Consider the following 72,089-nt stretch of genomic DNA (forward strand, 5'->3'; position numbering starts at 1 on the left):
GCCACCTACAGCTGCTTGCTTGGGACTGTGTCTAGTCAGGTTTTGAATATCTCTGAAGATGAGACTTCACAACCTCTCTGGTCAACCTGTGCGAATTTTTGGTCACAGTAGAAAACTGTTTTATGTTCAGGTGGAATTCAGGGATTTAATTTTTTTCCTATTGCGTCTTGTCCTGTCACTGGCCACCACTGAGAGGAGCCTGGCTTTCTTTGCTTCCTCTTTTCAGGCATTTGTTCACATTGGTGAGATCTCCTTGACTCTTCCCCAAGCTGAATAGTCCCAGCTCTCTCTGCCTCTCCTCAGACAAAAGATGCTTCAGTCCCTTAATTATCGCTATGGCACTTCACCACCAGTTCCACAAATCCAATTCTCTCTGTTTTTCACTCTATGCCTTACACAAACCTCATAAAAATTTTAAGGCATTAAGTAAAGCAGAAATCAGATTCAAACCCAGATGAAGAAGACAAACTAAACCAAATCAACCCAAAACAAAACAAAAAATCCCCAAACATAATTATATTTTCCCTGCACTTGCACTTCCCACGTGGGGATGTGGCTATTCCACACTCTCTGTTTTCTCTTGCAACATACAGGAGTGTTTGAAAGTCTGTGACCTGCTTTCTCTTGTAATGTCATCATGGCATTAATAAAAGGTTGTACTAAAATTACAAAAGGAAAAAGCCAACCTCATGGAAACCTGGGTCTGGTTCTGGGGGAGGAGGATGTCCACAGCTGCTAGGCTGGTACAAGTGTGTCAGTTTGCATGGCACAACTCTTATCCTGGAAAGCTTGTCCTCCTTCTACTTTTGTGCACCATTTTTCCAGTTTTCTCTCTCCCATGATCTTTTTTAACCTTCATTCTCACTCCTTTTTTCAATTTTTTTAAAAAAGTTCTTTTTCCCCTCTGTTCTCTTAACTCAGGACATTCCTGAGTGTCTTGGCAATGCCAGCACAGGCTCCCATACAGCTCTATGAGTTACACCACCTGGGAGCTGGGCTGGAAGACTGGCATTGAATCTCTCAGCTGATATGCCCATGCTAATGCCAGGCAATAAATTGAACCACAATATGAAAAATAACTTTTTTTTTTTTTTTACAAGAATAATCCTTCATAAAAATAAATTTTAAAAAAACTCTATATAGGAAATATTTGCTTGCAGTGAAAATATTTGCACTTCAGTAAAGAAGTGAAGTCATCCATTTGGTTTGGAGCTAAAGTTTTTCTGTTTACTGAAAGCTGAATCCTGGCTTTAGCCAGGCAATTTTGAACAAGAAAACCTCCTGCACAGGAAAATATAAAAAACTTGCCATGTCATCTCTCAGGTCAACTCCTTCACAAGTGAAATTTGTTCCAAAATCCTGGCCACTATTGGGCTCTGTTGGACTCTCCTGCAGGACATCTGCCACCTTGACTCTCCAATGTAGGACCAGAGAACAAAACCTAGAGAAGCAACAGTGCAGCAAGCAACAAAGTGGTTTCCCTGAGGGATTTTCTGTTTGGGAGTGTTGTTCTCCCTCCAGTGAACTTAAACCTACTGGCAATAAATGTGCTTCCCTCTGATGTCTTTCCCTCAGAAGCATCCTTGACCCCTTCTGTCAGAGGTTGCTGTTGGGAACCATCTCACCAGCACCTTCATGGCTTCAGACTTTCCACTTCCCACTGTGCATCTTCCTTCTTTGTAAAGTGGTGCTTTCAATTAACCTCATCAGTAGAGGCACTTTTGGGGGAAATTTAACTTATTTAATTATCAGATATGGTCACATCTGACACTTTTATGCTAGAAAATATATAGAAGCCAAATAATTATTTATTTATGAGAATTTCCAAAGCATGTAAAATCCCATAGCACAAGTCATTAGAGAAGTACCTGATGGTGCTGTAAAAGAAGAGTTTCTTTTGGCAGGATTTATAAAATAGAGATTGCATTGTAAAGACTCCTAAAAGTTATAGAAAAATAAAATATCTCAGAATACTGAAAGAATAAAAAATGCCACAGATGTCAAAATATCCATTGAAATTTTCACTTTAGATCAGGAAACTTTTGATGATTTTTCCAATTAAAACAACTGAAAAACTTCATTTTAGAAACTTAGGAAATTTATTTTAGAAACCTAAGAAAAAAGTAGAATACTGGTTATATCTAGCTTCAGATAACTTGCTTGTTTGGAGTTTCACTCTTTAGCCTATTTTCAGGGTCTACTTCTTACTTAATGTGTAGCACAATATGTAAACACACGCACAACACTTTAAATTACAGAAATGTTTTAACAGATACCTCCTTTAAGAGTTTCTTGAACAAAATAGAAATATTTCATCTCTTAATATTTGTAGATTTAGTAGAGCTTTCAGAGAATCCTTATATGCAATGTTACAGTTACAGACCTCAGCACTGACTTTGCAAAATCCCATACATCCAATTCATATTGTAAATGTGACAAAAGTTTAATTCATCTAATACACTTGCAGGAGTGAAGCAAAACTAATCAGTAAGTTCTGAGTGATCTCCATATGAAAATAGCTACTTTTAATTTTTAAGCTATGGTTTGCAGAGAACAACAAATGGACACCTTTTTTGGTTTGTTTTTTACAATTTAATATCAGTACTGGACTTACCAATTTTTAAGTTTCCAGGAGAAAAATCACTCTTATGTGGAAAAGCAGAAAAAGATTTCAAAAATCCAATTAAAAAGACCTTTCAAACTTAATAAAATCTTCAAAGCTACTATTTGCTACAAAGAATAAAAACAAAAAAAAATCCTTTGCCATAATTTTTCTGATAATTTGTGTTACTTAGATCATCAGAAAGAGGCTAACTCTATAGCTCACTGTGTGGGCTGGAAAAATCACATAGCAGCCTTGATTTTAATAACTTTTTTCCCATCTCTAAAAATTGTCAGTACTTGTACCAATTTGTGAAGAAGCTTTTATCAGTTCCAAATACACACAGGTTGTGAAAAGTTTCTTCACATTTCCAGGTTTAGGTTAGAGTATCTGAAACCAAATTTTTACGCATGAGAATTCTTTTTCTGGAAAAAAGCCATTTTTGTACCAGATTTCGCTTTGTTTAGCTCAGCACCTCCATAAAAACCACATTTGTTGCCTTGATCTTCAGACAACATGATTCAAAGCTCTCAGGCAAGCCCTTCAAAGTATTCTAGGTCTGAAATATTTGCCCAAACCTCTGAACATATACAAGTTTATTTTTATTAATCTGTCACATTGGAAAAGTAAACATTTTATTTACCACAACATCACAACATTTTATTTATTTGCTATTTATATAGCAAGGAACAGGAGGTAATTTATCAATCTCTCTTATCTCGGTTCTGATAATGAGGTTACGGTATAAGCCTAAGCCTGCCAGCCAAAACTTTATACTGCAGGTCTAAGAAATTCTCTGGTTTACTCTTCAGCAGTGTAGAAAAAAATAAGTTGCTCCTGTCTTCCTATTTTCAGAGAAACCTCACATATTACCCCGCCCTAAAAAACATTCTATCTTATTTATTCATTTTCAGCATCGCTGGGTTGCCAACAGAAAGTGAAGTCCATAACTGCAAGTACCAATGGAAAACAGTTAGGAACTGAAAATTGAAATCTAACACTGTTATGTTCTTACTGCTAAAAGCTTCCCAAAGTAAAATGGCACAGAAAAAGCTTCTTGATTCTGGCTTTTTCACTTGCCCTTAGCTTTACCCATGAGCAGCATCACACCCTGAAGTCCATCTGTATGGCCCAGGCGCAGCCCCGAGGCTGGGTGTCTGCCTCTGTGCCCATCACACGGTGCTGATGGAGGCACCAGGCTCTCCTTGCCTGCCACCCCTGCTGCTGACAGGGCTAGGCATGGGCTCTGCAAGTGCCCGTGGGCAGCAGCTCAGCTTTGCTAGCTAGTTTTCTGGCACCAAAGCTAGGGCAGATGACTCATATAAGGCTACTATCAAAATGAGGAGACTGTGGTGTTTTAGCAATTTGCAGGATCAGAGTCTTGGTCACTGATTTGTTTCGAGTTCCCAGAAATCCATGTCGTGTAAGAACTGAATCATTGGCAGATATTAAAATGAGGGCACAATGACAACACTGAGCAGCTCCCTGTTTTGGAGGCTACAAGCTCACATGCCAAGTTAAACCAGATATCTCATGTGCAAGTAACTGTCCTGCACTTTCTGAGCCACACGTGGTCCCCATCAAGCCAAGATGTTTTCCTAAACTGAATTGAACCTCTATTACATAGAGGAGAAATGAACAGAGTGTTGATGTTCATGTTAATGACTCCAAACCAATCATATTTTTTTGCCAAATGCTGTCCTTGACAAACAAGCACACTCTCTTTTTGAGCTGTCAAAGTAAAAATAAGCTCCAGAGCTGATAATCCCCAAATCTGGTAATATCTACCTTAAATCTCAGTTACACCATTTATTTATTTGGTGACAACATAAGAAAAAGAGAGACTCTGGAATTTCTTCCCCTATTCAACACTGTCAGGACTCACATTATAAAGGATAACTACTGAAGGAGAAAAGCTGGTCAAACCAGACACTTTACAGATGTTTTTGGTAAGAATTAAGACATGGTCTGGGTATTTTTAGACCAACAATAAATATAAGGTCACTGCAAAGACAAGCAGCATCTAAACTTTATTTTGGAACCTCTGCTTCTGAAACAAGTGTTAATACAGTAGATTTTCATGAAAAAGCCTTTTATCAGAACAGTCCAATTCATCACTTCCATTATCTGTGTTGAAATCTTTCTTTTTAATTTTTTTTTGTAATATAATTAACCCTATAAATACACAAACGACAAGTCTGATCTTACACACTTTGAAGTCCAAAGGAGCTTACTTTCTACCTTCTCTGCAGCAGGACCAGATACAGGATTAACTGATCCTTTGGGGACCTCTTATATCACAAGGTCTAATGAGAAAGTCAATCATCATGATTGCACAGCTTTTAGACTTTACCACAGATACATGATTGCCCCATTCTTTTCACTTCTTAAGGAACATCATCACTATTCTTTAAATGTGCAGTCGGAGTCAGAAATATTTATTTTGGAAAAAAATGTAGAATAAAGAGAACTTTAAATTGGTGCAATTTTGTAGTTTTTGGATAGCAACATCACTTTGCATTCAGTCATTTGAAACTAGGGCTACAATTTCCAGGAAAAAGCCTTACTGGTTCTTGAAGAAATAACCAGACAACAGTTTCAAGTAAGCTAGGTAAAGACATATTAACGAGTCTATTTTTTCAAATATTAATGAGTCAATTTTTTTCAAAATATTTTTATCCATGCTGCCAATAGCAGAAGAGAACATAATTTTAGTTTAGAAGATAGCCTTTTTTTTTTTTAATTGAACTTGGATACGAAAAATGGCGAGATCTTGGAAATATTAAATGCTGTGCTTTAATCCTTCATACTGAAAAAATTCTGGCATCCTTCATGTCGCATTATGACACGCAATAACTCATGCACTCACACTAAGATCAAAAGAGCAAAAGGAAGTAACTTTTATTTCTGACCTCACAATATATAGAATTCCAAAAGTGACAGTGGATTGGAGGATGAAATTGCCACCTCTCCAACCACACTGATCAAACTAACAGTCTATTAATTCTCTCCTCCCACAGAGAAGAATGCAAAACAATCATTATTTACATGAACAGTGTGTGAGAACTCCAGTAGAAATATGTAAACATCAGAAGGCATAGAAAACCTTTAAAGAAACTTTAAAACTTTTAAAAGAACAGGGCAACACCTTCATACTGGAGAAATATTTACATTTGGGTCCCATGAGCTAGTTTGCTGAGGATAAATGGTTCTTCTCAATATAATTTTTACTTTAATTTCTCCTTAGGGAAAGAAAGATGTAAGAATCTTTTCTTTTCAAACCATTCATCACTGAATTCCAAATTAAACTATAGAAATTGACATATGTGTATTTGGCCAGGGATTTGTAATATAAAGGTTAACAGAGAGAGTGATTTCCGAGACTTGAGAAGAAATCTTTTCACTTGCATTGCTGTTTAGCACTTTTGTTAGTGGTGAAGTTCATACAGTTAATCTGATAATGTCTGCAGCTTTGTGTTAACCATGAAAAAGGTGTCACAAATGGATACATGCTATGAATCATATGTAGCCCCAGAAGTGCCACCAGCCTTAGCATAGTCTGTATTTAGTTACCTCACCCAAATTTGACTTTCTAACAAACATTCTTGGATGGCATAGAATCCTGCTCTGGATCCCCTGAGAGGTTTCATTACTTTCCATCTTAAATATGTTATTTTATGTAACTTTTTTTTTTTTTTTTTTGGGGTAGTGGCCTGCCAATAATGCCCAGGTGCCCAGAACTGCACTGTAGTTTTTCCTTCTTTCTGTGGTCATCACCTTGACTGAAACGTTTGTCAGGTATTTACTGCTGCTCACTGCAGTCCATACCTCCTTCAGAGCAGCTAATTGTGTAACTAACTGTGCTTTAAAGCACAAGCTGACATAATCACATGCCACTGATTTATGAACAGGATAGCTTCAACATTTTGCATTGCCTAGAATATACTTCCAGCAGCAAATTGCAAATATCAACCCTGTATTATTCTAGGTCACTCAGGGAGTATATATTCATACATTGAATATGTAAATCTCTTAAATGAGTAACACTCCAGGCATTGTATTTAAGACATGTTTCTTAAACTGTCACCAATACTTACTCAGCAGGATGTGGAAACTTCTGTTCATGCTTTGGGTTCTTCTCTTTTCACAATATGACATTTCAGAGGCAGTTTTATAAATGTTTTACAATTATCTGTGTAGGAAAAAAAAGTGCCTGTTCTGGTCACCTAATGTAAGAGAAGGGGAGGAAGAGTCAATGAAATGCAAATTTGACACTAGAGTTGTCTGTGAATTTTTGCCCAGGATGAGGTCTTGTAGCCCCTATAGTGGAGGTGTCCTCAATGTGGAGCAGGTGCTTTCCCTAAGGTTGCTAGTCGAGGATCTCTGGGAATTGCAAAGAGGCCATGACTTGGAGGCAGAAAATGGAAAGGAAAATAGGGCAACGGGAATTAGAATTGCATGAATAATGGAGTTTCTCTTTGGTGACCCAACCAGAAAATTAAACCAAAATAATTAATTTTGTGTAGGCCCAATGCACTTGTCCTACTCAAAATGAAACAGCTCATTTTGCTTTCAAACTTCTTTTCAAACTTTGAAAGAAATGCACATAAAACCAAAACACTAACTATTTAGAAAATGTCACGACAAAATATTTCAGCAAGATTTTCCTTTTCTGAGCTGGAACTATTAACTGAATTAAAACCCAGTTTGCCTGACTGAAACTACTTTTTTGTTTTCTTTTGGTCAGTAATTGTTTGTCCGAGATATTTCCTCCTGTTTAAGGGAAACCTACTCTGACTTCTACTTCCTTTGTTTGTTCAAAACTGACCATCACAACCATCCTTCACACATCCTCAATTCACACATACCCTGCAAGAAAACCTGAGAAGGAAATTCTACAGTTTGCTGTGTGACATTGCCAGGGCTCCAGCTCATGAGGTTTCTGTGGTTGAGTCTTCCAACTGGTGGTTTTTAGGGTTGGAGAAGTTAATAATAAGTCAACTTCGTTTTTATGGTTTTGTGGACAAACAGATTTTAATCTGGGTTTAGCCCCAGTGTGGAAAACTTGAGAGACTGATTTGACATTTCTGGGTAGAGCAACTCAGTAAGGACAGTGTACAAGAGACCTAAAGGAAGTAGAAGAGGGAAATAAGTTATTTATTCATTTGTGAAGCGATTTTATCAACAAGGAATAGCGTGTATGTGGCTCATGGTCTGGTCTTTATCATTAAGGAACAAAACAGGTACTTTAAGGGTAAAGTCATGTTATCCTGCCCAAAGCCACAATCTTTATAAATTTCTAATGCAGACTGAAGAAATGACACCTGTATAATTCCTCTTATCCTTGACTGACTATAAAGGGAGACAAACGTAGTTCAAGGAAAGACTGTGTATGTCAAAGGTCAGTGAAGTGAACTATTTATTTGGTGTTTAAACTCCCTTTCTTTGCTGTCAGTTCTCACAAGTTTGAGTGATAAGAGAAAAGTTGCTAGCCAATAGCTCGTGACAACATCATTCCTTATCCCAGAAGAATGGAAACATATATCCAACTGAGTGTACAATAAAGGTTAAATCCCTGCAACTGTCATGCGATGCCAGATCCTGGCTGCCTGTCATTAATGGGTCACTTCTGCCTTGACTGTGAACAGGCATGTAAATCATGTCTTGTGATATGCAAATGAAAGTGTGGGGAAAAGTAAACCATGTTGAATACATCTATTTTGACAGGTAACAGGCATCCATCACCCAAATGGATCATATGCCAGTTTAATATGTGATTTCCCACAATAAAGTGTTGCAATTTCAGGTCGCATAAACTGTGTTCAAAATAGGTATGGATAGATACTTTTAAATCCATCTTTAATTTGCTCTGGTTCAGGAGGAACATTTTTTAAATGTGGACAGGATACTTGTTGCCCTGATGAATGAATGGTAAGGCCTTGCTCAAGAAGACTTCAGCAATTGCTGGAATCTGCTATTACAAATTTCTTCTGGCTTTCTGATTATTGGGATGCTTTTCACACCTTTGGTCCAGTCACCAATTTCCCTGGCTACACCAGAGCAACTCTTTTGTCTTTCCAGGAGATTTTGCTGACGGACATGACATGATAATCACAGATTAAACAGTGCTTCAGGGACTTGGGGGGGTGGTTTCTGCCTTGGAATTTGTGTTGAGAATAGGCACCCAGCATTCTCTTCTGAAGGACTCTCTGATCCCTGATGCTGCAGAACACCCTTTGTGCTCAGTATGCTATGGATGGGCAGTGGGAATGCAGAGCTCTGAGTTTTCATTAGCAGCTGCTGCCTGCTTGTCTCCACGTCATCTGACCCATGGGGACATTTTGAGACTTTTCAACAGCAGCTATTCAAAGGGGCATCTTGTCTCTGTGTGTATTGAGGCAGAACCAGTGAACCAAACCAATGACTTTCGGGAGTGATGCTATTTTTCCCACCACCATAAGAAAGGCTGACTGACATGCTCCCCACTAAGCCCCGGCCTGTGTGAAATAGCAGGCTTTTGGTGAAGAAGCATAGCCCCAGGCAGAGCTTGCATCCTTTCTGGGCACAAGAATACAGCCACTAGTCCAGCAGCTTCACAGGTGCTATGTGTGTCACCTCCCTTGTGTTTGAAGAAAAGACAAAAGCTCTGCAAATGGCAATATTTGAGGACCAAAATATTTATTATAATAAATTAAAGTGCAAGCATTTATAAAACATTCCATCTGCATATAAATATCACACAGCAGTGTTAATTTCTGGTAAAGCTTCATAAATACATTTCCTTGGATATTTTTCAATTAATCTATATAAATAAAATTATTGCATAATTATTACCTTAAAATAAGTTACCATTAAATACAAATTACAAAAATTATTTCTGAAATGGTCTGAAATACCAACTTTTCAGGCAAAGGTCAGAAGAGGGCAATATATGCAAGAGAGATTTCCAACTAGGAGGCTCAAAACATCCTGGGTAAAACATCTCATCAAAACATCACCGCTTTAAACAAAGCTGATTCATAGGTGTCAAATTTCAGCGTATAGAAGATAGAAATGGCTGCCTCATTCCTGTGGAGATGAGGAGGACAGAACAGTGTTTATGTAAATAACTAATGCCTGTGTTGCAATTGAGAGGCAATGTCCTGAAGCTTTCATTTTCAAAGAAGGCGGCAATATGCATCCTGTCTCTGCCCACTTAGTTTTCTAGTTTTGACACAAGTGAAAAATATACTGCATCTGGGGGGAATGGACATAGTTGCAGCTAATCAATTTGAGTTATTGCAAGAGATCTGCAGAGACATCTCTTCAAGCCTGATCCAGAATTTTTTCAGTTTTTCTTCTTGTTCCCTCCCTTTTTTGGGGCATCAGTACAGGCATTTTCCATGTAGTCAAACAGTAAATCCAGCTCTCCAATGGCTTTAGTCTTTCCATTTTCTCCCAACTAGAAAAAAGCAAAATGCAAATCTTAGCAACTAGTTATTTTTTTGAAAACTGAAATTAGGATTGTCACAGAAACAGAATCAATAATTTACTTTCCTTATTCTCACACACAGTTCTGTTAGTGTCATATCATAAGATATAAGGTAGTTCATTCAAATCTAGACTAGCATATAAGTTTCCCAAAACCTAATTTTTGAAGGTTTAAATTTCCATAACATGTGCAGAGAGCAAACAGGACAAGTGAGGGAGGGCTAGAAGGGGAAACATCATTAATCTCCTATTTAAATGTCCTTGTAGCCTCCACATCCTAAATAATCTTGAGTTTGTTTTGTAATTAGGTCAGCTTTAATCTAACTAAAGGACTGCGGTTTGAAACTGCTCTTTCTAAACATTTGGGGAGAATGTACCTGTTCCATTTTGTTCTTCATTTGTTCCAGGTTCTTTTCAATGTGGTCTCTCTTTCCTGAGAATCGCTAAAAGAAAGGAAACATCCAGATGTAAGATGGACAGCCATATGCAACTATGTACTTTTTTTTTTTCTTTTTCACACCTTTCTATTAACTCTGACTTTCATATCTTTGATCTGAGGTTTCCTTTCATATCACTGCCTTTTGCCACTGCTTGTAGCATTCTGAGATTTAGGAGCAGCAATGAGAGTCAGAGGGAAAGAAAGCCAGTGTTACTCACACAACTGCTCAGCTCTGAGGTCAGGGATGCCAAGAACTGTGCCACCTCCTCAACATAAGGGTACTGGTTCTTGACTTCAGTGAGGAGAACATCTTTTACTACGAGCTCCACAACCCTCTTCATCATGTAGCAGCGGTTGTTTTCCTGTGTATGAAAGTAAGAGGTCATGTTAAATCAAGGCGACATCAAAAGTGCTGCAGAGGGATGCAAAGAGCAGATTCCTCATGTAAGGCTTACCCCGATGTTAACAAAGAGCTGCTGCCCAATCAATCTGTTGTCCGTGTCCTTGTCTGAGGCACTGGCCTGAGAGGAAAAAAGGAAGTGTCAAGTGATGATGGGAACCTTACTTAAAAATTAATAATAAACCCAAAAGTTTTCATCAGCAATGAAAGTGCAGGTGAAATGAGGGAATGGACACCACAGTCTGTTACAGGTAGATAAGCTTGGACATCATTCCCCTCAGCTGGGTGAGATTCAAGGTCAGTATCACAGGAAAATAAATAAGCCGAGGTCTGAATTCATATCCCCCACTTAAAAGTCAGAAGTTGTCGTGGTTATGGTGACTAAACCAGATACTGCAGGTGGCCGACCTCACAGCGGCCCACAGTGCTGCTGGGAGGTGCTCGACGGTGTGCACCCAGGGAGACCCACCCATGGCTAAAGCAGCCAAGACACCTGCCCTAGCAGAGCACTGTAGGACACCTGATCATCTGCTTGGCTGTGACTGGAGTCATGAGCAGGCCCAGCTCCAAATGACCTGAGCAAACTGAGAAATTTAGTGTCATATTTCACAATTTACCCACTTTGGCAGCAGCTGCTTGAAAAGAAGCAGCTGTGCTGTTCCAGGGGCTGCCTTTCCCTTGGGGAGCAGGAGGAGGAGAGGCAGCAGCTTTCCCTGGCTACAAAACCAGCAGGCAATAGATCTGCTCCACACACCCAAACTCTGCCTTAACTGCAAATCCACCTTTTTTTTTTTTTTCTGAAGAAAGGCAGGGGAAAGAGGGAGGAATGCCAAAAGCTAGAAGTCACAGCATCAACAGAGGAGAAGGTCCTCAGATCCCACTATGAAGAACTCATGGATGACTGTACCGTTTTAGCCAAGGTGTAGGTGCGATTCCTGATGTAGGGCTGCTGGAAGTTGATCTTCCTGAGCCTGCAGGCATGATGGGCAGTGGAAGCCCCTTTCAGAGGCAGACAGCTGGTGAGAAGAAGGGGGACACAGCAACAGCAGCAGAAGAGAACCCATCCTGGGAAGCTCTTGGACAAGGTGTGCAGGGAAGCCATGGCTCAGAGTTTGAAATCGTCCGTCCCAGCAGGCTGCAGACACAGGGCTCCACACTGATGTGAGAGAAGGCAGCGTTAGCACCAAGGAGAGCGGGTGAAGCACAGTGAGAGCAGCACAAAGGCTGCAAGCCTTACCTTTGCTGTGATTCTTGATGTGCTCTGCAGGAGGTGAGCTGCACCTTATATAGGGCCATCAACATCTCTCTCAGCTTTTTTTTTTTTTGGGGTACTGGTGGTGAAATAAAAATGACATCAGCAAGTCTCTTACTTTCCAGTATCCTCTTCTGAGAACTACCTAACCACTTCAAAACCCACAAATACAACTTCAAGGCCATCATAGTCTTTAGTTTCCTATAAAAAAAACCAAATATTAATGTGGGGCAAAGCAGGGGCTTTTACCAAGGTAGGAATCCTGAATTCTTTCTGCATAAAAATATTTGAGAATTGTATGAGTTTGTGCCTCCTGTCCTAATTATAATACACTTACTTGATTGACAATTTGATGGCAGAAAACCATCAAATTTTCTGTGGTACAAGACTGGTTTCACTGCTGCTGACTGGTGCACACAAGTGAAGAGACTGTATCAGAACCAAAGCACTGACCACCTGTGGCTCCTACCCTGAAAATACCCTTTCCCACACTGTGGGCCACTGAAGTCACTGGCCATCTGCACATCACTGTGCAATCCTCTCTGAGAGATGAGAAACTGTGTAGGACCAACATGGCATTTACCACATGCCTGATTTCCAAATTCCCTTTTTCAAAAATACTATCTGTATTTAAGGCTGTAATCAGGCATAATGACCAGAGCTGTGGTCATGTATCAATCCAGGTGATTTCCATGTTCCTAAGGCTCTTCTGCAAACATGCAGGCAGTGCTGCACCTTCAGTCTGAAATACCATGCAGTGTTCCAAACGGGACACTGCACTCTTTAGATGGTAATTTGCAACCCATCTCTAGACAGTAATGCACGAGAGCACAAAAGTGGTACAAATGTAAACTCCTGGTTTTCTAATACCCACAAGGTACACAGGTGACAAACAGGAGAAAAGAGATCTGGAAAACCAAGGCTGCAGCTCTACCTCTGAGAATGGATATCTGAGAGCTCTGAGGGTGGGCATCCATCTGGCTGGGCTCCATTCTTTGTGACTCAGGTTCTCAGGACAAGAACCCTTATCAACCTAACCTCATGGTCTGAAATGCCCAGATCTTTTTCTTACACCTGAAAGGAAGCAGTTAAAAGCTGAGTGGAACGAGGTTGATTCTTTAGCCTCCTCTGATGCATCTGCAGCATGAGTTTATCCCTCCATGTCTCAGTCCTGCCTCAGTTGCCCTTAGACACCTGCTACATCAGTGCTGCACAGATCGGTACCCTTGAAGCTGCGCCCTGGAGCCATCATCACCACCTCCTTTTCCATTCCCCTCTCAGGTACCCATTCCCACGACCAGCTTCCAACAGCATCTTGACTGCAGCAGGCAGCAGAAACTGAGTCTGGACCTGTGGCAAGCACATTTCTCTCTCTCTCAGGATTTTTATAAAGGTGCACAGAGAGAAGTGAAAGAGAAAACAATTTCTGTTTCTGCTCCTTGTTTTTCTCTTGTGGAATGTGTTTGGAGATTGTTTACCTAGAGCGAATGCCTAGTTGGATCACGGTGGATTTTTTGGGCCTGATGGCCAATGAGATCCACCTGTGTCTGGACTCTGGCGAACAGGGTCATGAGTTGTGAGTGAGTTAGATATGATAGTTAGAGAGAGTAGCATGTAGTTTTTAGTATCCTCTTTAATATAGTATATTAATGTATCATAGCATAATTATAATAAAGAAATCATTCAGCCTTCTGAAATAAGTCAGACATCATCATTCTTCCCATTGGGTTCACTGACATCTACAACATGGACCCAGGATGTCAACAGTCTAGTTCACATCCAAATGTACCACAAGGCTATTCAAGAATATATTTCTGAACTCTTTTCCACATATATTTCAAGCTAATAGTTCCTGTCCCTTGTCCCTTGGGTGTTACCTCTCCACCCCTTTGGTCACTCACTCATCAGACACAGATCCAGCTTGCCTGACCTCTTTTTGTGGCTCAAATCCCATGGAAAGGGTACATGACCTAAGCAGGTGCTGTGCCACACCCATCAGTTCAAACCACTTTGAAGAGCACACCTCATCCCTTGCCCTGATTGATATTTAAACAAAATCAGGTAGATTTATGAGGAATTAGATGCTGAATATTTCTTCTGCCCCTTCCTTTGCAGCAATTACAGGATCTCTTCTGTCTTCCTGCTCTTTTATTTCAAACCATACACTGGGGCATACCTATTTTCATACAAAACCTTAAGTCAGCCTCCCATCTGTATTGTTTGCCATCTCAGCCATGCCACTTTTTGGTTTTGCCATCATGTCCTCCTTCTGAGGAGGTTTCAGTTGTTTAGTTTACCTTGCTATTTTCCAGACACTGAGATGCTGAAATGCATATTTCAAGTTCATTAGTTCATGTTTTGCAAATTCTGTTTTTATGTCATTCCTAAAGCTTTTGCATTATTTATCCTTTTGTTAGCAGCTGTGAGTTACAAATATCTTTCATCCCTTTAGCTTACTCTGAGTATGGTCCAGCCCAAAAGCAAACAGCCAAGATGTTACCAGACACTAACACATCAGACTTTACATTTCCCATGCTCATCAGATCATACCTGGCCTCTTCTCAGGACTATTGGTCCTGGATGTAGCACAGAGCTATGGTGTAGCCACAGTAATGGCTGCAATGATTCCTTGTAACACGTCAATAGGATTTCTTTGGAAGTGGAGATATGCCTCCCATTCCCAGGGTCTTGGATTTCTGTTATGAGATTGCATTGAACAAAGACCTGTCACAGCTCACCATATCCCAGATGGGAGATACACACCCAGCAATACATCCCACAGAAAGATGGGGATGAAAACTTGTGCTAGTGCTGGATCTTACTCCAGTCCCCATCTGAAGTCCAGAAGAGACTTCAGCTCTGTATTTTCTGCTACATTTGAGGAAGGGTTTATTTTTATTCTTGTTTGAGGAGGAAATACAATACACTTTTCGAAAACAAGGTCTTCTTGAACCATCACTGAGGGTGAACTTCAGGGAAATTGCTTGTTTAGATTCCACTTCCCAAACGGGCTACCCTGAACTGCACAGCAGATCAGTGGAAGGAAAGCTGCCTTTCATTTAAAATGTGGTACTCTGAATGAAACCATCACTGGAGGGTCTTTTTTTTGTGGAGAAAGAGTTAGCTGGACAAAATGCAACTGAAAAATGAGGGGGAAGTAATTTCCCTTTCTTATTTCACAATTTTTAATAGGTTTAATAATATTTTTAATATTTAAGGCTAGTAGCACTGTTTAAAATATGGAATTCTTAAAGAAAATATATGTTCTCTACTTTCATTTTAATTAAAACCTACCAAAGACATTTAATCTTCTATAAAGTACTCTCTGTATTTTTTTCAAGTATAATTAATAAAGGAAATTATTTTAAAATTGTTCACAGGTCCCTTTACCTCCCTGATACCACCCCAAGAGTTAAGTGTCTATCCTATCATTTAACTCACCTATAACCTTTTGAAGTCTAATTACATGGAACTTCCCTAATTCATTAAGAAACCATAGTGGTAAATATTCTCGACAATGACTTGTTGACCCATTTTGAAGGCAGAGGATTTTTTGAGGAGGACTGGAACTCTGCATCACATCTGCTTCTAAAGCCACAGACACTTCCTTCTGACTTTGAATGAGGTCACAGGTGAGCAACCAACACTGTACTTTGATGTTCAGCTGTTGTGTATCAGCAGCCACATACTAGCATGCAGGAATTCTCTTGGGCTGTAGTACATTTTCAACCAGCCAAGATTATACTGCATTATTGGAAATGTCAGGACTGGCCACTGGGCTAGAAATACTGTCAAGAGTTGGCATGTGAAAAAGTGAGCCTGTGTACTGTGCTCTTGGATCATTTATTTGGCAATGAGCTTCTCCCCCCTTAAACCCTTGTATCAATGGGCCATAGGTCATGTAACACCTAAAACTGAACACTCAATCTCAGGTTTCAGGTGACACTCATCCCCTCATTTTGCTCCAGGTCATTTGTGAAGCAGTCAGTTGTCAGGTCCATTTTATCTCAGTTCTTCTCTGCTTTTGTCCAGACTTTCAAATTTCCAAAGATTAAAGTAGACTATAAAATTGTTTCAGCTCAAGCTCCAGTAAACTAATTTTAGTCAGCTCTCTGCCCAGCAATGAAAACCTCAGTAATGGAAATTAATTCTTCCCTACAAAACTTGAAAATAAGCTTTTCTGTAATCCAGACATTCCTTATGGAAACATCCTAGCACACAGGCAAGTATCTTCTGGGCACAATCATTAGGAATGCCAGGAGGGATTCAAATTCTACAGAGGAAATGGTACCAATACAGAGACTGGGAGATGACATGTAGCATTTGACCATTACATTTTTATTTTTCTTTTTTTCTTTTTTTTTTTTTTTTCTTTTTCGGTGATAGGTTTAATCTTACATAACAAATTGTGAGTCCTTTAGAAGAAGAATGAATAGCATTAATAAAATTGCTTAGCCTGGGAATATTAGGTGATTGAAAAAGTTCTGGAGACAGCTCTCAGTACAGGCACAGCTGACTCAGGGTTTTTGCTGAGGATGTACGACATCCTACCTTCCTTGGCTGTAACACCTTTGTAACACAGAGTAACACATTTCCTGACAGTAACACTTCAGCTTTTATATCTGATCTTTAATCAAAGTTCTTTGTCTCTGACCTTCACTTGGTTTTGTTACGTAATTTTTGGGTCTCCTGAGCATAAGATGCTATCATACAGCTGATACTTCATATCATAAAACATCGAAGAGGAAGGGAACTCACTACCTCAATTTTAAATTACATTCTGGGGGGAAAAAAGCGAAAAAAACCAACAAAACCAACAAAAGAAAAACCACAGCCATACACACACAAAACAAAAACAAAACAAAAAACAAAACAAGCAAACACACAAAAAAACCTTTCTGTTTTAAATAACTTTATTCTCAAAATCATCCATATAGTGGAGATACAAGAGAAAGCAAACCAGAGATACGTTGTGACAACACTATATTACTGCTACCAGTGTTCTTACCAGGACCACTGAGGTAGTAACTTCTACAGCAGTCCCAAAATGATTAACTAATTAATACAAAAGCAACAAAACACCCTCTGTCAATGCAACTGCAATAGATGCTAGTCCAGTGGTCTCACTTCTTCAGAAAAGTCCAACATCAGTAAAACATAAAGAAGTTTTAATAACACTTATCAACAGCAGTCAACACTCAGTTCACAGAGAGGGGAAAAAAGAGAATAGAGACCATGTCAGTGCACACAGCCTCACAGCACCACAGGCACCACTATTAACCCTTCCACCAGATGGCAACTCTTTTAATTCAGCGTGCAAAGTCCCACACATATTATACAACTATCACTTTATATAGTGACCTACATGTGTCCAACTATGTCTTGTGAAGAGTCAGATCAGGTGAACTGAAACTTCTGAGCTTCCTGTTAATGTGTGGTGTGGTTGCACAGCCATGACTCAGTAACATGATGAAGTGGAATTAATGACATAGGGTAGCTCAAAGAAAACCACTCTAAGTGGGAACAGAATTTTGCGAACTGGCTTATAATTCAACATCCAGTAATAAACAGTTACTCAAGTTAAGAAATAGTCCCAGCACCTTGGTTGATCAAGTACTAGCATTTTTATCATGTAACAGAGTAATTATATTAAGCCATTTTGAAGGGAAGGAACGCTTTTTAAGGTGAAGTACTTGTGCCCAGACACCAGCACTTCCACTGAGACTCTGAGCCCAGCATCTCCTGAGAGTGAGCCCCTGGCAGCTCAGTTATTCACTATAACAAAGCCATTAGAGAAGGTGATAGCTCTCATGTCACTAACAGCTTTCTAACTTGTGTCCATCCATAGGAAGCCAACAGCCCCTGCCCCAGCTCTTCCCCAGACAGGGGTTATGCTATTGCCCATCTCCCAGGAGAGTTCGTGAGTCAATGAGTTTCCTCTTGGAGTAGAACCATTGTCAAGAATGTGGGATTTATGGGGCCAAAAAAAATAGCTACAGCATAGGAATTATGACGTTGTTTTCCTGGGTTATCTGTTTTTAGCCATGTGCTGTGTAAGCTAACATACACAAACAGGCTGGAGCCAGCTTCCCACTGGAAACACAAATAAGCATTCCTCATGAGAGCACCATTCTGGGAACTCACAGGCCCATTCTAGCTGGGGGAGCACCGAGCCTCAGCAGTCTTCCTAGTGCACACAGACAACCTTGCAAGACCTGGGCACCCAGTTGTCCAGAACAGGCTGCATCTGTAGATTACGTTTATGTGTCACAACAACCCAGTAACCAAAAAGGGGCCTTGAAAGGGAGAAATCCAAAAGTACATGCTTTCTGGATCCTGCCAGCCGTTCCTATTCTAATTCACAACCTAAAGTAGCTGCTTTGGAGACATCCCAGCACATGACAGTATGTCATGTCTACAAAGGCACCTTGAGTTTTAGAAAAAATGATACATGTATATATACATATGTACACATAATTGTGATTTAATCGCAGCCAGAACTAAGCCCCACTCATACACTCACCCACTTCCCACTGGAATGGGATGGGGAAGAGAATCAGAAGAGCAAAAGTAAGAAAACCTGTGGGTTGAGATAAAGACAGTTTAATAGGTAAAGCAAAATCCACACACGAGTAAAGCAAAATGAGGAATTCATTCACCAGTTCCCATGGGCAGGCAGGTGTCCAGCCCCAGGAAAGCAGGGCTCCATCAGGTATAATGGTTACTTGGGAAGGAAAACACCATCACTCAGAATGTCTCCCCGCTTCTTTCCTCTTCCCCAGCTTTATATGCCGAGTGTGACACCACATGGTGTGAGATATCCCCTGGGTCAGTTGGTGTCAGGGGCTGTGTCCCCTCCCAACTTCTTGTGCACCCCCAGCTTACATGTTAATGGAGTAGGGTGAGGAGTGGAAAAGGTCTTGATCCTGTGCCCAGCAATAAAGGAAACATTTCTGTATTATCAACATTATCTTCAGCACAATTTCAAAAGAGATCCCCATACTAGCTACTACATAAAAAAATAACTCTGTCCCTGCACACAAACACACATATGCATACGTATACAGACAGTATGTGTATATCAGATTTAAACACAGTTAAAAGGAAAAACTCTGAGGTTCACTTGAAACCTTCACAGGTTTACCTTAGGTACCTTGCCATAAGGTTACCTGACATAAATATAATGTCAGTCACATTTACAAAGCTGATATGCTTTACTAGAAAACATTATCATGACCTCTGAAGAAAGTGGGGAGTAAGAAGCTTGAGTTGTCCTTTGCCCCTTGCACTGAAGAACCATCTACACTTAAGCAGGATCTGCTGACCTGGCTCTACCACCCAACTCTCCCTGCAAAGAGTAAGCTCTTGGCACGAGTGCTCTTGCTCTTACACTTTTAACAGAGCCCCACGAATGCAACAAGTGATCCAACAGAAGCTGTGAAAGCTGTATGTAAACCAGGCCTCGCTTGCTTTCCCAAAGCACAGTCTTCACACCAATCTCGTGCAGTTCTCAGTCCTCCACCCTAACACACCACACAGAACCACCAAGTGCCATCCTTCAGTTTCCCAGGCACAGCATATTTGACATGCCAAGTTCAGGCTTCCTCAGTCACTCCACGAGCTTCTCTAGGACACAGTCTGTGAAAAAGAATTCTCACAAGGTCGGCTTACATCCCACACAGATGAACTGTAGGAAACACTAGTACATTTAGGAAGTTCATTCATATTTCTACATGGAACTCCAGATGTCCTTCAACACAGTAGAAAAATTGAATCGAAAAGCAAACCAAAACTTGGATTTCCATGAAACCAGAGTTCTTCTCTTACCTACCATCCACTGACTGCTCTTCAGGTTTTACTTTTGGTGTGATGACTGCTATTGCGATTAACACTTTCCCACTGGGTTCCAGTGCACAGAAAACCAAAGGAATTATAGCATACCTAAAAGTTAACTACAGCTCCACCATGCTATTCCCTCTTCCCCAGGCTACAGTCTGCAAAGGTCTGAATAATTGCTGAATAGAATCAGGACATTAATTTTAGGCCACTGACAATTAAAATAACTGTTCAGCTTCTCTTCTTTATTGCACAATTGTGTGCATCTAGGTAAAGAAACCATTTTTCTTCAGGCTACAGTAAAAATTGGTGAACAAGGTCACAGCAAAGCTTCCATTTGCATAGTGATGGGGCTCTTTGCTGACAAATTTTACCACACGGTTAAGAATTGCTGTGACACCAGATCATTCGGTGTCAGCTCAGCCTTGCAGAACAGGAAGATGGATTAATCAACATGGCATCATGCAAATAAACACACAGTAATTTGGTCAAAGAAGCTGTGCTTCCTACACCATCTTCAAGTACCACAGATTTGCTCATGGAGTATTATGGATTTGGAAATCCCTTTTTCTTCCACTGTTATCTGCCAGAGAGCAATGACACCAGAAGTCAGATAAGGAGAATGTATTAGTACCTAGGCTCCAAGAATTTTTGAGAGAAGGAGAAAGTTGGTGGCTGGTAAATAATTTCATTTCCTTTCACCTTACTGCAATACACACTGGGTTTTGGGCTGTGGCCCTTGAGTGCAGAGGGAATTCCAACTACCTGCAAGACATTGGTGAAGCCAAACCCGTTTTGGAAGGTTGACACACACATAGGAATCCATCAGCAATTCAGTAGGTGTGGATCTATTAACCCAAAAAAGGCTGAAAAACCCCCACACAACATACTTATAGTGATTAAAGTATCACTGGAAGACTACTTACCGAGTTCGAAGGGATCCCCAAGGATCACCAAGTCCAACTCTGGGCCCTGCACAGCACCATCCCCAAGAGTCACTCCATGTATCTGAGAGCATTGTCCAAACACCTCTTGGACTCAGACAGGTTTGGTGCTGTGACCACTGCCCTGGGGAGCCTTTTCCAGTGCCCAACCACCCTCTGGGTGAAGAACCTTTTGCAATATCCAACCTAAACCTCCCCTGACACAACCGTAGGCCATTCCTTTGGGTCCTGTCACTGAGCACCACATTGAAGAGGTCAGTATCTGCCCCTCCTCTTCCCCTCACAAGGAAGTAGCAGACTGCTATGAGGTCTTCCCTCACCTCCCTTGACCAGCTGGTGACAAGTTGGGAACAGCAGCTGTAGACATTCAACACTTACTGACTGGGTCAGTTATTAATGTGCTGATTTTGTAAATATTGACCTTAATTTGGCAAGCTCACAAGGTTGTATATTCCTGAGATACATCTCCTATTGGCAACTGCCTTCCTCCTTATTTTTCAGAAGTTTCCTTGACAGAAAACAATACACATTCAGTGCACAGCAGATACTTGTAATTATTAATAAAGGGTGCACTTCTGAACATTTTTTCCATGTTCAGCTTGCTTGAAAGAGCAACAGGAAATATGTTTGAAGGCTGGTCTGAAATATTTAGAAAAACCAAAATCCCTCTTGAACAAGATAAATAATAGCAGAGAACTGGCATAAAGAATTTTACATCTGCTTTGAAAACTACAGAACACACTTCAGAAGCTTTGCACTAATATATAACTCAAAACCATTTCCCTTTGAAAACTTCTGTCCAAAAGTAATTCAATTAGACCATTTCAGGCAAATACTAAAAGTTGTTTAGATGGGAAACAATGCCCAATGATGTGTGAGACACCATGAGCTTTCATTCTAACATCTAAATTGGTGTGTACTCCTATGCAACAAAAATGTCTCCCTCCTTTACCATACCTACCCTCTCCCTGGCAGAAATCAATACACATGTACCATACTGCACACATCTAACAAACAGAGCTACCTAACATGTACCAGACTCACCTGTACCAGTACAGACAACACTATAAGCAAAACTGGCACATATGGTGTTATAGTATCTATGACTTACAGGCCTCAAAATCAGACCTGCAAAAAAACTCTTGACAGAGCTGTCAGATAGCCAGGAAAAACAGGCAAACATAGAAAAACAAAGAAAGAGGACACAGTTCATAAAAGTCAATTAACAGGTATCACAGAGAAATAATAGATGATGAGAGGTCTTGGCCAGGAAAACAAGGAGAACATGTTGATATGACTAATGTAGATAGGTACCACAAAATTAATGCACCCACATCACAGTAACATACCACACTGAACAAAAATATTTCCCCTTAGCCTTTAGGTTTTCCACTACAAAACTACCATTTTAGAGGAAAACCAGAAATTTTCATAAACACTGTTACATATTTTCCCTTTCAGTAGAAATTTTATGACCAATTAAAACTTACACATTAAGTGCACACCACAGAACAATCCCAGAAGCCCTTGAGATAAAATAAAATACCTTGATTTGTTTCAAACAAGTCCACTGGTAGGAAGCTATTGTAACATACAATTTCTGGAAGAAGCGAACACCCTTTTCTAACATGATCAGTACTGGACAGCACAAATTCACTCACTCTTTAAATCATTTGTTGGGGACTGACCCTTTGGGCATTGCAGCCTTTCCAGGCTGTGTGGCACCCATCTGCTTCGAGTCACCATTTAAAATACCTGTAGTCAGTTGTGATTTCTAGTGTCAACATACCTAGCTTCAATAAATTACTCTTTCTGAAGATCAGCTCTGAGTAACATCTTGTCTTTCTTAAGTCCACAGATATTCGAGCTGAACAGGTGAATCAGAGAACTAAACAGAGAAATGCCAATGTAATAGGCTCTGCCAAATTATCCAGTGTAACTTAAATAGAAACAAAGCAAACAACAGTTTTTATTTTCAGTAATATGCATACATAATTACATACAAAATCAAAATGCAATCAAGTGTGTACAAATTTCAAATTGTTCTTGTACAAAATTTTCAAATTAGGTAGTATTAAAACCTGAAGCCAGAGAACTAAACTGCTTGCTAGCCACCTATTTCCTCTACTTCATTTTAACTTGTCTGCATCACTTGGAAAGATAAAATGAGCTGTCAGCATAAATCACAAACACTTTTCACTGTAACAATCATAATGCTATCAGTCTCTCCAAAACAGGAAACTAAGATAAGAGGTAATTAAAATGTAAAAGTCAAGAAAAAAAAATTATTTTGAGTTTACTTAGAAAGATCACTAGTCCTAAATACCTGAGTTTGAAGTGGAGCTGGGGAACACCACTGGTTATGGTGGCTGAATTAGCTTTTTCTAGAAAAGCTGAAATTAACACTAACACGTGTCTTAGTCTACAAGACAAGCATTCATATCAATATAGCTGACAAGCTGCAGTACTGTACACTCTGAACTCTGACAGTCATCCTGGCCAAAAACCTGGGAACAATGAACAAACCATAATGCCTCACTTTTCTTAAACTCCTGTTTGTTCTACAGTTAATGACACTCTATGTTAGTGTCATTAAGACATTGTAATTTTTTGGTAAAAGGTTAAAAGCAGTAAGTAGTAAACATAATAACTCTTTGTTACAGCACTGTGTTATGCTGAAAATTCATACAGTAACGTAAACACATATACCATAGCTGCCCTTAAGATAACTTGATAAAATAAAGCAACTGAGGTATTTGGTGAACGTTAGTGTTGCCCCCGAATACTGTTCCAGGTCATACTGCACAACTGCAGAATACTTTGAAAAGTCACACACAGGTTCCGTAAAAAAAAATTATCTCAGTGTCAAAAGGTGGCACAGCACTGTAAAAAAAGTAAAGCCTTACAAGGCTGCTGTAACATAGTGAATTAAGACCTAACTCTCAAATATAAAGAACATTAATTTTTAACATCATCAGTTTAAATACTTAATTTTCAATTGGGATAGCAAGTCCTAAAACTTGGGTCATATCAATGGTAAGTGAAAAGATGCTGTGTGAAACCTACAATCACAATTTTTTAAAATGTACACTACAAGCTATACAAAATACATCATTTTACAGAATAGTTTCTATACAACAGGAAGGAAAGACTATGCCTTGCCCCAGAAATCCTTCCTCTTCTGAGCTCGTTCCAGTATCTGAGACGCAAGAGAACTAGATGCTGCCGAGCGAGCAGAAATCTCAGACAACCTGTCATCTGTGGGGAAAGCAAGAAGGGAAAAAGTAAATAGGAAGATTAAACATACATATTCAAACACAGCTGACATTTTTGAATATTTTTATGCCCTCTTTCACAATGGATGCTAAAACAGTACCACAGTACAATTCAATTCAATTACTTGGCAACTGATATGCCGGAGAAGAACCTCACGAGGAAGCCTCTAGTATGTCAGGTAAGTTTAAGAGAGTTACGTGCCCATCTCTTGCGAAACTCCAGAATGAAACCCCTGTGTTCACCTGGGAATCGCCCAATTCTCCAAGTCACCTTGATCTTTACTCTTCTGTGTCAGAAGATCTCAGGCACTGCTCCTCTGCCACTGAAATCTATATAGATTAGACTCTGGTAGTGACATATTCTTGAAAGCAACTGACTGCTTCAAGCAAAGCAGACAACCTTAGAATAATATGACTAGAATATCAGAAACCATGTTGCCAAGAGAAGACGTTCTGTGCCAAATCCAGCTAGTGTGCCAAAAGCTGCTAAAAGGAACGTGTCCTCTGAAGAAAACAGAAGTTTACCACAAGAACAAGAAGCAGGCTTCAGAAATATACTTTTGAAGGGTCTTCCTTTTGAATACAGGGTCCACTTCACACACAGTAAAGCTCCTAAAACTAATCAGTCTTGATGCTGCTTGCCTGATAAAGCACATGATAATTCTTCAACAGCATTATTAAAATGTTTCTACAGGTCTGTCAAGATGCTCTCAAAATGACCTTAATTACACACATTCTCCTACAATGGATTAGAAAGAACTGTATCACTAGCTACCAGAGCCCTCACAAAAAAAAAACAAAAAAAAAAAAAAAAACCAAAAAAAAACAACAACAACCTCTACTCAATCCAAACAGCACCAGTATTCTGTCAGTGTCTGAATTAACTTTTCAGCAGAGTTTCTAAGTTCTTAGAATACAGTGATCCTAATAACCTGTAACAGGATTACACACACTATGTATAACAACTATATCCCCACGTACGAGAAAACTGTAAACTGCACTTCTGCAAACCAACATGTCACTGGAATAACTCCCAGGTTTGTACCTGAACAAATATGGGCATACAAAGTATCTGTGAGCTGGCCCATTTCACCTGTTTCTGCAAGTTCATACATTACCATTCAGCTCACAGGGAAAAAATAAAAAACAGCAGCTACAGCATTTAATCTGTGGGCAGCAATCTGTGTGCAGCAAGCTGCAGACTACTACAGGATTTTGCATATTTTATGCAGTTGCACAGAAGCTTGGCTGAGCCATCTGCACCACCCACATATTTTGCAGCCAACTGCAATGAGTAAAACAGAGAATCAGCCTGAACCTTGGTTAAAACCCAAGGAGAAAGAAGCGCCAAGGGGTACAAAAATAAGCTTTTGGTTGTATAACTATAAATAAACTGCAATCAGATTCAGATATAAACCTGCTCTGCCAAACTCTGAGCTGAACCAAACACAGGTGATTGCAACTAGCACAGCACCACACCAGGCTCAACCTCAGACACCACACTAAGAAGAAGTGTATGACAGATACAGTGCCTTTGGTTGACTCATGCTACTGAAAGAGTTTATTTGTGTCTGCCCACAAAAAAGCCAAGAAGATGCAGCTGTGCAATGGCTGCTCTTGTAGATTAACTTTAAAATAAACATTAAAAAAAAAGCCCAAAACAGCAATCAGAATAAGAGCAAGCCATAAGCACCCCTAACACACTGAGCAGAGGACAGGTGGGAAAATTAAAGTCAGAGGGATCATTTTATGTTGCATATCTGGGGCTAAAGTCTTACATGCAAAACCTTTATCCTGAAGTTTGTGGTACCTTTAAAGTTGCAACCAAAGTTACTCCAGCTGCAATTTGGGCTGCGTTGCAGTTTCCTTTGGTTGCTATCAACACAAAAGCTTAAAAATATGTGGGCAGGAAACAATTTAAGGTATTGAACCAACCAACCTAGGGTAACCATATTGAGAGCCACAATGGTCTGTTAATTTTCAGCCACATTTAATGGTTTATTCATATTACCCTAAACCTTCATATTCCTACTTCAGATTACTAGGTTGAACATATTCAAATAATTTTGATAAAAATACGCTGTAGCTATTCAGGCAAACACATAAACCAGTATTACTTACTGCATTTAGAAACATCTCACATTCTTACAAAAGTTAAAATTTATTTAGGCTACATACTTGATTTACAATAATACTTTGGGACAAGAAATACCTTCATCATTACAGTTTCTTTCCCGAAGAGGCAATTGGAAAGCTCTCACTTTTGGACTGCCAAGATTCCCTAGGACAAAAAGTCAAAAGGCATAATTTTGAGTAATTTCAAAATAGACCACGGATAATATTTCATTTTAGAACATCTAAAAATGTTGTAACATTATTTCCAAAACAAGAGTCTTATAAATAGTACACATGAAAATTCTACCAGACTCTTTTACCCTAAGATGAGGTAAAAGAATCTTGCTCCACTGCTTTCTTCTCAAGACACCATTCTTTGGTACATGCTACAAGTCACTTTACGAACTGCACTCAAGGTGCTGAACCAGAAACCAGCACATTCTGGTTCTGAGAAAATTCTTCCCGCTTAACCTGACAACTGCTTGTTCTGTTCTAAAATGGAAATACTACTTTTTAGCTAATCTCCTCTAATCAAAGGACCAAGAACTGTGGGACCTGAAGCAGCTATGGAAAATCTTACCAGAATAGAGACTAAGGGGACAGGAAGTCTTTATCAAATTTACATCCCCAGTACCCTTTAACACTGTTAAAAACTTTTGAAATGCTTCAGTACAAAATCTGTCGTCAGCTAAGAAAAGTTTTTTCTCAATATCCAATAAACCTTCTAGAGACCGTTTTCTAGTTTCGTTATCCTGCAGAAATAATTTTAAGGAGCTTACCTCTCAGAAATCCACAACTCTTTCAAAATAGTACTACATCATAAAGGTCCCACTTACACACTGCAGTTGGCAATTGCAGCTGGAAGAGTGTCACACTATCCAGTTGCAGCTTAAATATTAAAATTTAGAGCTGTTCATGCTAAACCAAATTATTCTCATTCGTAGTATTTATTGAAATTAATAAAGCAAAATTAGACAACAAACTGATCACTGTAATACAGTGATATCAGCGAGGTGGATGTTGTGCACCTCAGCAAGACTAACCAACCATATAGTTTAAAAGCTTTTATTTATAAACAGCACATTCTTTGTAGGCAGCAAGCTCAGCACCTCGTGGCCTGAGCACTGCATAGTAGTCATTTACACCCTGCATCACTCTAACACAGTAATAAACAAAACCCACCATTATGCTGGAATTCTGGATCCTTAAGAGTCCCTTGAATACGATGAGAGGGACTCCAGCAAGGCACAGAGCAGCTTTTTGATGACTTTGACTGCTCTTGATGGGGGAAAGCAAGAGGAACTTGTTCATCAGCAACCCTGTTAGTAGGCCACTGAACCTGCCTAAGTGGCAGAGGATCCACAGTTCCCAGCCCAGCAGGTGCAGAGTTAAAGAGTGAAGTGGCTTCCATTTTCACATCAGGCTACAAACATAATAGAAAGAAAATAAAGGAAGGATCAAAAAAAAACACAAAACCACAACATCTCATATACAGCCTCCAAGTACAGACCCTCACATATGCAGCAAATGTTGACTTTACACTTTTACACTTCTCATGCAAGTACTAAAAGAAAAAGTATTCCAAGCTTGTGAATGTCAAGAAAATCTGCTCCTAATAAAAAGCATTTAACATAGACTGAAAGTAATCAAATCAGGTCAAACCAAGAACTTATTTTCTAAAACTGTGATTTTTTTAGATTTTGTAACAGCATAACCAACTTCTCATGCAATTGTCTGCTTCTATTACAGAACTTACTACAGAGGATGTATGCAGTTAAATGGAGCTTTCTTCGTAGAACATGGCGCAAGCAGAACTTGACAAGAAACTATCAAAATGTTGAGGTTAACAACTCACAGATGTTTCTATTTTTCTTTTAGTAACTACCAAAGCTGCAAAGTAGAAGCAGCACAAAAGTAAAAGAAAGGAAAAGTGAAACTATTATGGCACATTAACCTACCTTTTAAATAAGCACCCAGCCTCTCCCTCTTGAATTTCTTCCAGCTCAAGCAATCTGGAGTTGTGCCCTATGTCAATGGCTACAATAACATTAAGGGGAAATTCTAATGGCAACCTTTTTATTTTTCTGTAAATGGATCCCGTGCATTTAGCCAAAGAAGCCAAACTGAAACACATCTAATCTCATTCCAGTAGTCTCAACTCCTTTGTTTGACACCCCAAAAAAACCAAAGTATTCAGACGTGCCTTTTTTAGTCACAGAGACTGACAATTTTAAGACAGCAACTAACAACTCAAGAAAGAGATTTCTTAAATAAATTGTTCATTATTACTTAAAAAGAACATTCCTAAAATTCATAATGGTAAGTCTGTTTTCTATTTTTCTTCCTCACCTGGAAGGACCTTTTTTTTGTAGGGTTTGTTGCTAAGTTTTGCTTTCTCTGAGGTGAAGATGAAGACTTGAATTTAGAAGCAGACGCTAGAACAGTACCTCCTATTGTATTGGAAAAGATGAAAAATGCCTTATTACATAAAATAACCTAATAAATTAATTCAATTATTTATTTTTTTCTTTAGTTCTTTAAATACTGCTTTGCATTTGCAAGTCTTCTTACCAATAGCTGCGGTAGTGCAATCATGATGAGTCCTTGGGGTTCCTGCAAGTGATCTCAGCTTCAGAGTAGGGTGCCTGCTGCCTCTCCTTGAAGATACAGAAGAATCTGACACAGCTGCAGAAGTGTTCAATACTAAGGCATTCTCACTGAAAAAAAATGAATAATGATTACAGGATTAGCTAAAGAAGGACTCAGGAGTCTTGCACTCAAGCTTTGTTTCCAATCCATTCCTACAATGAAGCCTAAGGCAAGATAGTTAAGGCCTTAGCACCTCAACAGCCTGTCACTAAAACATTTGCTTGCCAAGGGGAGTCCTGGATTCCACCCCTTAAGCCTCAGTTTCTGTATTTTCAACAGTCTCAAGCTATAAATCCAGGCTCCCTTTGTCCTGAAAAACCCTGAGCATACTGCCACACAATACAGAGGCTCAACAAGAGAGCTGGAAAACTGTGAACCCAGAAAAACTTTGAACATGATTGCTGCCTTAGAGGTGGGAGTGTGGGTTTGACATTCTTCAGTCAATGTGGTGGAAATGAAGCCAAATGACCCAAATTTCTGTAACCCTAGTTTATTAAATGTACATCATAATATATTAATAATATTATGTAAATATCATACATTATCTATTGTGTATATACATATAATATACATCAGCACTACCACTACAGTCCTCTGCCTCAAGGTGCATTTCAAAAGGAGATGGCAGCATAACCACAATGTGGAGAAACCTGAATCTATCAGTACATGACAGACACATCTAGGCAAAGAATTCCTCATTTCTAGCTCTCAAGAAGGTGTATCATGTAAGCATTAAGCTGCTCTGCATGGCTGAATCCAGTGCACATCCCAGAACACACAGAACCCCAATGCAAGATGACAGAAAATTGACAGTGTCAATCAGAGACATCTCTGGAACTAGACTATCTCTAGAATTAAACAGAAACTTAGAAAAGTTTCTAGATGATGGTTTTGAAAGCCAGCATTTAATATCTGTTCAAGTGTAACATCTCAATACTTTTTTTGTTTGAATACATGGTACTATTCCAAATGGAGACAATTACAATTTCTTACTTTTGATTAGTGCTGCAACACCAAAGATAAGATGCAATGAGGAATATAAAATGTATAGCTGACATGGTTACAAGGGTCAAATGTATTCAGAATTAAATGTCTATCAAACTAAAATATCATTCTACAAAAAAAGGTATGCAAAACTTACACAGTAAAAGCCAGAGGCTCCTGAAACTAGATACAATTTGGATCTCTCAAATGTCAAATACTATACTATGCACATACTGAGCTGATCTCCCAATATTTGTATATACCCCTCCACATTCTTCCCACCTGTGCTTAGTAACATAATCACTGGTGATTACTGGTTATTAGTTTTTTTTTCTCCTAAGTCCTTAATCTTTCTCCAGGATTTTTTTTAAGAAAAATAGATGCCTAAGTACAATATTAGCATGTATCCTGTCCTATCAAATTCTACACTGTCAACTTGAAGTAAATCATGAGCTACAATTTTCACTAAACTTGGTAGCTGTTCTAAGAGGCCCATACTGCATATTTCATCATTTTGGAGAAAAACATTAGAATCATTCATGAATCTATAAACTTCTGTCTTGCAAGTTAGAAATCTAGTATTTTTAATGATAGGTCCACTTCTGTCAACCAGCTCAGTGTCTTAAACCTTCTCATACTGTTCAACACAGAAGTACTACCACATTTTCTTAAATACAAAAACTATTTAACCTACAAACATGTATATATATACGTATATATACATCAAAAAAACATTCAGTTTTACCCTTCAGTTTTCTTAACTTCTTTAGAATCCTTATTGTTTTCTTCTAATTGCTGGGCCATGACTGCAGCCTGTTCATCTGACTTTTCTTCCTCCTTCCCTTCTGTTGATTGTTGATTTTCCCTTTCTTCAGTACCTTCTTGTTCATCCCAAACTAAACGTCTTTTGACTGGAACAGTTAAAGCATCTGACATGTCTTTCTTTGTGTTGTCCTGATGAGCTTGTTCTCTGGAGTCAGGTTGCCTTAGCACATAAGGGCTTGCTGCAGCCTCTTTTTCAGAAACACTGGGTAAGAAAGAACAAAGCATTTTGTATTACTGATTTGCACAATATACATGTGTCTATACAGAACACATCCATCCAGATCAGTTCTTTGCAAGAAGAACAGTTCAGATATTAAAAACTAGTACGGATGACATGATGAACGGTTAAATTGCCACGGCAGTTTTATCTGATGCTTAAGCACATCCCATTTGCAAACTAGATTTTATGAAGACTCTTTCTATATTACCCTTTCCAAAAATCCAACATAAATTAGGGCTGTATTTTCAATTTAAACAGCAAATTAGATTATGAGAAGTGCTCAAAAAACAACTATTTCCATAAAAACCTATATTCAGCATTTTGCTCAGTTTCAAAGCTGCAGAGTAACAGGCAAGAATGACAACCTTACCCAGCAAGATCTAGTGCTCTGATGTTGTTGCTGATTCCTTCTTCTGAACTGGAAGTCGAAGACACATCCCAAAGACTGTTATTATCAGACAGGATCTGATTGAAATGGTATTGGGAGAAGTGTGTTCCCTCTACTCGTTGCCTATAAGCCTTTGCTCTTTCTCGAAGCTCTCTCACCTACACATCAAGGTTTCGTAAGTTTCACAGCTGTTCAAACTTCACTATTAGGCTACTATAAATATTTGCATAAGCTACTGGCAGCTAGAAGAGAAAAGCAAGTCATAATACAGGGCCAGCCACAGCACAAACATTGCATTGCATGCCACAGTACATGTAAGAAGAGTAAAGCAAATATAATATATTCAGTAAGCGTGTTTGAGCCATGAAACCAAAGCAAAATTGGCAATTATTCATTCCATAAGCACAAAAACTTATGCAGTAACTAGGAATAAGTTTAGTGCTGGATTCTAGTTTTTCCATCAGCGCTCAGACACAGTGCTCCAAACACTGAAAGAGTAACTTGGATGCAACCAACCTCCATATACCACATGGAATTTAGGGTGTTTTGAGATGCCTAAAGAGAAGAATACAGAGTCATTTTTAAATTTCTTATTTTTCCTCTCAACACTCAAGAGTGATATTGTCATTATCATATTTTTAACTTTACTTCAGTCTAAGTAAGAAATTAAATACTAAAAACCTGTCAACATAGCTCTATGCTGCCTCCCTGAGATTCAATAAAAGCTCTCCAACAAGTACAGTCAGCACTGGGATTCCACCAGTTTTTTGCCAAGCTTGAGGAAATTAATTTAGCTTTCTAAATATCAACGCTCAAAAATACATTCCCCACTAATTTATGATAAATTCAAATCAACAGATCTACGTGTAGGTGTAATACTGACTTTGTATGCTGCAAACACTGCAATTGTCTCCAGCTACATAAACATTACTGAAAAGTTAAGATTAATACAAGAAGTCTGGGTGCTACTGTATGCAAGACACAGTATCAAAGTTATTCCTTCTAGGCTATCAGTAACTGCAAGAATGAGATACAAAACTGTTCAGGTGTCAGTTTTACTCCAAAACAATAAAAGGGATAACCCCCTCTTCAAACATTATACACCATCATTTTAACAGTTAAGACCATTTAAACATTTGCTGTCTTGTGTCCTTCACCCAAACACAATTAAAGTGCAGGGAGAAAAAGCAAAACCAAGAAGTTTATGTTCAAATTATTAAAAACAATTTTGTGATATTGTGTGAATTCTGACTTACTAAAAAATGGTCCACAGGCAATAAGTATTTTGCCAAAGAGCAGGAAAGTAATACTGACATTTCCTCTACCACATTTTCATAGCTTTTCTTTTTTATTCTTCCTTCATGATAGATTTCACATCATTCCTCCAGTAAGGAACAGAGTTAGTGGGCTAAACTCAGCTCATCCCACTAAAAGTAACTGGATGCAGCAGTTCCTGGATCCAGCTAACTAAAAGTTACTGGATCCAACTAACATCCCATAATTTGACCCACTAAACTTCCAAAGAATAGCCCATTAAAGATATGCTTGTCATTTTCAAAGGAGAATTTGAAGTTTGATGTGCAAGTGATTTACTGGATTACTCACTTTAACTAGAAGAATAAAAAATTAATGATGATAGCCAGAACAGAAGGAATGTAAATCCAGAGCAACAGGGTACTGCAGGGGGAGGAAGAATACTGAGTCTCCTGTGAATTGTGAAGAAGTACAAAGGACAACCATCTCCTTCAGCAACTCAGCAGGCAGCATTAACTCAGCAGGACACAGGCCCTAGGGAGTCCTAATGCAATTACGAATTGCCCACATTAATTTTTCAAAAGCATAATTAGAAAAGACTTTTTTTTATTCAACTGCTGAAAAGCTTCCTTAATAATAAATTGCACAGAAGCAGCCTACAAGTAATCACTATGGCTAAGGTCACACCAGGATTCCATTATGGTATCTGCCTGTTTGGACTCAGAACTTCAGAAAGTCTGCTTTGGACAGAAAGTCACCCACATGCCAAGAAGCTTCTTTCTAGTTTCCTGCAATTCCCTTTTCAGCAAGAAAATCTCTGTGGAAAAGTCTGATGCAATCCAAACATATCTCGACAGTGTGGGGAAATCCTTGATTTTTTATTCACTCTAATTAAATGCCACATGTAAATTTTAACATCCATCCTTCACTTGCAGTCTCCTCATTCTTTCACTGTACTGCAGTGTCTCCTCCCAGCTGACTGTACCACAAACATACTATATCCCAAGGCCCACCCTTTAGTTGCCTACCAGTCAATTGCTCTTGAAGCTGAGCACTGCTCCTTATTGGTTTGAATGTTTGATGATACAACTTCAACAAATTAAAGTATTATATGCCAGAAAAATGACATAATATTTTACAGAAACATTCAGTATACCACTTCTGCTGCATGCAATAGTTCATAACATTTTGCAATCTTAGTTACTTAGTTATATGCATATAAAAATTAAAACACTGCTTCTTTTCGGTCCTCTAACATCCTCTTGAGGCTGTTTACAAAGAATGGATTGTCTCATGCATGCATACACAAATTCTGATTATGAATCATTTCATACTTTAATATACTTTGAGATCTACTCCTCATTGTGCATTCTGTACATATTCTGAAATTCTTTCTTTTCGCTAAAAGGAAAATTACTTGCTAGATTAAATCTAGCAAGAAAACACAGAACTGAAAGCTACCAGACTACTGAAATTCTCAGAGAACCTTATGTTCACAGAGAACCTATATTATCAAAACCCAGCACCCTAGAACCATTTCCTCCAGTTCTACCTTCCACATCACCATGGTCCAAACTGATGAGGAAACTCACATTTCCAAGTATTTCCCACACACAGGTGCTCCACAAAGGTTCCCTCTATCACCTCGGAGAAAACTAAGTCAATTCAGTGAAATCAGAATTGCAGAGCTAGCTCTAGCAGTTTCTTAGCACACTATTAATGTTTTGATTTCCTTGAATAACTCAGGAATCAAACTTAATAATGCTAAGAAATGCTGTGATCTTGAAGCTACTCAGCATTTTCACAGTTCTGTCAAATGACTTCATATACAGTATAATATGGATTGCAGCTTCTGAATAAACTACAAGAAAATACATAGACTGAAACTTGCAAGAAAAATTCTCTATTTTAAGTCGTGTATGACAGAATTCAGCGGACTGCTTTGAATGGATTCATGCATGGTAAGCTACTAACTGAGCCTGACCATAAAGCCAACTAGGTTGATACATATGTTGTCCTTTTTATTTTTATTCCCTTGGAATCTCCTATCACTGAGCCCTGTATTTTGAACACTTCTGCTTGTTACAGCTGGGCTGAACATCAAGAATAACATTACCTGTCACAAGAGACTCTGTTCTGAATTATCCTGATTGCAAGGGAAACAAAACTTCTCCCTCTCTTTGGAGGTCACATTAATATATTTTTTTAGTCTCATAATCTCTTTTTTTTTTCCTATGCATTATACTGACCTGTCAGAATCTAATTGTCTTTGCATACTCACCTTTGGGAGCCTGAGTCATTAGCACTGCAATCTCAAAGCTGTATCTTATAAATAACATAATTCAAAGTTTTTGCATCTAAAAATCAAACTACAAAGCATACTTGGGCTTCAGATTTTCTAAGAATACTCACCTGGTTGTGAGCTTTACTCTTAATACGAGACCAAACTCCATCTTTGTAGAAATACTGAGCTGGAGACAAAAATTTTGACCTATATTCAGTGTTCATCTTCCTAAGAAATCAAGAATGAGGAGAAAAAAAAGAGTAAAGTTTGATATCCAGAATACTCTTTAAGAACACTTTTAAAGTTACTCAACAAGCATAAATATACCTGTACCTAAATGCCAATGAGACACAAAAAACACATGCACAGACAACAACTCAAACCAACACAACTAGGAAAGCTGTGAAAAATACTCATTTCACAGTTGGCAGCCCTTCAAGTACTTACTCCTACTGTTTTCTCCTTGCAACACTTCCACCAGAAGCTTTTGCTCTGACAGCCAGAACATAATACACACATCAGCCTCAATTACTTCAATGCAAAGTGTGGGACCTTGATTTAAGTCACTGATGAAGGTACATTTAAGTAAAAATGCACGGTTTGGCATTAATGTGTCTGAGACATTTCCTTATATGAATTCCATTTTACAGGCACTCTGCATATGGGTGGGGTGAGCTGCTGGGGCTAGAAACATCTGACTGCCAGAACACTGGTCAGTATAAATTCATCTTTGTCCTAGTGGCTTTGATCTTCAAAAAGCCTCAGTACTTGAAAAGATGGGCTCATTTTTCCCTTCTGCCACACACATACAAACATAGAAAAATTAATATCATGTAACCTACAGCAGGCAGTAAGTGGTACTTCGAGTCCTTAAGCACTGAACTGTGGATGTATCAGCTTAAAGCTAAAGATATTTTTGGATTTAATCATGCTTCAGAACATTACCAACTTAATTTTTATATATTCAGCACAGGGTGGAAAAGCCTTATTTTTCAATCTTTCTTCAGAAATAGGTCATAAAAGACTAAAGACAGAGAATAAAATGAACCTTGTAAAAAAATATGAAGGTCAAAAAACCCTTTATATTCAAAATTTCTCTCAGTATGTCCTTTTCTTTAAAACTGACAGAAAGCCTTCACTTTTAGTTGCAAAACCAATGAGTTAGCACAAGAAACACAATACTGCCGAACCTGGATCCCAGTGATACTGCAAAAAGCAAAAGCAGGCCATGGATTGCAACACAGCTTGCATACAAGTAACAATCCTGTCTGCATATTGAGAACTTGCACATTTTTACAGCTATTTGCCCAGTGACTTTTAAGATAATTTTGTCTTGTGCTACTACACTGAAGGCATAAGAGGCAGAAATTTGCCCTTATATGAAAAGAGCCCCAGCGTATGATCAAGAATTTTGCACATTACTCACTGCAAAACTGACTACAATCTACTGCAAAGACTATGAAAACCAAGTAGTCAAAGGTTTTAGCTATACTGTATCTACTCACTTTTCCATAAACCAATTTCATTTCATAGAATTTTGGGTGATCATTTTGTAATCAACTCCCAATATCCACCAGCATTTAGGCAGGTAAGTCTTCCCTCCCATCTTCAATTTAATGCCTTAACACTGCCACAGAGAATGAGAGAATTGCTGGGGCATACATTAAGCAGAAGCACAGGAGAGATGGAATAATCTATGCATTTGAAATGCCTACTTCCTGGCTTTTATTGCTTTTGACATATCTCAGATGTGTATGAAATGGAAATACGAGTTCAATTCTTGCAATGTAGGCATGTGGCAGAAATAAAAAGATACTTTGATAGCACTCAATAACATACAATTTCACTTCATTTCTACGCTTGCCAGATTACTCTAAACAGGACAGATTTCTTTCCTTTACCTTGTGTGTTTGTTTTTGTTACTCAGGCACACAAGGCTTTACAGATCAGAATAAGCAGACATCAAGTACAATCACCACAGTTTTAAGGTGTGGAGTGGGCACAGTAGATAAAGTAGTTTGAAAGGTGACTACAACTTCCAAAGCACCTGTGGAAAGTTTAGCAGCAGCACTGCACTGATTCTATTTCATTCATGTTGTATTCATTACTACTACTGTTACTGCATCACAAGGTTCAACTGCACAGGAGTGGTTACAAAGCTTCCACTTCCACTGTGCAGAGGAGAGGATGGAAATTAACATCAGGTTTTGATGTACCCACAAACAGCTCAATCTCAGCACTGCAAGGAGCATTTGCCCCTGCAACTGCAGCATGGTGTGGTTAAAGGTCCACAGTCCATCATCCTAAATACTGGGCTGCTGTACACCTACCCACTAGTCTAGGTTTTCCTATTTTATACATACCCACGACTTGTATGTAAAGTGAGGGGCTTTGGACTGATATGTTGCTTATTATTTTGTTTAGGATGTTTCTGTTCTGATTTCCCTTGTTTTGTTGCATCTTCTGCTGGTTTTTGAAACGGTTCTTCCCTCTTATTCTAAGGCAAAGATAATTTTAAAAATACCACATTAGCTAACAATCTGAAAACCCTCTTATTTCTTTTGACATCAAGCACTTGCAAACAGTTAATTTTCCTGTTAGCTATTTTGAATATTTAATACAAAATACTTAATATTTTGAATATTTGATACAAAATACCACATTCTTTTGCTAACATAAAAATAAACTAGCAAAATGCCAAAGTTGAATGCAACATTCTGCTAGCTAGATGATCTATTGTGACCACTTTACAGAACTAATTCCACATGAAACACAGAAATAAAATTTGTTATCTACACATTCTAACCTGAGTCCAAAAGGTAAGTTTTAAAATATTTATTTTGTTTTATAAATGTTTAGATTGATTTGTTTGGGTTTTGCACCAAAGATTTTTTTTTCCTGATTATTTCTTTATTTCAGAAATGTAATACATGACTTCTGATTCTGCTAGAGATCTTCACAGATACTGTTCAAATTCAATTTAAAAAAATAAAAAAGCCCACCAAAATCCCCCCAAAACCTTTCCAAGATACTCATCAGAGACGAGGTATTGGCATAAACAACAATTTTTTAGGCATTTTCACAAAAATTCCCTTCTCATGACTCCTCTTACTTCATTTCTTAGCTGTTCTCGAAAAATGACCTGAAATTCCAGTATGAAAACCAGATAAATGCTTCCTGAAAGCCTCAGGCTTTTCAAGCTTTTTTCATATCTACTAAGAGGCAAAAGGGGACATAAAATTTCTCATCCCCAGGTGGAATTTTAAAAACTGGGCAGAGCTGAGTTTTAAATGATAAAACCTCCAAGCCAACAATCCCGTCAGAAGTATCAATGGCTTAGTTTAAGCCAAGGCACTGCATGTTAAGTACACCTTTAGCTCATCAGTGGTCCTAATGAACACCTTGTCTCACAAGGCTCTTTCTGTTCTATCAGCAACAGAGATGGGTGGTGAGGAGACTCAGATTAACTGGGGGCACCACACAACTGGTACAACCCAGGCCAGAAGATTCCTAAAAAAACAGAATGACAGCTTTTTGGAACAGGTCACAAGGGAGCTGACTCAGAAAGGCAAAAAAAAAAGGAAGACGTATGTCCAGTGGAAGCAAGTCAGGTGACATGGAAAGAATACAGAGACACTGCTTGCCACTGTGGGGAGAAAGTTCACTATCTCTGATTTACGACATTCAAAAAGTTCCAGACCTCCCATCTAGCCCTACTGCACCCCAAGACACAACACTGGTACCAGAGTAAAAATCAGAGATTTAGATTACAGAAACTATCCTAATTACTAAAAAAAGAGCATCAATTGGGAACAACAGCAAAAAAAATAAAATCACTTCAAAACTCAGAAACTTAAAACTTTAAACTGAAAAAAAAAGCTCTACAGAGCCCCTAAAAGAGCAGAGCTGTACAGAATTATTTTCCATCTTTTACAGAAAAACCACTACTGAATCCAGTGTCACTAGCAACACTAATAATTGCAACCTAAACCCACCCCCATACAGAACAGATCAAAACTGCAGAACTACTACTAAAGTTTTTCTTTCTGAGAAGTATTTACTTGTTAACACACCAGAAATTCTTTCTCTTCTGTAACACCTCTCTCTTGTGGACTCTTAACAGGAGGAGACCCCTTGGCATTTCTCTCATATGTAGTTTCAGAAGTAATGGCAGGAGGTTTAACTGGAGGTATGGATTTCTTTGTGTTGCAAATCAGCTACATGGGAGGAAGAAAAAAAAAGAAAAAAGTGTGATTTGTTTACATTAAGGCTAAATTTTCAAAATCTGTTAACTTTTTCACACAAATACACTCACATATGAGCAGAGAGTCATCTGTACAAATACAGCATGTGTAGACTAATGAACTTCTAAAAGAAATTAAAGAGAAATTTAAATACATTTAAAAGTGACCAAGTCAGACACAGTTAAACCTGTGATGAAACACTGTTCTTACTAAAGTTTACTATCAGAGATTTTGTTTGTTTATTTTTTGTTCACCTTCAGAGCTGTATGTAGGATCATGGTTTTTAAAGGCATGCCATAAAACTTCCATATGAGTCCTTAGTATATGTCCTGCTCATAAGTAACAAAAAACTGCAATGAGTTTTAGAGATGGATGCTTAGAGCTTGGGCAAATTAAAATCCACTCCTTTTCAACTATCACAGTATTATAAATCCAGGTAGAGAATTTGCCTAATATGTGGTCATGGGATTCCGAATTTCACAACCTTGCCATATGTGAGAAGCATGCATTTTCCATAGATTTGCTATGAGAATTTAGGTCTGAATTATAACCTAACTTGGATAACTTTGATATTTTCACAGAATCTCTTCAAAGGAAATGGATTGTCAGTATTGAGGTATATTCTCAGTCATATCATATTCTCAGTGAACAATAACAATTTGTTAATATGTATAATTTTTATCATTAAATTTTCCCTAGGTTCTACTTATCCATGGATGTGTAATGCCTACAGACTTATTCTCACTGCTTCTGCTTCTTCTGTGTAAGCTGTAAAAAAACAAAGTCTTCTTCTAAAAAAAGTAAAATGCTTACAAGCATTAATAATGAAATTATCACACTGATTGCACACAGAATCAAATGGAATTCTCTTTGACTTTTTCCATGACTTCCTGGAAACTGCCTCTTCCTCAAAAGGTCCTTTGGCTTCTCTATATCATGTATTTCAGTGAGTTTTCATTGGATAATGGGCTGCTGGGAAACATATCCTGCAGTAAATCTACCTGCTTGGTACTCCAACAGAAAAAGACAGGATAGGATTATCTTAGTTATCAACATTGATTGCCTCTGAAAGATGTTACTGAAGAAAGAGAAGACAAGTGCAGAAGTGCCTGCTTGACACTGTAGAATGACCAGAAGACAGAGTCTCCTAAGTCCTGATCCCAGTAACAGTTAATTAACAAAGCAGTCTCACACTCAGTTACTCTATGTGGTCTCACCAGAAAAAGCAGCATTCTCAACCCCACAAAACCCAAAAGCTCATGAGATATATTAAAATGTCACAAGAGTATCTTAAAATCAGAAAACGCCACTTTTAACTATAAGCTGTTCTCACGAAAGAAAAAAACACTAGAGAGACACACTTTAGGACTTAGAAGTGTATGTGCACAGAGATGGAGACTGAGAATAACAAACTGGTGCAACACAGATAAATTAATGCAAACAGAAGAACAGGATCCTGTTAGAAAGAACAAAATATAAGGCCTAAGGAGAACAAATACTTAGGCCTTTATTGTGATAAAGAATCACATGGAAACAAATCCAATTATGCTACACTTTTGTATAGTGAGAGAGAAAAAAAAAAAGTAACAACATTAAAGTTCATCAATCCTCCACCAAAAGAGCAAAAAAAGGAAATCTTTTTGAAAGGAAAACTTTGCTGATACATAAAAGAAAGTATTCATTTGCTTTTTGGATTCTATAATGTTACCTGTTCAGCTGCAAGTATTGGTGACTTTTCATGAGGACTCTTCCAGACAAACTGGCTTTGATATTCAGAATTTCTGGGGATATTTACATCTGCTTTCCTCTGAAGGGCTCTGTGAAACTGACAATGGGAAAAAAAAAAAGAAAAAATACAATGATTGTTCCCTTTCCTGCATATTTTGCAACTCAAACATCTTTCAATACACACTTTCAAAACAACAGTTTGGGTTTTGGTTTCAAGAACAAAATGAATGAAAAGTACATTTTCTCATTATAGTCAACTACCCCAAAAATCTATGTATTATTGGCTAAATCCTTGTTTAATTGAAATCAGCAGTGATGACACATTCCAAAGATGCAAATGAAGAGCAAATTCTACTGAATTAAGAAATCTAATATTCTCCCAACAAAGAAGCTACAAGAGTATCAAAATACAAAACCAAGGAAAGAGAGAAACAGTTGGGCAAGAGAGTCTGAGCATGGGTATGAAATTACTGTTAGTAATTTTTAGACTGGTCAATTTAAAAAAAAAACCTATTCCCTTACCCCATTACGCATTTTTTCTGATTCCTTTTTTGGAGGTGAAAATGCTTCATTTTGATTTGGTGGAGCTTCTGAGGGTGATTTCTTCATGCTGCTCTCTGCAAGGGCAAGAGCTATTTCACCACCAGAATCTACCACATGTGACTGAACTTCTGGGGTGAGTCTGGGTCCTTCTGGCGTTTCAAGTCTTTCCTGATTCCCATTGTTGCAGTCGTGGTCAGTGTGCAACTCTGCAGCTTCAGTCTCCAGCAGGTCATTCAAATCACAGTCTCCTGTCCATTCAAGGGACTTCGAAATCTGTGGATTACGGTAAGGTACCCTTCTCTTGGAAATGAATTTTGGTTCTCTTGTGATTCCTGAGAAAAAAACGTATTAGATTTAACAGAAACATTCACTGAAGACGTAATATCACTCTATAACAACAATAAACTGAAAGTTTATCACACAACCTATTACTAGAAAGCTTGGAGCAGCAACAGACTATGAAATATGTGCATGGCTGTGAAATTCTCTGCTCTTTCCTACCTGCAAATGACTTTCCACTAAACAGACAGGAACATGGTGGTCCAGAACCACGTTGGATCAAACCCCATAAAGCAAAAATGTCCACAGGACAATCCTGTGCAAATTGATTCTGGGAGCTGAACAACAAGAAAACTATCACAGCCAGTGAAAAGAATGTGGTTAACCCTATTGTCAGTAGTCAGTTCTTAATTATAAGGCCATAATTTAGAACACTTATTATTGTAGGAATAAATGCATTGTACTCTTAATTAGACTGCAGTTGCAGTGAACTGCACCAATGTTTTTTTTCCTCTGCCTTGTGCTACTACAATAATTAGTATTTTTTACAACTCTTTTTCAGAGAACTGCAGTTGTCATCACTCTTCCTCAGCTCCCTACAGGCCTTTCAATCCAAGTGCTATTTCCTTTTCCTCCTGCTTTCGATTCCCACATTTCCCTGTCATGATAATGTCTATAATCCTTGAATCCTACACTACAGTATCACAAGGTTTTCGCTGTAGTGCCTGACCTTCTCTTTCAGTTAGCTGTACCTGTTAGGATCATAACAATTTTACCTCATCAAACTTTGCCCCAAGTTAGTCTCTTCTTAAAAATGGAATTTTATTTACTATTTCCATTCATCACAGATAAACCAATCCCACCCTCGACACACCTATATGGGTTAACACTGCACCTGCGTTTCATGTTTGGGTCTTAGTTTATGCTGCACGTCAGAAACTACTTTTTATAAGGTTTATATAAATAGCACTAATTGAAATTAAAGTTTCAGTAGCTATAAAGAATATGGAGTTCAAAACCACAATCTATCTAAATGATGACCAAGACTATGGTTTTAATTTAATTACAAAGTGCACAAACCGTAAACACCACCAGATCACTGTGGCCATGCACTCATCACAGCGAAGCTTTCCAGGCCTTAGCTGCAACAAAGAGCACAGTTTCCAGGGGCACTTACCAAACTGATCCGACCGAAGTCCTGCCCACAAGGATTTCTGCTGTTGGGATGGGCTACAAAACTCTGGGCTTCTCCATTTGAAGTTTCTCTTGTATTCACTCAGTCCCTACAGCAAACAGAGAGGAGTCTGTCAGGCCACCCGTGCACACCCTGCTTCATTGCTCCTGCCGGTAACAGATCTCCGAAGGAAGGAAAATCACCAACACGCGGCTGCAGCATGAGCTAAGCTGGCAGGTTGCTCTGCATCTTCCAAACCCACCCCCGTCGGAGAACAAAAAGTACTGCTGAGAAAACGTGGAAGCATTTCATGCACCAAAAAATAACGTAAAAAAAAAAAAAAAAAAAAAAAAAAAAAAAAAAAAAAACCATGCATCTTATGTCTTCAAGTGAATGATCTGAAGAACAAACACAGCCTGGAGCCGCTGTCACCCGACAGAACTCCTGTCTTTACTGGCCGGTGCCGTAGCGGAGGGGCCTTCCCTTCCCCGCTACCCCAGGACCGGCCGCAGCCCCGCTCCTGCCGCCCCCTGCGCCCGGGGCCGTGCCCGGCCCGCCTGGCCCCGCTCCCGTTCGGCTCACCCTGAACCGCACGGGCATGGTGGAGCCGCGGCCACCGCACAGCCGGGGCCCCGGCCTGTCCCGGCCCGGCCCAGCCCGCCTCTCTCGGCTCGCCGGGCGCCTGCGCGGCGGCCGCCCAGGGCGGGCGGGGAATGCCCGGCCGTGGAATGCCCGGCCGTGGAATGCCCGGCCGTGCCGCTTCCCCACCGGCCCTGCCCTGAGGGCCATGTTGGCAGCCGGCGCCGCTCGCAGCGGTGCTGCCGCGGGCTGTTGTCTCCGTGTTGTCCACGCTAAAAGACTGATCCCCGGTAACGGTGCTGCGTGTCTGGGGAGGCACAACGGGGAGGCACCCGCTGTTAATGCATCGCAAGGCCTGGGGCATCTTAGGCGTCTTGGTTACAAAAAAATCACGTGTCCGCGCATGCCGCCTTATGTTGCTACAAAAATAACGTTTCGAGAAAGGAAAAACCCAAGTTTCTTACCCTCCTGGAGCCTCTGCGATGGCGTGTCAGCTGCCGGTCCGCCTTCGCCACCTCACCCGACCCAACCACCCGGTCAGGAGATCCTAATCCACCTTCTTGTTCAGACCTTCCCTCGGACGTCGCTTTTCTGACTGCCTTCCCCCTGCTAATCTCCATCCTGGCTGCTTTTGACTGTATCACGTTAAAAAGAACGGAGAGGGTGGTGAAAAAATAAAAAATGCAGAGACGGACGTACCGCCCTAGAACGCCCGGGCGATGTGTTTACGCTCCCTGTTGCCCGTGGCTGCCGACCCTCCCCGTGTTCGCTGTCACCAGCGCCTGTTGTGGGGAGAGCGGCTGGAGCGAGGGCTTTGTCCCCCTGCCTCTGCAAAGCGCCCAGCCAGGCGCGGCAGGAATGTCAGTGCCAGACCCACTCACTCGAGCAGAGTTTAGGTCCGCTGGGACCCTGTATAACTGGGGAGCAACAATTTGTTACTGTCGATGTGAGACACGGGAGAGCGCCGATCTGTAATGAAACGCTTGCGAGCAAAGTAAAATGTTCTTCTGCCATGTGAGCAGCAGCGGGAGAGCAGAAGAAAGGTGCTGCATTGATCGTGTTTTCAAGTATCACACTTCTTTATTCATGAATTTCAAGATCAAGACAACAATTTTGGTATAATTTACTTGCCGATTACACTTGAAACCACTAGGTCCACCATATAAAGTTGTTTGGCTAATTATAACAGAGATTTATTTCATAATTTTCAATCAGGTCTAGCTCAATACATTTTCTAAAGTAGTGTGCAAACTTGCTACAGAATGTGAAAAGCCAGCTGGCAAAAATACAGTGTTCAAAATACATATTCCAAGAATCTTTCCTCTTTGACATGTATGGAAACTAGGCCAAGCATAATTTCCATATGTTTTTGGGGTGTTTTTCAATTACCAAACTACAACAATGCTTTTATAGATGGTTTGAGGCTGTCTGAATCTGGAGATGGATTTGACTCTTTAGTGCAGAAACATAGTAGGATACCACACCATCCTGATATGCAGATTTTTATATTTCTTCATGTCTCTTTTTATTTTTTTAAGATAAAACACAAAAAATTATCCTGAAACAATGGAATTCACAATCCTCTTTACGCACTGATTAAGTTGCATTTTAGATCTTCTCCTTATAGTTATGAGTTAGGAATAGTTTATATGGGGGAATCATTTTAATAAATATGTCAGCCATTGAGCTACTAGTGTCTTTACCTCATGTTTTTAATCACTGCTGATGTACACCAGCTACTTCAGGTTCAATGTATACACATTACTGAACATACAGGTATTCAAGGCAATATGATGTAAGAATGCTAAGGTGCTGAGGTCAGTAACAGTATTTTCATATGAGAGTTGAATAAATAAATGAATAATGAAAAAATGGGTCTGTGTGTAGAAAAAGGTGCACCACATTCACAAACTCACAGTCTGGAAAAGTAGGAAAGGATTGTTTCAAGTTTTCTGGAACATAAACTTGCAGGGACTGATGTGAGTGTGTATCCCTTGGTAACTGGTCAGTATAATTTATTGGATCATATTGTTTAAAGAAATAAGCATTTAAAGCTTGTGCTACATTACACATCTAAGTAGTTTTGAGTTAAGTCACTTCATATTTCTGTAACACTTGAGAGGTTGACCATCTTCCTCTTTTATTTCCCATAGAGGAAATTTAAGTATTTTAATTTGCCTTGCTGATTCTTACTCCACATTTAAATTATCTTGTTTTTGTTCTTCAAATTAATCAAAAGAGGCAGTTTCTTATGGTAAACCACGTACAAAAAATCTTTTGATTTTTTTTAATGTGTATAATTTCAAATTAGTAATTTGTGATGCATGTTTGTTTTCCCATCAGCTTCACCACATTTTGCTATACATCAGATCTAATCGTTGACCTTTTCTATCTCTTGACACCCATACTCTTGAGTCTTGACTTCAAGACTTGAGCAACTTTGACTTTCACTTCAGCCTGTGAACAGCTAATTATTACATCTAACTAAATAGGCACCTTCCCATGACCTGTTTCTCTCACTGCTTGTAAACTCAGATACCGCAGGCAACCTTCCCTTAGGGAGCTGGTAACCTGAAGTCTCTTCCTTTTGTTTTAACACTGGTGGGTGTCTCTTGCCAAATCTCAGAGCATGATGTATCAGCAGCCCTCCCTGCAGCCAAAGAAGGCTAGACACAGCTTGCTGTGAAGCCTGACAACTCCACTCCATGTGTCAGCCTAAAGGGAATCAAACAAGAGTAATGAAACATGTTTTCTACCTCCAGAGTCTGTAGCTTCTGGCACTCACTGCTACAGGAGTAAAGGAGGAGTGGTAGCGCAGCTGGCCTGGCTCAGGTCCCATGGTTTTTCTCTTAAGAGTAAATGTTTCTTGTGCAAACTTGTCCCAGCTTATTTTATAACCCATTTAGAAACTGCAGTGTTAAAACTACTCTCATTTTAGAACTCATTTCAATCCTTTTTTCAAGTGACAGAGCTGACCCAGCAGTCATTAAAGGGCAGTGTTTTGTTGCTTACAGGGGTCTGGATTTGAAGATACCCTGGCTTCATGTCCCTGAGCTTGGCAAAAGCATTAACTCTTATCATCTTAAAGTAGTCTGTCTCTCTGGTACAATTTCATTCTGATCAGCAAAAAAGCTTATATTGTTCTTCATTATAGCTGTAAAAGAGGTCATAAACATGAAATATGGATAGACAGATCCAACTCTCAACCTATTATCTACTTATTTGTGCATTGTATGTTCTTAGGGCAAAACACTATCAAAAGTGATGACTGCCTTTGAGAACTTCATCTTTAACTCCCAGGGCCAGACGCATATAGCAGGGCTTTCCATAACCAAGGGCTGACAGCCTCCATGGCAACCCAGGGTGATCTTGGATCAAAAATGTCTTAGATCAGACCATTTTAGAAATCAGCATCCTTAGCCCTTGATTCCTCCCTCTTTAAAGTGAGAATGATGAGATTTTTAGCCATGGTTTGATATCTGCTAATCATGAGTGTTGGTCTTTATTTTTAATAAAAGCACAAGGTAGTTTTTAAAAAGTGTAGAATTCCGGTTCAGAAGCAGAACAGCGTATCTCAAATGTGCATAGATAATGCAAGGGCAACCATAGCCAACTTTATTTTTTACATTAGAAGAAAAAAGAAAGTAGGAGAGCATGTGTCGTTTTGATGTAATGTTTGCCTGAAGAGCATAGAGAAGCCACAGCTGCTCATCCTTCAGCGAAGGAGCTTGCACTCACTTTGCGGGTATAAACAACAGTGATCTCTGTTTCTGTAGGGAGCACAGGGCATTGCTTTGTTATATGTGTGCAGCTCTATGCACTCAGTCATTACCAGTCAACATGACTGTTCATACTGTAAAAATAATCTCCTTTCTGTTTTTAAAGGTGCATAAGATTTGTGCACTGCAGTAGCAAAATTGTGCAATGATGGCATAAACAATCTGTTCTGACAGCCCCTTAGGGAGTAACTCCTGTAGACAGGATGTGTGAGTATAATCCTGGGATGATCTGATGCATTGGTTACTGCACTGTAACAATGGAAGCATGAGATGGGCCTCAAGTACAGTACCATGCTTTGGTGGGCAGGCTCAGCTGGGTTGGCAAGGTAATGCAGCTCAATTTCAAAAGGGAAGGCAAGGAAGCTTACAGTCACTGTAGAGGACCATCTGTTAGACAGACAGAATTCCCTGTGTTGTATTAAGAAAACCTTTGGTAAGAGACATCCTGAACTTTAAGTGAAATCTTTGGTGTTTTTCATTTCTTACTTTGCTCTGCATGCCATTTGTAACAAAGATCTGTTATAGCAAAATTGGTGCTATATGCATACATCAGTAAGAAATCACACTTCCATGATGCTGACTCATAGCCATTTAAAAGGGAAGACTCATTAAGGGAGTGCAAATTAGCCACACTGTCCAAAGGAGATTGTTCTTTATGTTTTGGAATCAGGATGTGAGCAGCTATCCCTCTTCCCTGCTGCTCTTGGCAGCATCCTTCAGGATGCAGACAGAAGTTTATTTCAACAACCCTGTAGGACAGAATGACAATCTTGTTCTCCTGGCCTTTGTCTGCCCTAGGCACATACACACATTTCTTGCCTGTATTTAGGTGTTGCAGGAAATCTGTTTGACCATGTCCCTGGTTCTGACACATGGTTGTGGCTGTTCACAAGGTCAACAGCTTCTGCACATTCTGTATAAACCTTTAGTTACTGCAGATCAGCTTTACAATTGGACTTGTGTTAGGCAATACACAGGAATATTTTAGGGCACTGAATACTGCATCAAAACGCTGCAGCAGGCATGTGATTTGAATGTGCTTAAAAAGTATTCCAGTTTTTATTGGTTTTGAGTATATTCTATCCATACCACACCAGTTCCCCCCAGACAATGTAAAGCCAGTATAAATAACAAACTCTGTGCTCTGGATAATTCACCAGAAGTGCCATCATGTGTTCCTGCCTGGTAGGTGATCCAGTGCCGCACAAATCAAACGGTAATAATCTTGTCAGGATGTCCTTACTAAAGCTGAAATTTCTTAATTGTCTGAGTTTCATTTCTGTGTGACATACATATGAGCACAAAGAAATCTAATATTTACCACCACAGCTGTTTTGTACCTCCTTCTCCATCTGCAGCCCCCCAGGGACGCCATTTGAATAATGTCTTGTGTAAACAGCAGTTGGCAAAGGTCCTGAAGTCCTTTCTACAACAGATATGACATCACTGTGACACACATATCTTGAGTTTCTTCAAAAAATTATTTCCTCCAAGTAATGTTCACCAAGGAAACTGAGCAAGCTGAGGGTGTTCCTGGAGGGCCTTACTCATCTCTGGCTGAAGACAGCATCAGTCTTTGTGTTGGCTGCAGGGGACGCAAGTGAGAAGTTACAGGCTGAGACTGGCCCTACCCTGGTGATCCCCGGGGAGGCCCAGTGCTTCATGTTGCTCTCTGGGGACTTGTTAATGAGATTTGCTGAATGCAAGACCTGTGCAGGTCATCCTTACTCCACACATTGCCAGCTAAAGGAGAACCACCACGTGGGAATGGGCTGAGGCCAGGCAGCAGCACTGTCTCTCAGGTAAAGACTCGTCGGGCAGCAGCTCCTCCAGGACAGGGTCCCAGCTGTAGCCTCCCCATGGCACTGCTTGGGGACCTCTGCCTTGGCTGCACTGACTCCACATCATTCCCTAGCTCTGGCAGCCAGACCTCCTGGTGGTGGGATCTTCTCAGGACCTTTATAAAATGTACACCATTTTTACAGCTGGTCTGCACAAATAAGATGGTTTCTAGTATTTTCTTTCAATCTGTGTCAAAATCTAAAGTTTCCAATACCACTTGAAAAGGAAAATGCCGCCCAACCAGCAATCTGGTCCTTATCGCAGCTGCTCAGTCTCTGTACCCAAAATTTAAGTTTCAATCAATTTAGTCTTGGATACCTTTTCAACTTCAGATAAATCAGAGCTTTGTGTACTTAACAGCTTTCAGAAAATAACTGCAATTAAATATGAGACTTTGAATTCATTTCAAAATACCTGACTTGGTATGGCACACTTCCAAAGATAATTTCATTAGGGTTTTTCTTTCTGTGACAGTACCTGGGAAGAAAATGCTGAAACTTTCTTTTCTGAAGTGGCTCCCACTGAAAACAATTGAGCAAACTCAGAGGTACAGTCTGCTCAAGGCATCTCTTTTCTTTCCAGAGACCAAATCTATATATAGGGCCATTGGCTGATCATCTCTGCTAAGAGTTCTGAAAAGGAGTATGTCTTATAATCTTTTGTTTTCTAGTCAGTGGCTTGAGCCTGGCCATGTGAGTTTTATATCCTTCATGAGAACCATCAGTTGTCAGTTCTGGCAAAATCTAAATAAACTTGGTTGCTTTTTAATCTGGAATGGCAGCAAAAGGTTTTGTGATAAAAATTTCCACCTGCAATTATGTTGGGTGTCACCATCATCAGTTGCAATGAGCTGTCAGAATCTAACCCTCAATGACAATATCAGGTGAAGAGATAAAGTTGTAACTGACATATACTGAAAGTTCTGTTGATGTAAGGACCAACATTCCTGATGACCTCAAGAGAAGGAAAAAAATTATCTTGTTCTGAACAGAAGGCTAAAGAGCAATGCCATAGTGAATTAAAACCAACAATCCTGGTACTTAATTGTTTTTAAAAGTCACTTCAGGCAGTTGTTCCACCAGTTCTACTATCATAGCCAAGTTGAAATTCTCTCAGCAGACAGTCCTTCATCTGTACCAGGATGTAAAGCTGCAGGAGAGAAGCCATGTTAGTAGTAGGTAGGTTTGCAAATATCCATTTAAAAAAAATAGAAATGTGCAGGGAAAACCTCTTTCTTTTGGCTAACTTATGCTGCAAGTTTCCATCTGGGTTTGGATTTGCATATACAAAAAAGTAGAGTTAACGTTTTCAGAATATCCCAGTGGTCCTAGTTTTTAACTTTTTTTTTTTTTTTTTAAGGGTAAATATCTGTCTGACTGTACAGTGTCCAGTTTAGCAGCATGGTAAAGACAGGCTGCTTGTGACTAATTAACACCCATTTGCAGAACTGGGGCCACTAAGGCAAGCAGAAAACTATATTCTACCTTATATTTGGAGAAAAGGGTCTAAGGCATGCCTCCAGTGTGGCATTAGCTTCCCAGAGAGTATTTTCTCTGGTGGAAAATATCTGGACATTAAATATTCCATATGCAATCACCTGATGATAAACAAATATAAATTTTCCAATTGAAAAGTATCAAATTTTACAAATATTTTACAAATATTCCAATGGTTGAAAAAAACCAAAACCAGAAACAGGAGAGTTCTAGTCTGCTCTGGTTTTATCAGAAATTAAACTTTGTAAAAATAATACCAGGAAGATATCTAAGAATCATTTGGCATGTTAATTGAACACTACCAATAGGATCCAAGAAGTCAATCCAGCTTGACTGCATTATCACAGCTGATACATTATTCTTAGGTTATAGAATGGTATTTTTTGGGGGTTTTCTCCATTTTTTAGTCTCTCCTTTAAGTGTGGGTCATGCTGGCAGCCTCTATGAAGTTGTTGCTTTTTCAGACTTAGAAAAATTATTTGAGATTTAATGTTTCATTTTTTTCGCCTCTGCTCCTTCCCAGACATAGTCATCCTCAAATAAACAATTTGCTGTTAAAGAAGATGTTACACTGGTTTCTGTCATAACATGCTGCATCTATCCTGACTTCAACTTTAAAATGTAATTCTAATGTAGCAGCTCTTACAGGTGATTTTTCTCCTAATTTACATCTGCATTTGCTCCACCTCTGATGCTCACTGAACACTGAAAGCATCATATTAAGAAAGCTTAAAGAAGTCATATTTATCACAATTTTTTCTGTCTATAAAATATTTAATCTTCAACAAATGATGCTTTTCTAATCCATTTCTTACATTCTTTGAGATGCATGGCTCATCTCTCAGGCATAATTCTCATCGTGTTTTGAATTTGATTATTTAAGGAGCACCGATTAAATCCCTACAAGCCTTTATTGGCATACTATCATTTCTGGCACACTCAGAAGTTTTCTTTTCTTCCTGGGCACTTTGGGTAATCCCAATGGCAGAAAGGCTTGCTGGAAGAAGGATGCGTGGCCAAAATAAGACCAGGGCCCACACATCACACAGACAGCAGGATCATCTGCCAAGGTTCCAGAGTAAAGGTTACATATTAGAAAGAGCTTTTATCAACCTTTCTTATCAGAAGAACTCATAGGTGATCCTGCTATTATTTTAAAGCTAATTTAACAGTTTCTAGAAAATAGTGGCAGAAGCGCCACGTTTTTCCATGTTCCTGGGAAGTAAAGCAATTCAGGATTTCGGATTTCTTCCTACCTCCTCACCAGGGCAGGTCGAATCTTTGATCTCTGGGTGGGAAGAATGCAGATTTTATGGCATGATAGTTTCTCTGAAGACTTGAATGATGACTTTCTTTTCAGTATTGGCCTGAATCCATTAAACCATACATGAATGCACAATACTAGAAAATTTCCACTGCAGTCTGTTCTGTGGCTGAATCAGTGCAGAAAGATTGAAGTCAACAATTATTTCTGTTGTGTTTTGGTCAATAAATCTGCTGCTCTAGATTCATTCCTGGTACAACTCCAACACTGCAATGTGGATAGATGCTGTATTTTTTTATTTTCCCTGAATTAAATTGTCTAACCAAAAAGATGACCAATCTTCAAAAGTACTTTGCTTAAGCAAGGCTGAAAATATCATTTAAGAAAGACAAATTTTAATTGAAAATAATTTTAATTTAAAATTTATTGCAGGTTTGCTGACAACTGATTGTTACATCTGTCTATTCTGTGTTAAGACAATGATCATAAATCAAAGTGAAGGACAAGATCAGTTAAATAAAGCTACTTAGAAACACTTATTTTTTCAGATACACCTTCCAGGGGTTCTAGACAATGCATGGACTGTTGACAACTGTATGATGACTTGAGAAGACGAAGGAATGGCAATGGCTGAGAACTGCCCGATTGAAGAGTTCCTCTATTTTTGTGTTTTGTTACTGCATTGCCTCTGGCTTTGAGACCCAAGCAGAGCCAGCTGGAGCGGGCAGGCAAATTTACAGATGTTAACTCATGCCTTTGGCATTTTCTTTCACCAAAGTCAAGGGTATCATCTGCAGTCTTCTAAGGTGTGGTTTGGAGAAGAGAGATAAAACTTACCCGAGGATCCAGTGTACTGATTAATAACCTGGGACATGGTGCTTTAGAAAGTATACTCTGCTATCTTTTTTTGTTTTCATGAAAAGATGTGGAAACCACCCTCTGCATTGCCGAAGGGACTCAACACGGTGGGACTGTCACCACTAGGTGGCAGGAACCCGATGCAGCAGAACACGTCTCAAAAAACGCTGAGCGCTTGGCGCTTAGCGGAGCAGCGGCCGTCCAGTAAGTGGAAAGACTACCTCCGCCCCACCGCCACGCTAGCCATCAGCACAGGACTCCTCTGGACAGCCCACTTCATTCTGGTGTGCTCAGCAGTCTTCTGAATAATGGGAGAAGGAGGATGTGTCTGGAACAGAACCTCCGTGTTGCCTCCTCCCCCCAAGCAAAATGAAAATCCATTGCTAATAAGTAAGGGGTTTTTCTCTATTTCTGCAGCATTTAAAGCACTTTTTTTTTCTCCCACTTGGAGCTGCGGTGATGTGGACAGCTAGGACCACATCATAAAAATAAGGTTAGCTGGCTGCCATCGTGGTCCCGTTCCCTTTGGCTGTGGCCACACAGCTCACTCAGTGCCACCTTGTGTTTAGCCCAAGGTTTAAAGTGAAGTGCAGCAGCGCTGTGCCCCCAGGTCAGCACTGACCCTGCACTGCAGCTCTGGGGAGAGCTGCTCTCATGCTGTCCTCTGAGCAGACTGTCAACCTGGAAGACTCCAAATTATTGCTCTCCAAATAGGTATTAGAGATCCCAAGATAATTCCAGTTAAAACAAGTGATCCTCAAGATTTCTTTAGGGATATGTACTCTGGTATACTGCTGATTTCTTATTCAGATTTGCCTGTATCTAATCCATTCCTTTAAGCAGCATTTCTAGGCAAATATTGAAATTGATTTCTCCTAAAATACAGAAAATCTGGCCTTGCTATTTATGACAAAGGAGACTAAGAGCCACAGAAATACACTCTAGTTGGGTTTGCAAGTCTTGATTAAGCTTCTGTAACAATTTATTTCTACATTATAGATGTAGAAGGCACTTAAAAGGGAGAGAATATCTGCTTTAAATGTGGTATCACATATGCAGAAGGCACTCAAAATAAAGAAAATTGAAGGTCCTTGTACTAAAGCACCTATGCTTTAAATGAGATTAAGTGCAGGATAAGATGACAATAAACAAAGGGCTGGATGAAAAGCTGGCAGTGGTGAACAGTCAGACTTAATAATATGACCATATCTTATTTCCTCCTCAGATTTTTTTAATACAGTAAATTTATTGTAATAGGCTTTCTGGACAGCATCCACTTGAAAACCTGCACAGAGGCTAGCAACAGAAGACTGCAAAACAAATTGAGGCATGTCAAAAGATTTTAAGGAAGTCTGAGGCTGCAGGAAGAAAAAAGATCAGAGACTGTTCCTTTAAAAATAGGTTTAACAATTCCCATTTCTTACAGAGACAGCATACTTTAATATATTATTCTAAGTTCCTGAGTCATTTGTGTCAAATGTGAATTTGGTTTGGTTTCCTGGAAGTGTGATGCTACACCCAAACATTACAGTCAGGAGGTTATGCACATGAAGCCAGTCAGAAACTGCGGGGGTAAGAAAGAGTTCCTTACAGGAAACTTGATTTTTTGGCAGAAAACAAATTTGTCAGTTTTGGCCAATGAGGTAAGAAAGGGGGGAAATACGCTTTTATATACAACATAGAGGAAATAAACTATTTCTGAGAAGAACCTTCATTTTGCTAAAACCTGAGTTTTCATTAGTACAAGCTTCAATCACCAACTCTCAAACATTTCTAAGGCATTTTGTGTATTCTCACATTGCAAGTCTCTTGCCCGAGAAGTACTACAATTTACATGTAGTTATCGATTATATGCCATTTAGCAACAGATTTGTTGTGGACACTTAGAAACCCTGAAGCTTGAAGCTTGCACAGGGCAGGAGCTTGCTCAAGGGCCTTTGCTTGTAGCAGGATTTCAGCTCAAGCAGAGATGTTTCACTACCCTATTCCCCTGTCTGTGGAACAGAGCTTGGTCTCACCCTATTTCCCACTGGAAGTACCCAGCCTTTGTGAGACACCCAGCTTCCCTTGGTTCCACGGCAGTGACAGGGGCACAGCTGCTCAGGAAACAGCCCAGGGAGCAGACCTTGAAACAGTACCTGCAGGGTGAATTACTGGGACTCAGTATTTGAAAAATAAATAAAACTAAATTAAGAAAAAAAATAACCTACCAGTTCACATTAGGGATGCACAGTCAAAATTGTGCAAATTCAAAACATCCAATATTCACACTCTTCCTTTCTAAAGAGGGGTGGGAATTTGCACTGTTTTACAGACAATTGGTGTGTGCTATTTTTGAGATCAAAAGAAAGAGAGAGGCACTCTTTGCATCCAGACCCTGGAGAGTACAGCCCTGGACTTCCTCATAAAAATCTGCTTTTCCCCTTTCCAGCCCCACCCTTCACATGCCCCAACCCAGAGTGCACAAAATACAGCACTTCTTTTCTGCTCAGCTTTCCTGAGCAAAATGGCACGTTTGTTAGTGTTGGTCCTATTACATTTGGATCTGTGTTACAATGAAAGGAACTAATTTTGACCAAATCTTCCTTGGACATTCACTGGGTTTATTCGATCTTTTGTCCGTGACAGCTAAAAACCTATCTAGAGATCAGCAACCGGAAATCTGCTGTCCTAGAAGAAGCAGTAGGATCATTAGTGTTTTATATTCCTGAAGGCAAGTGTTTTCTTAGGTCAAAATGTTGCATGATAGTGCTGTTTAAGGTGCTACACCAAACATCTGTACTCATTTCCATTAACTGCGAGTGCGCTGGATCAGTATTCAAACACGGTAATTTGTTCTCTGTGATACCACCAACATCTAAAAACTGTCTCTAAAACCTGGGTGGTTAATGTGAACCAGGCATTTTTAAATAGATCAGCTGGCCCACCCATGATTATAAGCCTGAACATAAGGCAGCATGTTTTACAAGGTCAGTTCCAATTAAAGCTCCTCTCCCAACCCAAATATCTTTAATCTCCAAAGACTACTCGTATGCATCATTTCACTTATGCAAGTCTGTTTTGTGATTACTTCCAATTACTTCCCTGCCCACGTAGCTTTCTTACCCTCATCCGTCACGGTTACAAGTACACACATAGGGATGTAAGTGACTCTAGAGTACTACAGCTGCTTTCCTCAGGTGCTCCTTTGTAAGGCAGCCTTCACAATGTGATTTAATACTAGAGAACAAGCTGGCATGTGGGCAAAGGGGAAGGAACTGCTCAGACGATGATGCTTAGTAGATCATGTTCCTGCTATTTTAGTTACTAGCTTCACTTTTTCTCTCTACAGCATAAAGTTGCAGAATTACTAAAAAGAGCACAGGAGAGGGTTTTTTGATAGTAAAAATAAAATGAGATTTTAGTCTTAAACATAGATTAGTGTCAAAAATCCTGATCTATACTGGAGGAAGGCTCAAATGTCAAGGGTAGATCTTGATCTTAATTCTCTGCATGGAAATCTGAAGTAGCTCCACAATTTGTCAAATATTTTGGTGGAAACCTCACTGAGAGCACAGTGTGAATCAAACTGCTCAATCCAGGACCAAGAATGGAAATCTGTTCCAGCCCATTTTAATTTAAAAATATGTTTTAAAAATGTTAAAGTATTAATATTTTTAAAACGTGTTTTAATTTTAACAGCAAAGGTCAATCAGGACACAGACCACTGTAGTATTTGAGCAGAGAAGAAAGGCATTTGTCTCCAAACTCTACCACAATATACTGATTTCTTTCTTACTTTTCAACAGGCATGAAAAACTATGGGCTTCTGCAATTGTTCTATGCCAGGAAAGGGGAGGGAATCCATCTGATTCAATATTTGAATGCTTTGCAGCAGCCCCACAGGACAAAGGAAGGTACGAAACAGCCAGTCTCCTGACCTGACTGCCCTCTCTCTGGGGAGCTCACATCCAGCACGAAGCTGCCATGTACCCTTTGGTGCATCAGAAGAGGAAAGGCGGGGAGGGAGATGGCCAAGCCTGTGGTGCTCCCATCCCATCTGTCATCCAGTCCAGTGGGACACTCACTCCTCAGGAGAACAGAGTAGCCTTCAGGCTATAACTGGCTTTTCTGCGACATCTCTGCTCAGCTCGGGTGTGCCCAAAAATCAGACCCAGTGGAGTTACACCAGTATATGTGAGAGCAAATTATGGCCCTGGCTTTTTAGTTTCATTGTTTTGTGTTAGTGATGCAATATGACTAATTTGTTAGTAATAATAGTGCTGCACTCAAATCTGCCCCTCTAAGAAATAGATTCCTTGCAGGCTCATTAAGGGTAACTGCTTTAGAAAAACAAATGCAATTTGCCTTAGTTCCAAGAGCAAAATGTCTTTAAAGTAACAGATACTCCTTTCAAACTATACCATCTTGCTGGTGTATTAGGTGTAGTATTAGGTGGCATCATGCCTCATTTGAACAGTCCTTTTGGGCATGCCATTTAACCACCTCCTCAAAAAAAAAATCTAAAAACATATTTTATAGCAAAATTATCTCCCTTAAACAGACATTGCCTGCTGAGGCCTGGAGTTTGCTGTTGTGGGACTGTCAATGCAGTACTATAGAAATAACTGGGGTCCGTGTGCTCCCAGTAGGGATGGGGGTGAGTTATGAAATTCCTCTTCTCTTTCTCTCTGACTACTATGTCAAGTATGTGAATTTCTGGCAAACTTTTCTTTCATTGGAATAGAAAGATGAGAATATCTGTATTAGTTCACCTCACCCAAAACACAAGAGGCCAGAAAGGTTTTACCTGTGTGTGTCCTCCTACAGGTTCAGTCTCCATGATTTCTACAGGTATACAAATCTAGCCTTGGATGTTAAGCATGGGTTTCCTAGGAAAGCTGGTGATTGGATGAACATGAATAAGAGTGTCAAAAAATGGCAAATGTTCTGGAACAATATTCACTTCAAGATAGAAGGAATTCCTTTGAATATGGAAATATTTTGGGAATGCCTGAGAATTTTTCCATTGCCCTTATAGCAGTTGATCTGAAAATTCTGCCTCACTGCTTCCCATGATTTTTCAATTTGAAAATTTTGTAAGGTCATATTAAAAAACAAGAGATACTAGTAAAGATACCTTGCTAATTTGGTATATTTATAACATATGCCTGCATAATTAATTTGGATTTTGAAGAGAAAAAGAACAAGTGTATACATTTGAATGAAATAATACAGTATATATTTATCATCAAAATTTGCTGCATTGAGTATATTTTTTCTACTTCCTACAGAACAGCTCCAAATCATGTCTGATCTCTGCTGGAATTCCTACAATGAGTAAATTAGCAGACGGACTGTACCTGAAGTGTTATCCCCAAAAAACACACTTGTTTGGAAACCATGTCTTTGCTTACTTTGTGCAGGAGCTGCCCATGTCCTGAGGAGTCAATAGTTATACTTGTTATGACTAAGGTAGGCCTTTGGAGCAGATGTTTGTATTGATCTAATTTCGAGGACACACATCACTGTAGTGTCCAAGTCACCTTAGGCAGCATATTTCAGGACTATGTATAAAGAATATTGATTTTTGGATGCCTGTTTCTAAATGAAGAAAATGCAACATCTGCATCTTTCTTCTCCCTGAACTTGCACCTGGTGTTTCTAATTCCTTCCATGCAGACTGGATATAAAGCACTTTCTTATATTATTCCCTCTGTGTGTTTCTAGTACTTGATCCCACAGAAGCCAACAGCATGATCTTCATGTGCACAAGATCAAACCTTGAAGATGTAGATAAAGACCAAGGTGAAGGAAATAATTGTACACTACTCCTGCTTTACACTTTCATACTGAAAGCCCCTTTCTGCTAGTAAACTGAGTATAGTGCTTTGTCCAGATAAAAATACTTTGGAAGAAGTCATGTTGTTGCAAAGGATCAGACAGAAAATATCTGTTCCTCACAGATGACCCCTACAAGCTCATTCCTGATTCCCTGATAAGGAAGTGGGGCATCATCACAGAAAGAGAAAACAGAGTGAAGAAAATGAATGGTCCTGTGAGAAGAACGAAAATGTATCACAGTCTAATCACTTAGACTTAGGCAGAAACAAAGATTTATGCAGTTGTGGGTATCCTTGTCACCTTGGACACTGGTATTCAAGAAGATCTACCTGAAAATTATTTTCTTCATACATTTTTACAAGTGCAGCTTGCAAACATGAGCACAGTATAAGCTCAGGTTTAAATTAGCAGTAAGTTGTGGTGTGGAGGCTTTTGTGTGATGGCGCCCAGTGACACTTGTGAATTAAGATGGCCACATTGCACATGGCCTCGTGTGACACACTTTGCTCTGCTTCTTTGAGCAACATAGGAAAGGCCAGACCAAATAAAGTTCAAAGAGTGAGCCCAGCTCACCATGCAAAGGCATATAGTATATTTAAATTTACACCTCAAATTTTTATCCAGACTGCTCATCTAAGCTGATGGATACAGGGTAGTTGCATTTAAATCTTCTCCTTGTTGACAAATAATAGGCTATTTTAAAAGTCTTGCAATTGTAGCCCTTCAGTTAGATGATATATGACTAAGGTGATTATGGAGAGAGTCTTTATACTAGTTGATTGGTTATGTTCTCTATTAGCGTAGGAAACCCATCCACTATGCTTTAGCAAGACATATGGAAGGTTTTAAAAGTGCCTTTGGCATTGGAACCTAATATGAAATATATTGCAACATAAAGTTCTTTCATAAAATCTAGCCCAGTTTATCACAGCAACATTAGGAAATCAGCAGAGATTATTTTTGTGAGCAAAAGGTGCAGAATTTGGCCCAGCTTTTAACTGCCTGAATGAATCTATGCAATTGCTGCTGCACTTATTTCTGTTTGTGACTAAATGCAAGTTGCTTTCTATGGGAACTTGAATTGTGACCTGCGTATTATTTACACGTGTTGAAAGAAGCATTGATGTACGATAGGAGCCAGTATGAAACTACCATGGGAAGACTATTAATACACCTACATGCTGAACTCATTAGGCAAATTTATCTTGTATTATTTTTAGTAGAAGTCCAGATGACTGTGTATCCCCATTGCATCTCCCTGAGCTTCCAAAAAAAATTTAAAAGGCCTAAATTATCGAATTATTTGTCTTTCAAAAACCAAGTAAGTTTAATTGACAATCTAACACAACTCTGAGGGGCCCTGGAGGCTGCCTCTGTAGCTCAGTGGCTGCAGCAGTAGGAAGACCCAGACCAAATTGCACCTTCAGGCTGCATATCCTGCCTTTCTAGCTGAATGCCCTTAATTAAGGCAGAGTTACTCTGTGTGTAAGGAAACCTCTGCAACAGAAGAGGAAGTGCAGTAAAATAAGTTGAAACCTGGTGTGTTGCTGGTCTCCAGCAGAGGATGTGTGGAATCAAGCATCCTCAGACAGCAGAAGACATCCAGCCTGGGTTCACCACATCTTAGGAATGTTTCTCTTCAGGAGAAAGAAAGGAAGCAGAGATGTGGCAGCAAGCATTTTTGAGCAGAGACATATGTACCACAGCATCCCTTAGGAGGACAGACTCCCTAATTGCAGGAGCTTTTATAGCTCCCCTGGCCAGGTACCTTATTGTCCCTCATCTCCATGAACTGCCATAGCTCAGAGCTGTGACTCCAGTGGGTGACAGCTGATCATTTATGAAGCATTTCATCTTGGCCTGTAGCAGGGATTTTTCTACACTGCAGTGAAAGTCAAAACTCAGTTCTAATGAGAACACCATTAATATCTACACAGAACTCCCAGCTGAATGAAGTCCTCTGCACCAGTGCGTGCTCCACTCTGGCATCACACTTCCACAGTCATCTTCCCCACCAGCTGAGTGTGAAGCACCCTCAGGGTGCCAGCTAACCATCATCTTCTTCTAGCACCCTTTCCTCTTCTCCAGTGCTGTTTGCTACATGACATTCAAAAGCAAAACAGGCAAGAGCACCCTGACTGTTTATGCTCTATCCCACTGGCTCTCTGACTTCTTGAGATACTGATTGGGCTAGGGAAACTGGGACCTGCTGAGTGAGTTACACAGCAATTATATCTATTTCAGGATAATTCAGGTACACCTCATTACTCCTGGTGTATCATTGATTTTATTGCAATTAAATCCTGGAGGTTTCAGGCTTGGCTGAAATGTCAAATATCAATTAAAACAACAAAAACAACAACAACAACAACAACAACAAAAAAACCTCAGATATTCACAAAATAGATGGTTCCTGGAGATGCTTTAATAATTCTTCTGCCCTCCCCTGCTTTTTGATCACCAGCTCCAATGAACATCAAACTGAAATCTACCTCTTGTAGTATAAAAATGTCATCCAAAATGGGTGCAAATCACTAATACTTCAACAGTACCAGTTAAATTTATGCACCTTAGCTATACACAGGGAGAGATAGATATGCTGTGCCAGTACAGGTCAAGGACGACATGCTGGGTAAAATTATAGTAGTAAAATTATAGCACATAGTAGGAGATGCTTCTCAGGAGTCAGACAATTTTGACACAGAATAAAAAATAAAGTAGTGCAGTTGGTGCAATTCTGTCCCTCTTTACTAGAGCTGGTGTGTGAGCTCTGTGACCCAGTTGTCTTGACTGGGGCTTGTCTGTGGACTTAAGGCAAAAGGCCATGCTGGCTGATGCTAAAAGCCAGATTCTGGGCTGGAAGATCCCATAATCCTATTCTTACCTCCCTGACTTTCCTGTGTTGGGTGAGCATGTCACCCACACCCTTCACTGGGAATTAGATCAATTTGTTGTGTTAACTTACGCAAGAAGAGCTCATTACACCAATACCACTATCATGCTCACAGAGGAGAATCTGTGTTTTTTTCCAGTGCACAGGTGCAATCTATCGTCCACATCCTAGGAACAGCTTCTCTCCCTTCTTCTGCTCCTGCACTGAAGAAAGAAACAGTATTTTCATAAAGAACATGTTAAACATCACTGATTAGGCTTAAGAGATCTAGAGGGTGAACATTTAAAATACTCATCTTGTGTTCATCTTGTTAGACACTGTTTGAAAACCAATAGTTTACTAGCTGTGTTTGTTGTTTTCTCATTTAATTAGGAACTTAGCTCAATGTTCCAGTATCAACAGAGCCAGCAAATATTTAAATGAGATTGGCATGCTTATTTCTTCATTGCTTTGTGAAGGGGGAGAAGACACTTTAGTGACTGTCTTTCCATTTAATATTGTATAACAAAGCAAAAGAGTCAAGTTATTTAAATTGTTCATGTGTGCGTTGAAAGAGGGATGGTAGAAAGCAAGCCAACAGGAGGCTAAAACACCTTGTCTCTGCATTATATGGAAACACAGCTGGATTACAGCAAATTTATGTCCTAGGCAAAATACAACACAGAGTTCCCAGAGGCTTTCCCTGCTCCCCCAAGGACATGCAGCATCTCCACAGCTACACAGTGCTGCACTGACAGGAGAGTTTTCTTCTCTGGCAGGCAGAGACTTACCTACCACCCACTTCTGACACCATGCTAGCACCCATGGGGACATCTAACAGCATTTTCCTGGGCCAGGGTAGTGTGGCCTGAGATGCCATACTCCTCCAGCAACACCTTCCAGCAGCAGTGCAGTTACTCTTGGCTTTTAGAATTTGCACTCTAATTTGCCTTGGGCTAGTCTTCGAGGTGCAAGTGGGCTTTGGCATCATTGTATCCATTATGCACTCATCCTTCACAGATTTTCCTTGTGATCATGAGATCTTGAGATATGTATGAGCTTCTGTTCAGATGCAGTAATACAGCTCCCAGACAGAGAGACTGAGATTTAGACCCAGTAGAGCCACCACCATCTATCATGGGGGCAGCTGGGAGCATTTGCTGTGGATCCATTTCACAGAGGGTGAGATATACCCCAGTTATGAATAGAAAGTACAGGCAGCAGCACTGGCAGACCCTTGCAAGGCTGGGCTTCCTTCATTCATTCCAGCATCCCCTTGGCACACTGAAAGATTGGGAATGGAAGACTGCTTCAGATGTAAAGCATCCATTTGTATTTAATAGCTAGCATTGATTTCCAATTTCATATCTGCTGCACAGTAGCCACTGGCCACATTAAAATTCATCATCGTCTTCACTGCACCTTCCAATTCAGGCTCTACCATCACCCTTAATGAATCAATCCATGTCAGCATACAATGTATATTTTTTAACCATTCTTAGTGACTTTATGAAGTTGAATCAGCTGGACTTTGAACAGCCTGATTTTAGTTTGTGGGGCTAGGATGATTTTAATATAAAACAAACAGTTCAATTATATGTTCAACCTGTATTGAAAAAAATTGTTATTGGACTACTCTCTGTCCTTAAACCACACATGTTTAATGCATGATAATAGTATTTATCCATCATCATGAAGCTTTGCTGCTCCTTAAAGCAACATAGAAAACACCGATCGTCTGTGTTATTCTTTGCCAGTGTTTAGGTGCAGCTCTCTGCATTGGTCACCCTTTACCCACACCTTGAGCATACACCAGCCCAGTCTGCCCAAGGAGCTGGGTATTTTGGAAGGATGAAGGGATCTCGGGTTTATTTGTTCCAGAAAGGGAAGCAAATATTTTATTTCATGGCTCTGTGGCTTTGTAGCCAGCATTAGGGCTTGTTTCTGTGTCAGAAGGTTGCAGACCTTGCTATCCAGTGGCCTTGTTGGTAGCACCAGCAGAAACACTGGAAATGCCAGTGATGCAGAAGAAGGGGACCTGGGGCTTTTCCGGCTAAAAGAAACGTGGCATCTTCAGCTCAGGGATCAATAGAGGCTGCTGCTTGCTTTGTTTCACATGACCTGCAGCCATCCTGCTTTTTTCACCTTGTTACAGGGCAGCACTGTCAGTGTGTGGTCTCCTCAAAGGCTGTGTAAGGAAAAGACGCAAATCTTCATCGCAAAGGATCGTGAAAGACTCTGACAACTGACAGCAGCAAACTCACTTGGTTGCTTGGTGCCACGTGTAAATGAGGTTTTTGTTTGCAGAAGGGCAGCTCTGCTTGTATCATGTTCTCCTTCAAGAGATTAATTCTCCCTAGACTTAATGTTAGCACAGTGAGTCCAGTGATGCAACTCATCAATTAAAAATTCAATAAAAATAAGCTGTCATTACCATAATCCTGCAAACTGGGAAACATGGAGTTGAGAGCTGTACCATCCTGGCCTGTGACAAAAGCCCCTAAGACTGCCGGCTGTGGTGTTAATTGATTGGTGTCATTTATAAGTAATCTAGCCATCCTGAATAATTTATTTTGCAGTGGCATGTGCTGAAAATATACAGCTGCACACATATTTGCACAGCTTCAGAAGAAATAGTGCTAAACAGGGTGTAAGGCAAAGATTAAGATTCAGTGATCTCCTTAGGAGTACTTTATCATGTGCTCTGCTCTCCAGTGCTTTTATTACAGCAGAAGTATATAGATTTGACAATAGGAATGTATAGACCTGGGTGGTCAACACATACAGGCTCGATATTCTCTTTCACAGCAAATTGCCAATAATGAACTTTAAAAGCGAGGAAGGTGGATGCCAAGCAGGAAATACGCAGGGCTGAGGACAGCCCTGCCGAACCACAATAAAAATTGACCGCTGTGTTTCCACAACAAGGATGCTGATGATGGGAAATAGTCTAATGATTTCATCTCTCTCCAGCCAAAATGGAATAAAAACTCTTGCCATTGACTGAGCAGGTTTTCCAGGGGTCACCTCATGGGGAGTGACTCTCATCAACACACATTGTTTTTACAACTGCATGAAAAGCCCCAGCTGACACACTTTGAAATCAAGAGGAACCACCCCAGAGAGCCTGAAGGACTGAAGAGACTGGCAGCCAAAGACAAATCTCTTCCCTTATGGATGCACAAATGAGAAGTTCATGTGAGATCTTATTTGCTCAGGCAAAGCTGCCACTCCAGTCAAAGGCTGATGACCTGGGCCTGTTTTAAGTCCACATCACCCCTCACCCAGGATGAATCCCACCCCCACAGGCCAAACCCTGGTCCTTTTCATTTCTCTTAAGGGCAGAAACCTTGTCCCTAAATTCCATTGTGGTGGAATGGTTAACTGCATTTCTGGGAGTTGCTTTGAAAAATTGTATATGTGCATTGTACCTGAACCCTAATCCCATGCATGTTTACAAAAGAACATGGAACTCAACCCCAAAACATTCACGATGAAAGGATGGGCTCCTTACAACATCATTTCTGTGCTGTTGTATCAAATTTTAAAACCAGAGCATTTTAATTTTGAAAGCAGATTCATATGGCTAGCTTAAAATTGCATTTGTACAAAACATTTGTATTTTAACAAGTGTGGCAGGGTGGGGGATTTATTTCTGTACATAAGCTTTTGAAGTGAAGTTATCATGTGGAAATCCTAACTTTCATTTCATAAAGTTTTTGGTTCTTCAATCTGCTCTTGGAATGGAGCCTAAAAATACAACCAAATATAGCTAAATGCCTCAGAAACTAGAATGGCAGGGAAAAAAACATGCAAACTTTTATTTTAAACTCTTTTTTCCCCCTTCCTCCTGACTTTGTCCCTGTTTTGGGGCCCAGAGGGTGAACCTACTAACCCTGAGTACGATGAGCTCTGCCATCTCCATGGGACTTTTCCATCTGCACTGCATTTTGAGAGCTATGCTTGTTTGAGGGGAATGCCGACTGCAGGCAGCAAATCCCATCTTGCTCCAGAGGAGTCAACAGAGAGTTCTCCCTGACTTCAGTCAATGCTGGATAGCATCCAAAGAGAGTAAGGGCAGCAGGGAATATACTTGTTGTCATTATTCATGTTGGTTGTGTAAACAGTGCTCACTTGTGACTAAGAATATGTGACTTTTTTCCTATAATTTTAAGGGGAAAAAGACATTTACCAAGAAAATAATCATTACTGCACACTGCTCATTTTTTCCATTGCTCTGCATGTAAGAGTATGCATTGGTACAAATACAACCGATCTGGTTAAGTGTTTTAATACACCAGGGAGTAAATTGTTTGGGATGAAAGAAATTCATTATCCACAGTTTGCAGGGCTGAAAGTCTGGCTGTTTTAATGTTACTGCCGAGTAAAAAATTTAAAAGTGCATGCTGTGGTAAGCTGAATATGTCTTCAGATTCTAGTCTAGTACACTAAGCATATTAATTAGATTACTGTTCATTCTTTCAGTAGTGCTGAACCCCCCAACTTGGCTAGTAGGATAACTAAAGATAATCAGACAAAGAACAGATAATTTTCCCTCGATTATTTTTCCATTAATTCAATTCACAATGGGAAAAACTTGTGGTTTCCTCCTAGGATAGGGATGGCCAAAGCATAAGTGGTAAAGACAGAATATCTCAAGAGGTCACAGATGAACCCAAGAGCTGATGTATTTGCACAGGAGGCAGGGAGTGTCTCAGGCTGTGGACTGCAGCAGTGTGTGTGCTCCCACTCCAGGCTATGCAGGTTAGACCCTCTCCTCCCCCTGCAAACAGAGGGCTCCTGTACACAGCAAACACAGCCAGGCCTTACACAGACCTTTAGTGTTTGGATAAGAGATTCTGTGATAAAACTAAAGGACCTCTTTAACTAGGCTTTCACATCAGCTTTTTTCTACAGGACCTTTATTTTTGTCCATACTACCCTCCAACTTGTGCGGGATAAAGGAGAGAGAGACATATTTATTTACTGACTTCTTTGTTTGATTTCACCCCTACTTTGGCAAAGCTTCACAATTCAAAAACCTCAACTTGCAATATCTGAAGCAATTCCTCTTGATTAATACCATGGGAGTAACATCTTGGGAAATTAAATGTTTCCCACTTGGGCTTTCAAATGTGGCTGCTGCCAGATCCCCTTTGAGCCCTGAGGTTAAGACATTGAAGAGAAATCATTTCCAGTTCATTTAAAAGCTTTGTGGGGTGGGATGGTTAACCCCCCCCATGGTTAACCCATGGTTAAGCATACAGCTCTTTTTATAAAGTTAGGCTTGCAAGTGCTCAGTTAGTTGGCTTCAAAAGAAATTAACTTCTAAGATTTTATTTTTAATAATTCCAGTCTGACTTTTTAGAAAAGACTGCTGGATTATATGGTTGTAAAGCTATGGCATTGCTGTGCACAGCTTGCACTAGAGATGAGATAGAACTGTAGAATTCCTGTATAAGGTTTTTGACTGTTTGGAAAAATTGTATCCCTGTCAATAAGGCCCCAACGTAAGAGCTCCCTCCAGCTTTCTGCCTTGCCTTATGCCAAAATTTGCCACCCCTGCAGCAGAGGTGGTTAGGAACCCATGCCTGTGCTGCAGTGCTGGGGCTGAGCGGGAGGGAGGGAGCTCTCCCAGTGCTGATTGCAGCTGACAGCAGCAGCCCTGAGGGGCCCGCAGTGGCTGTGAGGAGTGGGAGAAGCCTCAAGGGAACTGAGCCAGGAACAGGACCTCATTGCAAGGCAGGGCTGGCTGCTCAACCAACACAGTCAGCACTCCTAGCTGCCAGCATCAGCTCTGCACTGGAGGGAACTGCTCTCATAGCTGAGAGGGTCTGCCGGCACCTCAGCTGCCCCAGTTTGCTGGCTGCTGTGTAACACAAACTGCAGATGAAGATGAATTAGCGGCATCACATCCACAGAAGTATCCACAGCACCAGCCCACCTTTCTCTCCTTCCCAGGATGTCATCCTGCCTGGCTCCCAAGGCTCACCCAGGAACAAAACTAAAATTAAGCACCTTACAGATATTCCCAGGCAGCCCCTGCAATTTTCTGTTCAGGAAAACCCTGCATTTCATAATGAACTCAGTGATGCTGCCGGAGCTCAGCACGTCCCTGAGTGAAGCCCTTTGCTGCACCACAGCAGAGCTCAGGTGGGTTTGTTATCCCTGCAGCTAAAGGCACCTTGGCAGAGATGCTGCAGAGACCTGAGGTCACTACGTATTGGTGGCACTTCCTTGTGCAGCTCTAGTTACTGCCTGGCCCTGTGCTGGGCTGCACATTCACATGGAGAGGTTCACACCTTGTGACTGGGACCAAGGGGTGGACAGAGAGTGTGTCTCACATCAGTATTTGAGCTTCACATCACTTTCCCCCCCTTTCCAACTGAAGGGGCTGTTTTGCACTTGCACAGAAAATGATAAAACCGATGAAGTGAAAAGCCATTCATTTGGATGTATCTTGTCTCAGTTTTGGGTACCTACACAGGGGTGCTGGGCTGTGACTGATACTCATGGCCAGGAGCTGGCACCTTTCCAACAAGCATCAGTGGAAAAGTGGTCCCTCACAAACCCTATCTGGGAAAACAGGCAAGCAACCCCAAATTTAGAAACAAAAAGTAGGGGCATACAAAGCTAGTGGTGATGGTAAAACTGAAGGAGACTATGTCTGCTACGGGCTGCACTGGTGCTAAGCCTAGGGCTTACAGAGATGAAAATTTTTGGCATAGTCTGTTTCACTAATCCTAGTTTGGGGGGGTCCTGGGTTAGAATCAAGTGGAAAGCCTAAAAACAAACAGGTGCAGAAGTGCTTCACATATGTGCATCAGACAGACTTTTTTTTTTTTCAGATCCTGCCTGAGAAACTGGGTTTGGACAAGTAGGGGTAGAGGAAGAAGGGTGTCCTTTCATGCACTCATGCAGTATGTTCTCTAAGCTCTACTCTTCTGTCTGCTTCCCTGAGTGTACTCAGAAGTGCAGAAACCTCAGTAATTTTGGTGTCCTGACCTGATATCACTGCCAGTTTTATCTCTAACCCCTTGCTCCAAAGGCTTTGGCATTTGCTATTGCCAAAGGATCACTGTCCTATTCTCTTCCTCTGGTCTGTCCAGCTGGACACAAGGCTGCAGAATTTGTTCCTTCATGAAGAAAACAATAAGGAGTTGAAAACGCAGTGCCTGCTTGCTCTGTTACTGCCAGCTCTGTTACTGCCTGTTACCCCAGGGTGATGCCATTTCACACAGGAGAGCTGTGTGAAAGCATGGCCCTGCTTCAGCCTGGAGATGCAGCCCTGGCCCTTATCAGGTATTGACTACCTATGAGGGCAATAGCACAAAGTATTTTGTTTGCTGAGGTAATGTCAGACTTTATTACAGAGCAACTGTACCATACCAAACATGTTTAATAATTAAGCAATGAGATATGACAAGAGGCAAATTCCAGCACCATTTTTACGTGCCTTGGATTGTATGATAAGGCTGGAAGGCCAAGGAATTTTAAACAGATGCTCAAACTATTTTGCATTTGAATCACCTATTCTGTCTTACTTTTCCACACTCCTTAGCACAATAGTGCTATTCTGTCATAAATATTGTAAGCATTAAATTTCTTACGGTCTGAGACCTTGGAATCTGTTCTCCAAGTGATATATGTGTATCGCTGGCATGCAGAACATGGAATGCACCCTTTTGTCCATGATTAAGTCTGGAATTGATTTTCAGACCACAGTTAACAGGTCTGAAAAATAGGTTTGCTGATGGAATTGCTGACAGATTAACTACGTCGATGCAAGGGAACATCAGCTCAGTGTCATGGTTGCTAACTCTCAAATATTTTTCCTTATGCCTCAAAAAAGAACTTGAGATTTTGAGACAATGATTGTTCTTATGTGCAAATTTGGTAAGAGTTTTGTTTACTTCACACTTGTCTCTCTACTTTAGAACTTGAACACATAATTATGAAATGCAATAATTTCCACAGGAACACCACACTAATGCAGCATCAAGTCTGAGACTTTAATCCTATAAAATCAGGTGACGACAGACTGAAGAGTCTCACAATAGATTTAAAACAAGCTCTTTGTGGTGTGTTTTGCAAGGACTTTCTTTATGCAGAGAACATAATACTGGGTAGTGTGACGTACTGTACAGCAAATATTTGGTTTAGAGATAAGCATGGAGGCTTGAAATGTTTAATGAGCTAATTTAAATAAATAAGGCTGAGCTGGAATTCAGGATGTGTATGGCAGTGATGGAGAAGTTGCCCAGCTGCTTTGCCACTTCTTCTCTAAAGACCAAACTTCTGATGGGCAAGACACTGTAGCTTCAGGCTGCTCACCCCTCCCCACCTCTGCTTTGGTTAATCCATACCTGCTGGAATAATATAAGCCATTCCTGGCATTAATAGGTTTATTAATATTTAAGACAGTGTGTACTTCATCAGGACAATTAAAAGTAGAATCATGCTCTTTGGAATGGCCGGAATATCTTGTTCAGAGGAAAAAGTGCAAACTTAAAAACTAAATGTTGAATATTCTGTTATGTAGTCACATATGTCTGTAATGTCCATTAGAGACACCAAAACGTAATTGTGATTCCTGCCCTCAAAAGCTTCCGCTTCAGCAGAAACCTGAAGTTTGGGGTGCACTGGAAACTCGTAGGAGGCAACCTCATCTCAAGGCAGAAGGACATCATGCAGACTAACTGTGGCCATGTGGGAGGGTGGGTGGACACAGACCAAGTTGGATGGTCACCGAGTGCCACCTCAGCACTACTTTTAAACTCAGCATAGATGAAGATCTGATTGCAATACAGAGGGGCAAGGGTGAGGAAATAAGGCATCAATTAAGATATGATCATCTGACTGTGTGGTTAGGTATTTGCACATCTTCCTGTGTGCTCAGCCAGCTGTTTGTGTATAACATCTGGAGTTGGGAGGAGGAGTACAGCTGGGACACGGTCCTTTCCTGATTCCTGCAGATAATCAGCTTTTGCCCTGAGGAGCTACACTTTGCTAAAATCTTCCTCAAATCCAATTTTAAACAGACTGTAAGATCATACTGTAACACTGGCTGGCCAGGACAGCATATAACTCAAGGTATGATGTGTGCCTTGCAATGCATTTCATTGGGATAGTGAAGAAAGAAGTCAGTTATATTAAAAACAACTACAGCCATGTCTTTCTATGTGGCTATTCTTTATATTATATTTAGATATCTAGACTTTTATCATTTTCTTGAATAAGTAAGGGCTGTTTCACAGAAGCTTCAGGGAAATGGCTGCATTTTAATACAGTCTAATTGACTTTTATGGTTATCTCTGAGGATTCCTGGTCATAAAAGCTAATTAAATTATACTGATCTACATATTCAAGAACCATTCTATTTCTTACCCTTGAAAGAAAAAAAAAAAAGAAAGCAAACCAAACTAGAGGCTTATACTCATGATTAGAACACATCAGTTTGATTTGCTCACTATTACAGGATATATTTCACTTTCTTGAACAAGTAACTGTCCTTACAAGTTTGAAGAATGTTGGTTAAGTGATTTCAGGTCTCTCATTCTGCAAATGCAGAAAGATCTCTACACTCAATTTACAATTCTACATTCGTCTAATAATTCCCAAGAGAAAAGGTTAAAAAAAAATAAAGGCAAAAGTAAATCATCTGAATCTGCATGATAGGGTCTTTATAAAGTAAACTTTTGCATTTTCTCCATTATCTTAATTATCTTTTTTTTAGGTGTCCATTTTTTATTTTTACCTTTTAGTTCCATGTACCTCATAAGAGATCCTGACTTATTTGTATTAACAGTCAAACAGTTAAAAATTGCTATTTTTTATCCGAACTTCCATTATTTTTCTGCATTTATTACCTGCACATTGCCAGATTTCCAAGAAATTTAAGTACCAAACAAACCAGATGAGTGCTGAGTAAGATTTTATGAAGCAGGCAATATTTCTCAAAGTCTTAGTAGAAGTTTAAAACTGTGTTTCAGCACCGAAATACCTTTCAAAACACAGCCTAAGGCAATAAGAAAAATTCTCCCTCAGAATTATGGCCATTTGCCCTGACAAAAATTGCAGAAACCAGTTCTTCTAGAGTTAGTACCCACATATTTCAACCCTTTTATTTAGAGACCTTTTGACAAAATGCACCATACTGATGTCTGTCTAAATGCCTTAATCCAGCTGAAAGCAGCACAGTGCGCACTAAAGAATTTTCAAGAATTGCCCAGCAGCAGCTGAGATTCCAGCAGCTTCTATCCACCATGTCAGGGGACATGAAATGCTCTAGACACCAGCAGTGAAGTGGCAACATCCTCATTTTGCTTCTCTGTTATGAATTGACTGAACAGCTCTGGCCATCTCTTTCACCTTCTGCCAGTCTGTCACCCCTTCCCTCAACTTCTATGGCTCCAAGTATTCAGGGGACTGCTGTTACCATCTTGTTTGTATCTGAGAATTGCCTGGCAATGCAAGGCACAAGCATTGTCATTTCTACCACTTCTCTTTTCTGCTGACCCACTCTTTTTTCCCAGCTCCAAACAGCTTTTAAAAACACTCCTAACATGATTTTTAAAATGTTCATTTACTAAACATAGAGTAGTAACATGAAGACAGCAAGAAACCAATGCAGTTTGCACCAATAAGTAAGTATCAGCACCATCAAATCCC

General features: G+C 39.9%; 2 protein-coding genes across 5 annotated transcripts; both read right to left on the bottom strand.

Moving 5' to 3' along the window:
• Positions 1-9,348: 9,348 nt before the first annotated feature.
• Positions 9,349-13,409, bottom strand: IL22 (interleukin 22). The gene is made up of 5 exons (XM_068192004.1): positions 11,819-13,409; positions 10,967-11,032; positions 10,730-10,873; positions 10,450-10,515; positions 9,349-10,043 (listed from the first exon to the last, which is right to left on the bottom strand). Exons 1-5 carry the CDS (start codon positions 12,011-12,013, stop codon positions 9,930-9,932), a joined length of 585 nt encoding a protein of 194 aa, XP_068048105.1. The 5' UTR covers positions 12,014-13,409; the 3' UTR covers positions 9,349-9,929.
• Positions 13,410-22,892: 9,483 nt separating this feature from the next.
• Positions 22,893-44,153, bottom strand: MDM1 (Mdm1 nuclear protein). 4 transcript variants are annotated; one of them, XM_068190168.1, is made up of 15 exons: positions 43,949-44,153; positions 42,909-43,014; positions 41,432-41,784; positions 40,890-41,006; positions 39,011-39,154; positions 37,301-37,434; positions 35,066-35,165; positions 31,916-31,954; positions 31,382-31,557; positions 30,712-30,993; positions 28,905-29,050; positions 28,683-28,783; positions 27,516-27,756; positions 26,431-26,499; positions 22,893-24,201 (listed from the first exon to the last, which is right to left on the bottom strand). In XM_068190168.1, exons 1-15 carry the CDS (start codon positions 44,102-44,104, stop codon positions 24,095-24,097), a joined length of 2,271 nt encoding a protein of 756 aa, XP_068046269.1. In that variant the 5' UTR covers positions 44,105-44,153; the 3' UTR covers positions 22,893-24,094. The 4 variants fall into 4 exon arrangements, with proteins under 4 accessions (XP_068046269.1, XP_068046271.1, XP_068046270.1 ...); XM_068190170.1 differs by lacking the exon at positions 43,949-44,153 and adding an exon at positions 43,488-43,537; XM_068190169.1 differs by lacking the exon at positions 31,916-31,954.
• Between the last annotated feature and the right edge of the window lie 27,936 nt (positions 44,154-72,089).

Source organism: Anomalospiza imberbis, chromosome 5 (assembly GCF_031753505.1).
Source record: "Anomalospiza imberbis isolate Cuckoo-Finch-1a 21T00152 chromosome 5, ASM3175350v1, whole genome shotgun sequence".
NCBI classification, from domain to species: domain Eukaryota; kingdom Metazoa; phylum Chordata; class Aves; order Passeriformes; family Viduidae; genus Anomalospiza; species Anomalospiza imberbis.

Coding starts and splice junctions, on each gene's coding strand:
- IL22 (XM_068192004.1), bottom strand. CDS start 12,013: ATGGCTTCCCTGCACACCTTGTCCAAGAGCTTCCCAGGATGGGTTCTC. Junction 11,033..11,818: donor CCTACACCTTGGCTAAAACG/GTACAGTCATCC, acceptor TTTTCCTCTCAG/GCCAGTGCCTCAGACAAGGA. Junction 10,874..10,966: donor AGCTCTTTGTTAACATCGGG/GTAAGCCTTACA, acceptor TTTCATACACAG/GAAAACAACCGCTGCTACAT.
- MDM1 (XM_068190168.1), bottom strand. CDS start 44,104: ATGGAGATTAGCAGGGGGAAGGCAGTCAGAAAAGCGACGTCCGAGGGA. Junction 41,785..42,908: donor ACTTCGGTCGGATCAGTTTG/GTAAGTGCCCCT, acceptor TTTTTTTCTCAG/GAATCACAAGAGAACCAAAA. Junction 39,155..40,889: donor CAATACTTGCAGCTGAACAG/GTAACATTATAG, acceptor CCTCCCATGTAG/CTGATTTGCAACACAAAGAA.